The sequence below is a fragment of the Saimiri boliviensis genome, chromosome 7, assembly GCF_048565385.1.
Source record: "Saimiri boliviensis isolate mSaiBol1 chromosome 7, mSaiBol1.pri, whole genome shotgun sequence".
NCBI lineage: Eukaryota > Metazoa > Chordata > Mammalia > Primates > Cebidae > Saimiri > Saimiri boliviensis.
Window position 1 is genome coordinate 72,404,097 of NC_133455.1, and position 69,856 is coordinate 72,473,952.

At 45.8% G+C, this 69,856-nt stretch overlaps 1 protein-coding gene and 1 long non-coding RNA gene across 3 annotated transcripts; both read left to right on the top strand.

The window, feature by feature from the left end:
- The first annotated feature begins 3,390 nt into the window (after positions 1-3,390).
- On the top strand, positions 3,391-36,748 carry LOC120364990 (uncharacterized). Of its 2 annotated transcripts, XR_012518463.1 has the most exons (4): positions 3,391-3,795; positions 5,343-5,523; positions 16,798-16,913; positions 34,705-36,748. It is a non-coding gene; the product is annotated as an uncharacterized LOC120364990 (long non-coding RNA). The 2 variants fall into 2 exon arrangements; XR_012518462.1 differs by lacking the exon at positions 5,343-5,523.
- LOC101044595 (small EDRK-rich factor 2-like) lies at positions 22,980-23,537 on the top strand. Its single transcript, XM_039472198.2, has one exon. The coding sequence runs from the start codon at positions 23,135-23,137 to the stop codon at positions 23,312-23,314; it is 180 nt and encodes a 59-aa protein (XP_039328132.2). The 5' UTR covers positions 22,980-23,134; the 3' UTR covers positions 23,315-23,537.
- Positions 36,749-69,856: the final 33,108 nt, after the last annotated feature.

Consider the following 69,856-nt stretch of genomic DNA (forward strand, 5'->3'; position numbering starts at 1 on the left):
TGTGCTCAAGGTAGGAGACCCCCTCCTCAGCCACAAGGGATGAATGTTGATGAGTCTCAGCCAACCAGGGTGCTTCCTGCCTCTGTGTCAGTGATTGGTTTAGGTGTAGGCATGTGATGCAGCCCTGGCCAAGGACACATAAGGGGAAGCCCTCTAGGCCAGGGCTTTCAGAAAGAATCACAGGGAAGGTGACTTTATTAAAGGTGGAATTAATGCTCTCTGCCTCTGAAAAATAATATGCTTGCCCGTTGTTTAAGATGCTTGGCTGGGTGTGGTGGCTCAGGCCTGTGAGCCCAGCACTTTTGGAGGCTGAGGCAGGTGGATCACGAGGTCAGGAGTTCAAAACCAGCCTGACAAAGATGGCAAAACCCAGTCCCTACTAGAAATACAAAAAAATTAGCCTAGCGTGGTGGTAGGCGCCTGTAATCCCAGCTACTTGGGAGGCTGAGGCAGAGAATTGCTTGAACCTGGGAGGCACAGGTTGCGGTGAGCTGAGATTGCATCACTGCACTCTAGCCTGGGCAACAGAGCAAGACTCAGTCTCAAAAAAAAAAAAAAACAAAAAACAAAAAAAACTTTTAGTAGGTCTTCTGTGCTTTCAGTTGAAAGGTTCTGACACATGAAGCTAGCTGTTTTCCCTGGGTAGTAGGTGAGGCGAAAGATGGGAAAAAAAGTTGATGGCTAAAAGGTGAAAAGAGTTTACAAAATAAAGGAGCTGATGGCCTTTTTTTGAAGGCAGAGGAACTACCTAATAGAAAAGAACTGATTAAAATTGTTAGAGAGAAGGAACTAACTCAGGGAGAAGGAGGCCACCACTCATCAAGCAGACACTTGCCGTGTGCCAGTCACTGTGAAACAGGATAGGAAACAGTAATGGACAGAAAGACGAGGTCCCTGTCCTTAGGGAAACTTTCAGTCTGGGTGGGGTAGAGAGACAATGAGCATGTAAGTAACAAAATAAGCAGGATAAGATAATGGAAAGTAATTTGGCAGGGGGGCAGCTACTTTTGATAGAGGATGGTCAAGAAAGTCTCCTCTGAAGAAGAGGAGATCCAAATGATGGGATGGGCCAGCCACATGAAGACACTTAGGAGGACTCCAGAAGACATCTCAGGGCAACAGTGGGCTCTGTCCTGATTTCAGCAATGGAAGTCCAGTGTCCATTCAGAAAAGTGACAGAAATGGCAGCAAAGTTTGCCTTGGGGGCTCCTGCAGGCCAGGAGTGATGGAGCAGTTGGAGAGAGAGATTTTCCCAGGGCTGGCATGGATATCACCTCCCCTGTGGCAGGACAGGTTGGGAACCTTGCTGTCGCTGACTTTCTGGAAACTGGAGAGGTCTGAGTAGAGTATTTGAAGTGCTCTATATGCCATATGTGGCTTGTGATGGCGACCCATGAGCTATAACTCTGTTGGATGTTCTTTCTTTCCTACTGATAAAAAGGTTTTCTACTGTGGGTTGGAGGGAAGATACTTGGGGCCAGCAGATGAGTCACACCTCTGATCCCTACATGCCCAGCTGCCTTTGTCTCCCCCTGCCCATGCAGCCTGGAATTCCTATCTGCTGCCGTTTAACAGCTCGTCCCATCAATAAGCACCTCTGAAGTCTTTACTTTGTGAGTAGCATCTTTGACATATTTGTGTCGGATGGACACCGTGACAGAAAGACAAGCCTTGGCCTCAAGGAATTTGCTGGTCAAATTTGAGAACACTGCATCTGAAACAATTAGAAACAGTTTATCAGTAGAAAATCAAGGACATCCAACAAAGTTATAGACCATGCGTGGCCATGATCAGCCACCTATGGTATGTAGTGCACTCGTTTATATACTGGCTACTGCATTCATGCATCAGTGCACTGGTTTGTATATCATCCACTGCGTCAGTCCCCACCTCCCGGACTGACACTGACAGTCTTCTTCTCCACGCCCACTACTCCCTTCTTCCCTCCAAGATCCCTTTGGAGGTGATCCACCAAGGTGGAGCCTGACACATCATTTCTGCTCACCCTGTGTGGCCTTCCTCCAGTTTCCTGGGGATGTGAAGGAGGACGAGGGAGGGACCAGTCAGCTGAATGGAGACTTCTTTGCCCAAAGTTGAGAGTACCACAGTGGAGCTCTTCACAGGCAGCCACTTTGAGACCTGTCCAGCACAAGGTTCTAGTTTTGGGGGTCCTGTCGCTTAACAAATAAGAAAACGTTGAGTGCTTGCCTTGTGCCAGTGTCTGTTTGAAGAGGCAGACCACTGACACTTTTCTTGTATTATCTCATTCAATCCACACGACAATTGCCTTTGGTGGGAATTTTAATTATTCCATTTTACAGTTGGGGAAACTAAGGTACAGAAAGATAAAGTCGTTTATCCTTATCAAACAACTAGTAAGTGGTGGAGGCAAGATTTGAACCCAAGCAGACTGCCTGCAGAATCCCTGGTTGGCATGCCTGTGCACACTGCCAAATTGTTTTATTCTAGGAATTTCCCTTCCTTGCGCCATGACATTAAAAACTCAGCTTGAGGTCATTTTGAGCAAGGAACTTTTCTCCACCCCGCCTTTCCATGGGAGGGATTTGGGATCCCAGAGAAGAAGAATTCCAGAAGAGGCACTGCCACTTTGGCTATTTTTTCCTGAATGTTCCCCAGGCAGGGAGCGCCAGCTTTTGATTCTCCAGGTGTCTCTCTTTTCTTCTAATTAACACCAGACTCAGCCTTTAGCCAGAGCCCTGCCTATAGCTGGAATCCACCACCATGCGGGCTCAGGGGCCAGTCCGCTGTGACAGCCACAGAGGACAAAGCAACTGCTAACTCGGGTGGAGTCTCCTGTGACGATGCTCCCTTTGCCTCATCCGTAAAAAACTCCACTCAGATCGACCTCGTTTATGGTGGAGGCCAGGGTGGCAGAGTGTGCAGGAGGAGGCAGAATCGGGCTGAAACAGCTCCCTTGCCTCCCTGGATTCTCTTCCAAAATGCTGTCAGCACTGCCAGTTGGAAAATATTTTTCTCCCTCCCTTTGTCTTCTTTCTTATTAAAAAAAAAAAAAAAAAAAAAAGCCATCTGGTGTCAAATTCACTCCTGGCACATCATAAAGGGTAACACTAAAAATGTCCCCAAAAAACTAAAAGCGAAACCACAGCAGTACACATGGGATTTAACTCAGCATCCTAGAATTTCAGTTGACAGGGCCCTCAGAGATCAAACCCTTCCTGTACACAGGAGGAAACTGAGGCCGGGAGGATAATGCGAGTCTTTCAAAAAAGGTTTACTGAGCGCCTAGTATGTTCAAGGCACTCTTCAGGCGCCACAGATGAATCACCAACACAACAGTGAGGCAGAAACCCCCGCCTCTTTGGAGCTTTCCGTGGGAGGTTCTCGCCTCGGCCCTCGGGCCTGCGTCTGCCGCCGTTTTTAAACGGCCTCGAAGGCGGGAGCCCGGGCTGGACCACCCCCGGGCTGGGGGCCGGGCCTGGGGCCTGGGCCGCCCCGCTTTTCCCGCCCGGAGCTGCCGTGTGCAGAGGGCGAAGTTTGCGGCCTCCGGCGGCTGTGCAGCCCCCGAGCTTCCCCCGCCGGAGAGCCGGCTCCGCATTCCTCCGCGTTGAGCAAACAGCTTTGCCTCCGAGGGCGCGGCCCGGGTTCTCCCCGGGGAGCGGAGGCGGGAGAGCGGGGGCCGCAGGGCCGGGGCCCCAGCCTGCCCTTCCTGCAGCGCCGCGGGATTGCCCAAGGACCAAGCCGGTGCCCGGCCTCGCCCGACCTTGATGTTGGCGTTGGTCCGGGTTGACTGCCCACTCCGATGCCTTGCAAAGGGTGAGTTCGCCTTTGCTTCCATTTTTACTCCAATCCTGGATATTCTTTGACAATGAAAGAGGACGGTTTATGGTTAACTCCAGAAGAGAGGTCCTAACCCAGCTCTTTGAATTTAAATACTTACAATAATCATATACGTATGTATGCGCGCGCGCGCGCACACACACACACACACACACACACACACACACATATTTGAGACAAGAGTGTTGCTCTGTTTCTCAGCCTGGAGTGCAGTGGCAAGATCTCGGCTCACTGCAACCTCCACCTCCAGGGTTCAAGCTATTCTCCTACCTTAGTTTTCGAGTAGATGGGACTACAGGTGCGCACCATGCCAGGCTAATTTGTGTAATTTTAGTAGATGTAGGGTTTCACCATTTTGGCCAGGCTGGTCTTGAACTCCTGGACTCAAATGATCTGCCTGCCTTGGCCTCCCAATGTGCTGGGATTACAGGCATGTGCCACCGTGCCCCACCATTCATCTTTTTCTTTTCCTGCCTCTTAAATGTTGAACTTAGGTCTTGAAGTCTTTTTGGCTTTATTTTATCTTAGTATACTTTTTATTTTGGAAAATTTTTAGATGTACGTAAAAGTTGCAACAATAGTGTAGAGAATTCCCATGTACTCTTTACCCTGCTTCCCCCAAAGTTTATATCTTACCTAACCATGGTACGTCTGTCAAAATGAAGAATTCACATTGGAACAATACTATTTTTTTTTTTTTTTTTTTTGAGACGGAGTTTTGCTCTCGTTACCCAGGCTGGAGTGCAATGGCGCGATCTTGGCTCACTGCAACCTCCGCCTCCTGGGTTCAGGCAATTCTCCTGCCTCAGCCTCCTGAGTAGCTGGGATTACAGGCACGCGCCACCACGCCCAGCTAATTTTTTGTATTTTTAGTAGAGACGGGGTTTCACCACGTTGACCAGGATGGTCTCGATCTCTTGACCTCGTGATCCACCCGCCTCGGCCTCCCAAAGTGCTGGGATTACAGGCTTGAGCCACCGTGCCTGGCAGGAACAATACTATTAAGCAAACTACAGACTTTACTTGGATTTCACGTTTCCACTCATGTCCTTTTTCTGTTCCAGGATTCAATCTGGGACGTCACCTTGCATTTACGGGTTTGAAATTTTTTTTTTTTTTTTTTTTTGAGACAGAGTGTTGCTCTCGTTACCCAGGCTGGAGTGCAATGGCGCGATCTTGGCTCACTGCAACCTCCGCCTCTTGGGTTCAAGCAATTCTCCTGCCTCAGCCTCCTGAGTAGCTGGGACTACAGGCACGCGCCACCATGCCCAGCTAATTTTTTGTATTTTTAGTAGAGACGGGGTTTCACCACATTGACCAGGATGGTCTCGATCTCTTGACCTCGTGATCCACTCGCCTTGGCCTCCCAAAGTGCTGGGATTACAGGCTTGAGCCACCGTGCCCGGCCTGAAATTTTTTAATATGTAATCCAGATTTCACTGTGTAGAGTCTCTCCCCTTGGCAGTGAGGCAGGAAGCAGAGTCCCTGGCACTGGATTGAGCTCCCTGTCCTTGTCCTGACAGCCTAGGAAACACCTGGAGCCCTGGATATCCTGAGAATGCTGTTAAGGGATTCCTGCCGAGTCGGCCTGCTGGCTCCATGGCACCTGGCCTAAATCTGGATTCCCAAGGCCTGCTCCGGGTCCTACTGGATGGAGACAAGGAAGTCCATGAGGTTCTTTAGAGACCCCTCAGAGCTGAGGAGGTGAGCAGGTGCATGAGCTCCAACTGTCTTTCTTTTTTTTTTTTTTTTTTTTTTTTACTTTTTATTTTTAAATTGAGATAGGGTCTCACCCTGTCACCCAGGCTCGAAGGCAGTGGTGTAGTCATGTCTCACTGTAGCCTCAACTTCCTGGGTTCAAGTGATCCTTCCCCCTTAGCCTCCTGAGCTAGGACTACAGGCATGTGCCCCCCATGCCTGGCTAATTTTCTTTCTTTCTTTCTTTTTTTTTTTTTGGTTTAGTAGAGACAGGGTCTCCCTATTGTTACCCAGGCTGGTCTTGAACTCCTGGGCTCAAGTGATCCTCCCATCTTGGCCTCCCAAAGTGCAGGAATTATAGGTGTGAGCCAGCGTGCCTGGCTGACTCCTACTGTCTTTAGGCATTTCAAGACCTGCTATAATTTTGGAAGTGACTGGAGTTTTACCTGAAGGCACTCCCCTCTGTTTGGTTGTGGAGGAGTCCAGATACCTGGAAACACCTGTATGGTCAACTCAAGTAGCTGGGAAGAAGCCTATGGCAGATTTCTAGTAACTACCCCTGAAGAAACCCTGATTCTTAGCTGAACACTGTCAGGAACTATGAAGGGTATGAAAGTTTATCCTACTTACAAGCTAACAAATTAGCCCACCAGTGTCGTAGCTTGTATTAGAAGCTCAGACTCCTTGGTCAGAGATGGACAGTTTACTATTCACAGCAATAGCAGTAGCAAGAGTACCAGCCCTAATCCCCACAGGGTTTTGCAGAAAGGACCAGGTGATGCCTGCACACACAGTGGATTGCATTTCAGGACAGAAACCCTGAACTTAGGGAACCCAGATCTTTTATAATGGGCCATGTTTATTTTATAAGGGGCAGCATGCCTGCCCCTTTGGGAGGGAGATACTAGATCTTCCAAGGCTGTCCACTATATCCTGAAAATGAGAACCTGGAACAAAGGACAGTCAATGCCTCACTTGCAAGCTGTGTAGACATGGAATAGAACCGTGGAGAATTATCTACCACCAAACAAATGGCCATAGAAGACAAGCAGACATTTCCTAACCTCTCCTGCAGCTAAGCGTAGCCGTGTAGCCACGTTATCATCTATTGCGCATGTGGCAGCTTCTGGGACATCTCAATGACTAGTACGTACTCCGGGCAGCTTCTTCCCATCTTCTTTTCCTGATGGCTGGAATGTAGACATGATGTGGGAGCTTGAGCAGTCATTTGGGACCAGGACTAGCAAGCTGAGGGCTGGGGATGGCAGGGTCGTGCAGGGAAAGGGGCTTACGTCCTGATGGTGGTGGAGCTCACAAACTACATCTGTACTAGTTGTATCTGGATTTGTTTACGTGAGAGAAAAAGACACTCTCATCTTGTTTTAACCTTTTGTTTTTATGGTATATGTACCTGAACCTAATTCTCACTGATGCAGGGATAGTGCAGAGGAAGACCAATGGAGAGTTAAACCTGTCAGCAGAGAGAAGGGTCAGGGGCCCTGCTCCCCTTTTCCTGCAGCTCAGCTTCAGCAATGATGGGGGAGGGGAAAGGGGAGTCATCTCCGGCTTGTTCACCACCCACTGGTGATGCCCCATTCACAAGGGGGCCCGGCTGGCCACGCGACCCAGCAGCATCCATTTGAAGGCAGCAAGCAACAAGCTGGCTCCATTCACAAACCCTGTCCTCCTTTGAAAACCAATCACCGTGCGAAGCGTGACTGGGTGGTGGCTGGTGTCGGCCCATCTGTCACGCCCTTTCAGGGAGCCTGGTGGCGGCAGCCAGCCTGGGCCGAGCCAGCCCCTCTCCCTTTGTACCCTAGGGACACGCACTGTAACGAGATCACAGTGCCTACTGAATTATTCAGAGCTGCCCTGAGTGTCAGTTTTATTATAAACATGCAGATTGCTCCAGGCTCCAAACTTTCAAACCTCCAGCAGCCGCCTCCTTCCAGGATTTTGCACTGGCTGCTTTGTGCCTGTGATTTTCCCCGGCCCTGATGGCCTAATTTCCCTCTCACCAGTTCCTACCTGCTGCTGGGCTCGAAGGCCTCGGCCCTTTATCCATTGCTTCCATAGGCCCTATTTTGTGCTCAAAAACTGTCCTCTCCACTGCCCCAGCAGTCCTGCCGCTGCTTCTCCCATACTGGCTTCACCGCCCAAGTGGGTGACATCAGACTTGGAGAGTGCAGCCTGCCTTCCTCTGCTGGGGACCGTGGATCCTCCGCTCCTGTGGGCCTAGTGTGATCTTTAAGCCCACTAGGTCTCTCCACCCATCTGGATGTTTTAGCCCCAACTGTGTCCTCTGCCCTTCCCCATATATCCCAGATCCCTGGTGCTCTCCAGAGTTGATCTTGAGAATACCCCCCAGCTGGTAATGAAGCAGAGATGGTAATGCACATTTAAGAGTAATGAAATGCAGTGATATTTCAGGCCTGACAGACCTATTTCTGGCAGCCTTAGAATTAAAGTGTGAGGCTTTGTACTGCAGCTGCTACTAGGAGCCTTCAGAGTTTTTCTAAAGATGTGAATAAAGCTTCCAGGGTTTCAGCTCAGATCACTGTGGCTATTTATCCTGCTGCTGCTTTCATTGTACCTTTTTATTTGAAATTTTAGAGCTTTTAGATGAAGGGAACGCAGCGGTAAGTGCAAAGCATACAAAATATCCTGGTGGGGGAGAATGTCCCGGTTTTTCTATCCAATTGTCCATGACAGCTCTGGGAGGGAAGAGCTGCTCGAAGGGAACACTGCCTCTGTCTCCCCTTTGAGTGGGCTCCTCCTGAATTCTTGCCCCGCTGCAGTAGGAAATGGGGCCTCCTGAGAAAGCTCTAGAAGGGAGCCTATGCCACCAAGATTGATGGGGCTGGGTGTGGGCTGGCCCTCCCCCAGCGGCTCAGTGCTGTGAGCTTGGTATAGACTGTCCTCGGTTGGGGAATGTGGTGGAAAGGAGTCGATTCACACTAGGCTGACAGTGAGAGCTCTCACTCCAGTCTTCCAGTTAGGAAAGTTGGGCTGCTCTTCCTATTTCTGCACCCGGCTCTATCCGTCGCATCCGGAAGGATGGAGCCATCCATGAGGAGAGGCCACGTAGGACAGTGGTGCAAACACGGGCTTCACTGGCAGATAAACCCGAGGGCGAAACCTGGTGAGACCAGCTGCATTGCCTAGGACAAGATACTTGCCCTTTCTGGCCCTCACTGACTCATTTTCCCCACCTATAAAATGGGAATCATAAGCATCCATCGTCTAGATCCTTGTGATGCATATAAAGTACTTGGCACATGTGAAGTCACAATGTGTGTTATTAACACTGAACAGTGAGAAATAGTCCCCAGATGCAGGCTAGCTAGACCTCCTTCCTGCACTCACTCATGTGCCACCCTCTTTTCACTCCGGGGCAGTGTAGTGCAGTGAGAAGGGGCTTTAGAGTCATGCAGAGCTGGGCTCTGACCCTGGTTCTGTCATTTTCCAGTTTTATGAGATCAGTTGGTGAGACTCAGATTTTCTGAGTCCTGGTTTCCTCATCTGTAAGAAGAGTGATAATAAATATTCACCTCAAAGGGTATCAGTGAGGATTAAATGAGATCATGTGTATACAAGAACCCACACAGTGCCTGGCACACAGTGGGTGTTGATAAATGATTGTTCCGTTTCTCCCTTTCCTTCTCCCTCTGCTTCTGTTAAAAAGGAGGGGAGTTTTGGAATCAGCCACCAGGGTAAGGGGAATGCAGGAAGAAGATAAGCATGGTAAATGGTGGTGGGGGGATTTCATCAGCAAAATCCAGAGTTTGGAAAATTCTACAGGACAAATGACCCAGAATCCTCAATGAACAAATGACGAGAGAAAGAGAGGGAGGGCCAAGGGAAATGTGAGAGTCAGTCAGGCGTGGAGGCTCACACCCGTAATCCCAGCATTTTGAAGGGCTGAGGCAGGAGGATTGCCCGATACCAGGAGTTCAGGACTAATCTGGGCAACATGGTGAGACCCCAGTCTCTACAAAAAAGTTAAAAATTAGCCGAGTGTGATGACTTGCACCTGTGGCCCCAGCTTCTTGGGAGGCTGAGGCAGGAGGATTGCCTGTGCCCAGGAGGTTGAGACTGCAGTAAGCCATGATTGCACCACTGCACTGCAGCCTGTGTGACAGAACAAGTCTCTGTCTCTAAAAAAAGAGGCTGGGTGCAGTGGCTCACACCTGTAATCCCAGGACTTTGGGAGGCTGAGGCAGGTGGATCACCTGAGGTCAGGAGCTCAAGACCAGCCTGGCCAATGTGGCGAAACACCGTCTCTAGTAGATAAAATTAAAAAAAAAAAAAGTTAGCTGGGCATGGTGGCATGTGCCTGTAATCTGAGCTACTTGGGAGGCTAAAGCAGGAGAATTGCCTGAACTTGGGAGGCAGAGGTTGCAGTGAGCTGAGATCGTGCCATTGCACTCCAGCCTGGGCAACAAGAGCAAAACTGTCTCAAAAAACAAACAAACAAACAAACAAAAAAACTCTTTGGTAGCTCTCTATTGCCAATCGTCCAGTAGAGTACAAAATCCTTATTATGTCATTCAAAGCTCTTCACAGTTAGGCTCAGCCTTCCTGCCTCCTTCCTTGAGCCCAGGCCAATCCCTGTCCCCTCATGCAGCCTGGCTTTGGTCATACCAGCCAGGCCCCATCATGCTTCCATGACTTCTCTTGTGTAATTACCTGGCAGTTCCTCCTCCCTGGCCTTTAACTTCATCTATTGAAGATGAAAATATTTTTCAAAGATCAGTTCAAATGTCATTATTCCTTGGTGGTTTTTGGATGTCTTTCCACTGCTCACTAAATATCTCTGCCTCTCTGCCTTCTGGCATATGGTAGGAGCTCTCTCCCTGGCTGTCTGTATTTGGATGGGACCACGTGACCAGCTTTAACCAATGAGTTGTGAGTGGAAGTCATACATTTCACTTCTGGGCCAAGAATTCCAGAATTCGATTGCTAATTCGGAATCTTCTGAGCTGTCTTTCCCTCTGGCTCAGTGATGGGTGATATCCAGGTAAAAGCTGTTCTCAGGCCAGGCGCGGAGGCTCATGCCTGTAATCCTAGCACTTTGGGAGGTTGAGATGGGTGGATCATCTGAGTTCAGGAGTTCGAGAACAGCCTGGCCAGCATGGTGAAACCCCATCTCTACTAAAAATACAAAAAGTAGGCAGGTGTGGTGGTGGGCGCCTGTAATCCCAGCTACTTGGAGGATAAGGCAGGAGAATTGCTTGAACCTGGGGAGTAGAGGTTGCAGTGAGCTGAGATCGTGCCACTTCACTTCAGCCTGGGAGTAATAGTGAAACTCCGTCTAAAAAAAGAAAAGCTGTTCTCTCAGGCTAGGTTCTGGAGTGCGCGTGGCGCCATGGAGTAGAACCTCCTGTCCACCCGGGCGCTATGTAGTGCGGGACACATATATCTGAGGGGCTTGAGTCTTCAGCAGAACCGAGTCTATCCTAAGTCTTTGCTCTCTGAGTTGCAATCCACCATGCTGCTGTCCTCTGTGTTTTCACATTATATAGTGTGTATGTTGTGTGTTCAGATGACACTCCCATCACGGCAGAAATCCTATGTTATGTTCTTTGCATTCTGGCCTGCAGCAGCCAGCACAGTGCCATGCAGAGGGATGAATGTACAGCAGTCCTTAGCTGTGGTGGATGCAGTTGGGCATATGTGCAGAAGTTGACAGGTGCCATCCTTGCCAGGGGTTCCTGTACTCATTAGTCTTGGGAATCTTGATGGTTTGGAGATGGAACCAGGACCTGGCTTTATCTCGATGAATGGCATGCCCAGCTCCAGGGAATAAAGCATGGTTGGTCTAGGCAAATCCTAATAATCCCTTTCCCTGGTGGTTATAATTCGTTTAGACATGGGTACACAAACCAGTTTTGGACGATGAACTGTAAAGGGAAAGTCTTGTTCCCTCCTAGGAAGACAGAAACAGGTGAGAAATGCAGCTAGTCTGTTCTAGTTTGGATTTCCTGGATTGCAAAGCCTGAGACAGTCATCAAATGCTGATTGTTTATGTGGTAAGGGATTCTAGGGAGCAGAAAAAAGAGGGGAGGGAGAAGGGAGTGAGGAGAATGAAACAGGTAAGGAAGACAAGCCAACAAAGGACGCACGTGCGAGCTTGTTATTATCATTGTCCCTCTAAATGGCAGGAGGCTGGGGCATTTATCCAGAGACTTTCATTGGCTGCCAGTTGCACCTCATTTTACTGAAACTGGATGTTCCCTGTGCCTTCCTAGTGACAAGAATCCACTGAGTGCGTTTCATGTTGGCCTGCTCGGTCCACCGCTTCCTCTTTTTCGAACTCTCTATGCTGGTTTCCTGGTTTCTATGGCAGCTCCCCCTCCAGCGCTTGTCCAGCCTCTCTGGCTGCTTCTTGGTTTCCTTCCCAGGCTCCTTTTCCTTCTTCCACTCTGTGGCTGATCTTCTGGATTCTATTCTAGTCTTCCTCACTTCTACCCACTCTTAACTGGGCAAACCGTTTTGCGAAATAGTTTCCACTGTTACTGTTGTGATGATGCCAGCTCCTATGTCTGTGCCCCCAGCTCTCCTTCCTGAGTCCTGTAGGCATATAGTGCTTCATCCACACAACACATATTTATTAAGCAGTTTGAATATGTCCAGAGTTGCGATAGGGCAGTAAATAGGAACTCACCTTCTGGAAGTGCTAGCCAATATGGAGCTAGTGGCCAAAATCCAAGTAAACAAGTAAGTAAGCCAGATATTTTTAGATAGTGACAGGTTTTTTGCAGACAATAAAACAGGTCAGTGTGATAGAGGGCGTATGCGTGTGTGTGCATGCACACCATTTTAGAATGACTGCTTTGAGGAGGTAACATTTCAGCAGAGATCATATAGTGGTATCTGTCATTTGTGGTTATGCAAGTGTGAAGGTCATAGAGGCATAGAGGACTTATCGGTGTGTTTGGGGAAGAGGAGGAAGGCCAGTGTGGCTGGAGCAATGTAAGGACAAGGGAATGGTGGCAGGTAAAGTCAGAAAAATAGCAGGGGCCCACTCAAGTAGGGCAAGGTGATCATGCATTGAACAAGATCCCCAGGTGACACTTATGTAAGCTTCTGCACACATTTGAAAACCATCGAGTAGATGAAGAAGAGATGAGAAGAGAAACCCCATTTAAAAGTTATTCTTAGGCCGGGCGCGGTGGCTCAAGCCTGTAATCCCAGCACTTTGGGAGGCCGAGGCGGGTGGATCACGAGATCAAGAGATCGAGACCATCCTGGTCAACATGGTGAAACTCCGTCTCTATTAAAAATACAAAAAACTAGCTGGGCGTGGTGGCACGTGCCTGTAATTCCAGCTACTTAGGAGGCTGAGGCAGGAGAATTGCCTGAGCCCAGGAGGCGGAGGTTGCGGTGAGCCGAGATTGCGCCATTGCACTCCAGCCTGGGTAACAGGAGTGAAACTCCGTCTCAAAAAAAAAAAAAAAAAAAAAAAAAGTTATTCTTAAAAAAGTTATTTTGAGCTGGGCGCGGTGGCTTACACCTGTAATCCCAGCACCTTGGGAGCCGAGGCAGGTGGATCACTTGAGGTCAGGAGTTCAAGACCAGCCTGACCAACATGGTGAAACCCTATCTCTACTAAAAATACAAAAATTAGCCTGGCGTGGTGGCGGGCGCCCATAATCCCAGCTACTTGGGAAGCTGAGGCAGGAGAATTGCTTGAACCCGGGAGGCAGAGGTTGCAGTGAGCCGAGATCATGCCATTGCACTTCAACCTGGGCTACAAGAGTGAAACTCCATTTCAATTAAAAAAAAAAGTATTTTGGAGGCTGGGCACAGTGGCTCATGCCTGTAATCCCAGCACTTTTGGAACCTGAGGTGGGTGGATCACCTGAGGTCACGAGTTTGAGACGAGTCTGGCCAACATGGTGAAACCCTGTCTCTACTAAAAATGCAAAACAAGCCCAAGTGCAGTGGCTCACGCCTGTAATCCCAGCACTTTGGGAGGCTGAGGTGGGTGGATCACCAGGTCAGGAGTTCTAGACCAGCTTGGCCAACATGGTGAAACCCCGTCTTAAAAAAAAAAAAAAAAAAAAAACCCGGCTGGGCGCAGTGGCTGACGCCTGTAATCCCAGCACTTGGGGATAGGTCAGGAGATCGAGATCATTCTGGCCAACATGGTGAAACCCCAGGTCTACTAAAAATACAAAAAAAAAAAAAATAATAATAATAATTAGCTAGGCATGGTGGCGCCTGCCTGTAATCCCAGCTACTCGGGAGGCTGAGGCAGGAGAATTGCTTGAACCCAGGAGGTGGAGGTTGCAGTGAGCCAAGACCGTGCCACTGCACTCCACCCTGAAAAACAGAACAAGCCTCCATCTCAAAAAAGAAAAAAATAGCCAGGCATGGTTGGTGGGTGCCTGTAATCCCAGCTACTCAGGAGGCTGAGGCAGGAGAATTGCTTGAACCAAGGAGGTGGAGGTTGCAGTGAGCCGAGATCGTGCCACTGCACTCCACTCCATGCCACTTACACTCTGGGCAACAAGAGCGAAATTCCATCACACACACACACACACACACACATTTTGGAAAGAGTAAGATACACAAAAATATAACATTTTGTCACAACCTCCTATGTACCCATCATCTAGGCTCAACACTAGCAACTTTATTTTACAAAGGAAACTGAAAGTAGTAGCCAGGAATGTAGGAGGAAGACCAGGGAAGAATTGTGTCCATGAAGCATGTCAAAGAGAGAGAGATCAACAATGACAAATAAAGGGAAAATGCTCTGTAGGTTGAGCAGAGGTCAAATCCTTGCCAACATCATGGTACTGTGTTATCCCGTGGGCTTCTCACAGTACATGTGGCTGTTATGGTGCCAGCTGCCCCTCAGCCTGCTTCTCCTCCTGTTTTCTCTGTCAGAGTCTTCAGTGGCTTCTGTTTGGGATGAAAGCAGGGACTGAGACCTGGACTTGAGCTCAGGGAGTTTATTTGGGAGATGATCCTGGGAAGCAGGGTGGGAGAGCAAGAAGAGTGAGGCCGGGAAGAAGGAAAAGCCACAGAGAGTATGTGATTGCGCTGATGACCACTGTGAGCCACTGAAGATCTGGCTGGGCCTGTAAGGAACTGGGTAGAACACATCTCAGATTGGCTTTCAGCAGCACAGGAGGCCAGGGCGCTTATTCAGTCGTCTCTCATGCCCCGTTTCTTGAGCGCTGTGTGGGAGATATTAACTTCCCTGCATTTCTGGGCTGCCCAGCGCAGAAGCCAGCTACGAGCCAGCCACGTCGTGGCCATTAAGGAGGGATGCTGTGAGTGCTTGGGTGGGGGGCGGGGATGACTGTCTGCCACAGCTGCAGCTGAATCTGAGCGGGGAGAGAGGGTATAGAGTGCAGGACACCTAGAGTTGTGTGCTGCAGCTCCATCACCGACTTGATAGGATCTAACCTCCTTATCACGACACCAGTGTTCTCCTGTTAACCAGCCCAGAAACTTGGGAGTCATTCTAAATGCTTCCCTAACCACCCTCTCTCCCTCGTTTATCTCTGAAGCCACACTTTTAGTTCAAGTGGTCATATATTGAGGATCATGGTAAGGATCTCCTTATCTTTTATTAAATGCCAATGACACCAAACAAATGATATATATATATAAGAAATTGGAGGCCAGGCGTAGTGGCTCATGCCTGTAATCCCAGCACTTTGGGAGGCTGAGGCAGGTGGATCACCTGAGGTCAGGAGTTTGAGACCAGGCTGGCCAACATGGTGAAACCTGTCTCTAGTAAAAAAAAAAAAAAAAAAAAAAAAAAAAAATTATCTGGACATAGTGGTATGTGCCTGTAATTCCAGATACTTGGGAGGCTGAGGCAGGAATTGCTTGAACCTGGGAGGTGGAGATTGCAGTGAGCTGAGATCACACCATTGCACTTCAGCCTGGGTGAAGGAGCAAGACTGTCTAAAAAAAAAAAAAAAAAAAAGAGCCAGGCGTGGTGGCTCACTCCTCTAATCCCAGCACTTTGGGAGGCTGAGGCGGTTGGATCACGAGGTCAAGAGACTGACACCATCCTGGCCAACATGGTGAAACCCCATCTCTACTAAAAATACAAAAATTAGCCAGGCGTGGTGGTGCGTGCCTATAGTCCCAGCTACTCAGGAGGTTGAGGTGGAAGAATCACTTGAACCCTGGAGGCGGAGGTTGCAGTGAGCTGAGGTTGTGGCACTGTGCTCCAGCCTGGCGACAGAGCAAAACTTCATCACAAAAAAAAAAAAAAGAAAAGAAATTGGAAGAGATGGGGAGTCCATTGAGGGGTACATGACTCAGTACTAGGAACTCAGAGAAAGCTTCCAGGAAGAAGTGACTGCTAAGCTGAAATCTGAGGACTGAGTAGAAGTTAGCCAAAGAAGTATGATGAAAGTCCAGTTATAGTGAAGACCATGTGTGAAAGCTCAGAAAGGGCATGGCAAGTTTAAGACACTAAAAAGGGTCAGTTTATCTGGAGTGTTATGGAGGAAGAGAAGAAAGATTGGCTAGATCATACAGGATTCTGCCAACCTTACAAACAAATATTGACTTTACTCCAAAGGCAATGGGAAGCCTGAAGGATTGAAGGTAGGAGAGTGATGATTGAATCTGAGTTTAGTAAGATCACTTTGGCCAAAGTATAGAAAAAACTTAGTAAATGATACTAATTTTGGCTATTTGGCTATAAACTCCTGGTTGGGTGCCTGGCCAGTGTCTGTTCCCTGCCTCCTGCCATAGTCATGGTTTTCCTTTAGAGGATTTCACATGTTCAACCATGTGATTTGGGTGTGATGAGCTCTTGCCAGCCACTGCTAAGTTAATTAGTGCACTGGCCACAGTGGCTGGTTCAGGGATGGGCACTTGATCCATTTTAAGTGAGTGAGAGATTATGAGTCTCAGGACTTGTATAGCAGCTACAAGTTTGAAAATGTAAGGTGTGAATTGCTGTGGCCATGCCGTGACTATTTTGGAAGAATTTGGAGCTATTGGAAGACCACTGTATGAAACATGATGGTGCCATGAAAGGCAGAGTGAGAGAAAGGGGGAACTGAGTTCATGGTAACATTGTATGAACTCTTGGATTAAGTCTTATTTACTTTTTTTTTTTTTTTTTTTGAGATAGGGTCTTGCTCTGTTGCCCAGGCTGGACTACAGTGGTGTGATCATAGTCACTGCAGCCTTGACCTCGTAGGCTCAAGTGATTCTTCCACCTCAGCCTCCTGAGCAGCTAGGGCCACAGATGCATGTCACTGTGCCCAGCTAATTAAAATTTTTTTTTTGTAGAGATGGGGTCTTGCTATGTTGCCCAGGCTGGTCTGGAACTCTTGGCCTGCAGTGAGCTGAGATTGTACCACTGCCCATTCTCAAAAAAAGAAAGAAAGAAAGAAAGAAAGAAAAAGGTAAGCTTATGTTCAAACTAGCCTATGCAGAAACAGACAGAGAAGGAAGAAAATACAGCCGGAAGTTCGAATCCACCCACCTTGGCCTCCCAAATTGCTGGGATTATAGGCATGACCAACATACCTGGCCTCAAGCCTTATTTAAAGCCATCTCTTCCTCTAAGCTTTATAGTAAAGTGAGCCAATAAATTCTCCGTATTGTTTAAACCAGTTGAATTGGAGATTGGTTTACTCTAACCTAAAGATTCCTAACTGATACAGAAATGAGTTCCATAAGGTGTTTCAAGAGACAGGCCCTAAAAATGGAATTGGTTCAGCCAAAGAGGAGATGAAGGATAAAGAACCCCTACATTTTCGGCTGAAAAATTGGCCATCTAATTAGCTAGTTACACAGTTTTCCTGTTGTGACTTGGGGTGCAGATTGTGTGCCTACTGTGGCTATAGCAGTGTACTACTTAGTAGAAAAATGTAGAGTGTTGGATTGGGTTTGCTGTTAGTGAAGTACTATAAAAGGGTAAGCTGCCTGCCAGGTGCAGTGGCTCACACCTGTAATCTCAGTACTTTGGGAGGCCGAGGCGGGTGGATCACGAGGCCAGGAGTTCAAGACCAATGTCACCAACATGGAGAAACCCCATCTCTATTAAAAATACAAAAATTAGCTGGGAATGGTGATGCATGCCTGTAATCCCAGATACTTAGGAGGCTGAGGCAGGAAAATTGCTTGAACCCAGGAGGCGGAGGTTGCAGTGAGCTAAGATCACGCCACTGCCCTCCAGTCTGGCGACAGAGCGAGACTCCTTCTCAAAAAAAAAAAAAAAAAAAGATAAGCCTGGCTATGGGCTATGGGCTATGGATATGGGATATGGGATATGGGAAATGGGATATGGATATGGGATATGGAAAATGGGCTATGGGATATATGGGCTATGGGATACAGATATGAAATATGGATAGGGGATACGGGATATGGGATATGGGATATGGTTGAAGGCTTGTCCCCAGCCCTTTCCCAAGTACTTCCTGGTTTTTACTCCTCCTAAAACAAAGGTGACCATAACTTCCATTACAGATGTAAGTGGGACACAGCCTATAGGCAATGACGAGTTTTAGAGTGCCTCCCAGTCAGTTTCTTCAAGTTGTTCAAAGGTACAGTTCAAGACTAAATGTAAGGCTGGATATTTGGGAAGATAACTAAGACCTATTTTCTTAGAGAAAGAAATACCCAGGCCAGACTCCAGACTCAAAGACTAGCCTCACAAAGAGCTCTGGTTTCTGCCAGGTGCGGTGGCTCATGCCTGTAATCCCAGCACTTTGGGAGGCCGAGGTAAGTGGATCATCTGAGGTTGGGAGTTCAAGACCATCCTGACCAACACGGCGAAACCCCTTCTCTACTAAAAATACAAAAATTAGCTGGGTGTGGTGGTGCACGCCTGTAATCCCAGATACTTGGGAGTCTGAGGTAGGAGAATCGCTTGGATCCAGGAGGCAGAGGTTGTGGTGAGCTGAGATCACGTTATTGCACTCCAACCTGGGCAACAAGAGTGAAACTCCCTCTCAAAAAAAAAAAAAAAAAAAAAAAAAGCTCTATCTGGTTTCATATACTAGCTCTACTAGCTCATAGAATCAACCAGGAGCCCACAAAGAAACTCCAAGCCCAGATGACAATGGCTGTAGACTTCAACTCTTAACGTTATTTTCAGGTCCCAAAGCACAACCAATCAGTCTTCACAAAACCACTGCTTTAATGTCTTCCATGAACATTAAAGCAGTGGTTCTCACACTTTGGTGTACATAAGATGTTTATTAAAAATACAGATTATTGGGCTTCAACCCCAAAGAATCTGATTCCTTCTATCTGGGATTGGGCTTGGTAACAAATATCCTTGGTGATTCACATGTGGGTGGCAAGGGAGCCCCACTTTGGGAAACATCGCATTTAAGGAAATTATTAAATTCTTTTTTTTTTTTTTTTTTTTTTTTTTTTGAGACAGAGTTTCGCTCTTGTTACCCAGGCTGGAGTGCAATGGTGCAATCTCGGCTCACCGCAACCTCCGCCTCCTGGGTTCAGGCAATTCTCCTGTCTCAGCCTCCTGAGTAGCTGGGATTACAGGCACGCGCCACCATGCCCAGCTAATTTTTTGTATTTTTAGTAGAGACGGGGTTTCACCATGTTGACCAGGATGGTCTCGATCTCTCGACCTCGTGATCCACCCGCCTCGGCCTCCCAAAGTGCTGGGATTACAAGCTTGAGCCACCGTGCCCGGCCAAGAAATTATTAAATTCTTTAAGGATGATCAGCAGGACTCATTTTGTCCTGATACTATCTGTGCCCTATGTAGGGCTCAGAGTGAAAGCTCAGCAGAGCCTTGTCTATTAGACCTGAAAAGCATGGGTTTCTACAGCCAAGGTAGGTTTGGGAAGTATGTGGACTGTGATTCCGGGAACTGATTTACCGAGTCCCTGCTGTCTTACTCCTTGATCGTGTTTGATTCTTCCTTGGATCTATTAGGGCTGCTTTGTCCAGACACTGAGCTGGCAGTGAGTGTGCCTGGGATTCTCTGTCAGTGTCCCTTGTGTAGTCAGAGAATTCTGGACTGTGGGAGGCAGAGAATGTGACAAATACTGGGGAGAGTGTTTACTAGGCTTTTCCATGTTTATTTTCTTTCCTCCATCTCACCTTAGGACAGGGAGTATTCTGAAAGTCTTAGTGAAGCAGTTACACTTTTCTGGCACCTTCAATGACTCATATGTCTCAGTGCCACACACCCTCCATTGAAGGCCTTGGGATTGTCAAGGTCAGGATATTTAAAGTCACATTCTTGGGAGTGCTCTGGACATTGCCAGATCAGCTCAGGATGAGGGAGGTGCCCAGAGACAGCTGTCAGTGTCAGTGCCCATAGTTTATGGTGAGTCTAATAGTAAATGCCAGTTATAGGTATGGTCTTCTCATTGTTTAGTTATAGCTGGTGATGGCCAAGTGACTATGGGTTTCTCTTCATTCATTCTCCTAAATTTTTTTTTCCTTTTTTTTTTAATTGCATTTTAGGTTTGGGGGTACATGTGAAGAACATGCAAGATTGTTGCATAGGTACACACATGGCAGTGTGGTTTGCTCTAAACTTTTTTTTGCTGTTGTTGTTTTAAAGAAAGTATCTTGCTCCATTGTCAAGGCTGGAGAGCAGTGGCATAGTGACAGCTCACTGCAGCCTTGAACTCCTGTGCTCAAGTGATCCTCCTGCTTTGGCCCTTTCAAAGTGTTGAGATCACAGGCATGAGCCACTGCCCCGCCTCATTCTCCTAAACATTTATTTCTTTTCTCTTTTTCTTTCTTTCTTGCTTTCTTTTTTCTTTCTGAATCTTATGTTTACTGAGTCCTCTTAAACATTTAATTCAGCACCTACTATATACCAGACACCAGGGAGAACACAAAGATGTTGAGATATAACTCTACCCCAAATGAGCTCGTGGACTAGAAAGCAACATAGTGGCCCTGCAGAGAGACTCATAAGTGATAGTCATACTTACAGGTAGGGTATTATAAGCTCACTAAAGAAGAGCTTCCAACCTACACTGGTGGAGATAATGGTGGGGCACAGGGAAGTCTTCTGAAAGCAAGGTCCTGAGCTGAATATACAAATTTAAGCAGAAGTTATCCAGAACAACTTCTGTTTCTGGCCAAGATGGAATAATAGGCATGGACTTCATGCTCCTTCCTAGAGCAATTAAAATGTTGTATAAAATGTATGAAGCAATGGTTTGGGATATCAGACAGCACAGGACAGTGATCCCTGAGAGAGGGAAAACAAATGAGCTGAGCTGAACATTTGCTCCATCCTACTGCCTTGAGAGAGTTTCTAGGCTGCTTTGCAAAGAGGAGGAATCCAGGCAGAGTCCAGTAGCCTCTCTGAGCTGAGGAGATGGAACGGGGAATCCAGGGAGGCCAAGGCAGCTATAGTTTTAAGGGCAATGTACCAAACAGGAGAGAGCTACAGAGAAATGAAGGATGAGAATAAAGGTGGGGGGCACAAGGTCGGGGGAGAGAGAGAGAGAGGCAGAAATCTGGAGCGGGTCCCCTTAAGCCTTTGGCTGAGTACTGATCAGAGCATGTATGTGAAGAAAGTATCTGAGTCTAGGGAAACAACCACATGAAAGGAACAGAGGAAATAATCCCTGGAGTGTATGTTCTCATCAGCCAGTTGGAAAACCTCATAAATCACAAGACATCAGATAGAGTACTCAGAAGGGTATTATCTCAGTAATGGGGCAAAGTTAGCACTAGACTAGTGGATATTCTGGTCTCAACTAACAAAGTTTAAAAACAATCAAACTTGAAAAGATCTGTTTCCAAATAACTGTGTCTCAGAACAAAGTTTCAGAGGATTTACAGAAATATAAAATTGTCCAACACCCAACAAGGTAAAATTCACAGTGTCTACTATCCAGTCAAAAATTACTAGATACAGGCATACAAATAATGAGGAAAATATGACTAATAACAAGGAAAGTAAATCACTCAATGGAAACAGACCCAGAAATGACATAGATGTTAGAAAAAGGACGTTAGTAGACAGGACATTAAAACAGTTATTATATGTTTAAGAAAGTAAAAGATTAAGTATGTTAAATAAAGGCATGGAAGATATTTTAAAAATCCAAACTAAACTTCTAGCAATGAAAACTATAATGTGAAATAAAAAATATATTGGGTGAAATCAACAGCAGAGTTAACACTGCGGAAGAAAAAAACAAATGAAGCTGAAGATATATTCATAGAGACTATCCAAAAGAAACACAGAGAAGTGAGATTGAGAAAAACAAAAAAGAGCAGAGCACCAGTGAGCTGTAAGAAAACTTCAAGTGGCTGCCGGGCGCGGCGGCTCACACCTGTAATCTCAGCACTTTGGGAGCCAAGGCGGGCAGATCACAAGGTCAAGAGATCGAGACCATCCTGGCCAATGTGGTGAAACCTTGTCTCTACTAAAAATACAAAAATTAGCTGGACCTGGTGGCATGCACCTGTAGTCTCAGCTACTCAGGAGGCTGAGGCAGGGGAATTGCTTGAACCCAGGAGGCAGAGGTTGCAGTGAACCAAGATTGTACCACTGCACTCTAGCCCGGAGACAAAGTGAGAGCGAGACTCTGTCTAAAAAAAAAAAAAAATAAAAAAAAAAAAAAAAAAAAAAGCTGTACTGGTGGAATCCCAGCACTTCGGGAGGCCAAAGCAGGTGGATTATGAGGTCAGGAGATCAAGACCATCTGGCTAACATGGTGAAACCCCATCTCTACTAAAAATACAAAAAAAAAAAAAAAAAAAAGCTTGGCATGGTGGTACACACCTGTAGTCCCAGCTACTTGGGAGGCTGAGGCAGGAGAATTGCTTGAACCCAGGAGGGGGAGGTTGAAGTGAGCCAAGATCACGCCACTGCACTCTATCCTGGGTGACAGCATGAGAATCTGTCTCAAAAAAAAAAAGAAAACTTCAAGTGGCCTACTATTTGTGTAATTGGAGTTCCAGGCAAAGGAAGAGGGTAGAAAAATATTTGAAGGCATAATGACCAAATATATTCCAAATTTGATGAAAACTGTAAGTCCACAAATCCAAGAAGCTCGATGAACCCCTAGCACAAAAAAACTGGAGAACTACACAAAGAACACATCATAACCAAACTGTTTCAAACCAGTGTGAAACAGAGTATCTTATAAGCAGCTAGAGGAAAACAGAACACAGTGTGTGCAAAGGTGCAACACTGAAAATGACAGGCTGTGCATGGTGGCTCACACCTGTAATCCTAGCCCTTTGGGAGGCCAAGGTGGGCGGATCATGAGGTCGCGAGATTGAGACCCTCCTGGCTAACATGATAAAACCCCGTCTCTACCAAAAATATAAAAAATTAGCTGGGCATGGTGGCACATGCCTGTAGTCCCAGCTACAGAAGGCCGAGGCAGGGGAATCACTTGAACCTGGGAGGCAGAGGTTGCAGAGATCCGAGATCTCACGACTGCACTCCAGCCTGGGTGACAGAGTGAGACTCCATCTCAAAAAAAAAAAAAAAAAAAAAAAGACAGCAGGCCGGGTGTGGTGGCTCACATCTGTAATCCCAGCGCTTTGGGAGGCCAAGGCAAGCAGTTCATGAGCTCAGGAGTTTGAAACCAGCCTGGCCAACATAGTGCCCCTCTCTACTAAAGATTAAAAAAAAAAAAAAGGAGCTGCTGTCGTCGCCATGACCCACTGTAACCAGCAAGAGCTCACCCGCCAGAAGAATATGAGAAAGCAGAGCAACTTCGTTAAGGGAAAGTGCCAAGGTGACGGGCTTTCTGCTGCTGCCTGCAAGCAGAGGGACTCGGAGATCACACAGCCGAAGCAGAAAAAGGCAAACAAGAAGAAGGAGGAACCCAAGTAGCTTTGTGGCTTCGTGTCCAACCCTCTTGCCCTTTGCCTGTGTGGCTGGACCAGTCCCACCATGCTCATATTCCTCCTGTAGTGCTCACAGGTCCCAGCACCGATGGGATTCCTTTTGCTCTGAGTCTGCAGTGGGAAAAGGGATTTTGTGCTTCCTTCCCCTCAGGTAGCCTCTCTCCCTCTGGGCCACTCCCGGGGATGAGGGGTTTACTCCTTCCCAGTGTTTTTTATTCCTGTGGGGCTCACTCCAAAGTATTAAAAGTAGCTTTATAAAAAAAAAAAAATTAGCTGGGTGTGGTGGGGCACTCCTGTAATCCCAGCAACCTGCTAGACTGAGGCAGGAGAGTCATTTGAACCCAGGAGGTGGAGGTTGCAGTGAGCTGAGATCGTACTATTGCACTCTAGCTTGGGTGACAGGGTGAGATGCCATCTCAAAAAAAAAAAAAAAAGACAGCAGACTTCTTTTTGTTTTTCTTTTCTTATTTTCTTTTTTTATTTTGGGGGTACATAGTCTCACTCTGTGGCAAAGGCTGGAGTACAGTGGCATGATCTTGGCTCACTACAACCTCCACCTCCTGGGTTCAGGTGATTCTCCTGCCTCAGCCTCTTGAGTAGCTGGGATTACAGGCTAAATTTCATATTTTTAGTAGAGGTGGGGTTTCAGCATGTTGGCTAGGCTGGTCTCGAACTCCTGACCTCAGGTTATCTGCCCTTCTTGGCCTCCTAAAGTGCTGGGATTACGTTATAGGCATGAGTCACTGCACCTGGCCGCAGACTTCTTGGCCGCATACTTCTTGGCCACAGACTTCTTTTTGAAAACAATGAAAGCCAGAAGACAAGGGAATAACATCTTCTAAATACTGAAGGAAAAAAATTGTCATCCTAGAATTCTATACCCAACAAAAGTAGCTTTCAAAAATGAAGGGGAAATAAAAACTTTTCAGACAGTTAAAATGGCAAGAACCACCAAAATACTTGCATTAAAATAAAAACTTTTCAGACAGTTAAAATGGCAAGAACCACCAAAATACTTGCATTATAAAAAATGGTGACTGAAGTCCTTCAAACAGAAGGAAAATTATACTAGATAGAAATCTGAATCTATACAAAGCAATTTAAGAGCACTAGAAATGGGGAGTTCTATCTAATAAATGAATAAGGAGTGACAGAATAGAGTAACAAAATTTTGTATGCTCTAATGAATTAATGAATCTAGGCAATGATCAACAATGACTGACAATGTGACAAAAGGAAGCAACTGGGTAGTATTATATACTAGCAATGTGAAGTAATATTGCCAAAAAATAAGAACAAAAAGAGGTAATAACCAAAGCTGACTCTGGCCACTAGATCTAACTACCAATTTACTAGCTTTACAAGGGACAGAGAAACATGTTGTTAAGTGACACCACTGTGTTTTAATAATTTTACAACTCCAGATTTGGGAAATTTCTGTAAGATAAACAATCAGATTTTGTTCATTAAAAAAAGTGCAAAGGGGGAGAGAGAGAGAGAGATTTACACACAGAACTATAAACAAGAGACTTCAGAGACATATCAGTTAATCACAACATATAGATCTTGTTTAGACTTCTACTTCAAACAAACATACTAAAAAAAGAAAAAATTAAAACTCATTCAGGGAAATGTGAACACTGACAGGTATTTTATAACATTAAAGAATTAGTGAAGAAAAAAAAGTTACCCATGCCAATAGAGGACAAAGCTTGCCCCAAGGGGTGGGGACAGCATAGGCAAAGGCATCCTCTTTAGTGAGGGGGTGACAGTTTAGTAGTTACAGGAGAAGGGACACCGGCTGCAAAAACATCCTCTTACTTTCCCTCTGGGCTAGAGCTGGCTGCGGTGCTCTGGTTTCTGAGAAAGGAAAATGCAGCATATTGACATGGAGACTATTTCTGTCTACTTCTTCTGGCTTCCCTGGTGTAGCAGGAACCTAAGGGTGGGGGAGAAGTGTTACTGAGAGATTTCAAGGCCACTCTCAGCAACAAGGGAAAAGGACCTGGTGGTTTGGGGGGAGCAGAGGCTGTGAGTACATTGATCTCATCCCACTCTCCCAGCTCTGCCCTGGGATTAGAAGACAAGGAAGGAGAGGGATGACATGAAGAAGAGGAAAGTGAAGAGGGAAGTGAAGAGAGGAAGAGGGGGCAAGAGGGGAGAGAGGAAGGGGCTGAAGTTAGAGCTCAGGATGTGTTTAGTTGTTTTAAAGTAGCAACTGACTTAGGGCCCCGAAACAGTAGATAGAAGACGGGCATAGTGGCTTGTTGCTCTTGTAATCCCCATGACTCAGGAGGCTGAGGCAGGAGGATCGCTTGAGGCCAGGAGTTTGAGACCAGCCTGGGCAACATAGTGAGACCCTATCTCTGAAAAAAAAAAATTAAAAATTAGCTGGGTGTGGTAGTGCGGCCTGTAGTCCCAGCTACTTGGGAGGCTGAAGTGGGAGGATGGCTTGAGCCCAGGAATTAGAGGCTGCAGAGAGCTATGATCACACCACTGCACTCCAGCCTGGGTGATAGAGCAAGACCCTGTGTCTAAAAAACAAAACCAAACCCCAGAAGGTAGAATGCTACTCTGTCTCCTCTCCCTACTTCTGTTCAGAGGCAAAGTAGGGGTGTAAGGAGGGATAAAGGGGATCCTCTAGCTGCAGAGATTGAAGAGTTTGCTCAAGATTGACGGGACAAGCCAGGGGACCTGACCCCATGTGTCCACGGCCACCCATGGTGAACGATGTATGCCATGGTACCTTTGTCCTGTGGTTTCCTGTTTTACCGATTATTATTATGCACAGTGAGAGATAATAATAATCTTATTAAACATTATTGAGTACTTACTATGCCAGGCCCTATTCCAGGTGTTTCCTTATTAACTCATTTCATCTTGTCAAGAGTCCTTTGAGGAAGTACAATTATGACTAGACCAATCTAATAAATGAGTTAACTGAGCCCAGAGAGGTTAGGTAACTTTCTTAAGGTCACACAGATATTAAGTGGCCCAGATGTAATTGAACCTAAGAAAAGTCTAGTTCCAGAGCACATGCTCTTCACAACTACCCGGAATGGTATTGGTGACCTGACCAAGCCTAGTGTGACCTCAGCCCCTCTCCCAGACAGAGCTTTAGAAAGGCTCCACCTTCTTTTCCCAGAGCAGTTGGGGCCCAGGGCTGGAATGAAGGCTTCTCAGTGTTCTAGAAGAGACCCTGGAGCAGCACTAGAAAAGCCACCCTGTGTATGAAAGGCCGGTAGGGCCCCAAGGCTGGGGGAAGAGTGTGCCAAAAACAGTAGCGTGCCTGCCCCAAGCTGTTCTGAGGCTGCACAGCCTGGACGTCGGGCTGGCTCGTCCATGATTCTTATCAGCTCCGTGGCATTCCCACCTCGGCGCAGCGCAGTCCGAGGAGCCCAGGAAGGCGCTGTCCCAGGCAGCACTCTGTGGGGTGGTGGGGCGGGGGAAGGCATGGAGTTCGGGAAGGCCTGTATGTGAATCCCAGCCTGGCTCTTGGTGGGCAGCTGGGTCCCCTCCCCAGGTTCTGGCAGAACACCCTTGAACAATTTCGCCTGAAATAGCATAAGAACTTCTTTCCTATTTTTTCCAGGCTTTTGGATGAAATTATATTTTACAAATGACTCATTATTATATTTATAGCTTCTCTCCAAATGATTCAAATTGTGGTTTTGTCGCCTCCCTGTCTCTCAGCTCCCCCCCAGCTCGACAGGAAAAAGTGCTGTTTACTGTATGGCCAGGTGTGGCTGCGAGAGCGGCTTTGCCTCTCCCTGTAATTACGTTTGCCTAAGCCCTGACAAGCACCCCGGCACATTTAGCCATGAGCAGCCTTTGTTCCAGCACGTTGTGGGGAGGCAGCCTCCGACATGAGCTGGGCTTGGAATCTGCTCCTGTAGGAAGAGCATGTGTGTGGTGGGGGTTGGGGGAGTGAGGACCGTAGGGGAGGCTGGGACAGAGGGGGCCTTTGTGAGGGCAGAGGCTGGAGGAGCTGGGCTGCAGCTCCGCCCTCAAAGCACCCTGTGAGAAGGCTGGGGTGGGCTAGCCCTGGGGGCTTCTGAAGAAACATATTTCTCCCCACCCCCAGCCTCCATGGAGGAGCTGAGTGGGCCATGGTGGAGAAGCTGGTGGCTCATACATTCCAGGCTGTGCTAGCCTCCGGCCAGTGACACTTCACGGTTTTTTCTGAGGAACCACTCTGGTTCTTTCGAGAATGGGGAGATCTTGAATTCTCTCCCCCTTTCCAGGAAGCTCATGGTCACAGTGATGGCTCAGCACCCCCCACTCCTCCCTGCCACCCAGCTCCCAGGAAGGTGTGGTACGATTAGAGCAGCTTGCTCTTAAACAGGCCACCTTTGAGAGGAGGGGTGGAGAAGAGGTTGGGATGAGGCCCCATTTGTAGAAACAGTTTATTCCATTGGTCGCCCGTGGGATCAAAGTCCTCTGGGCCTGCCCCCGGCTGGGTACTGAGTAAAGTTAAAATCCCATAAAATGGAAAAGAACATTTTGCAATTCATGGTGATATTCTCAGAGCCCACAAAGACCCTCTGCCTCTCTGGGTCCTCGGAGCTGGGGTGTGGTGACCCGCAGACGTCCCTGGCTGGCCTGGATTGAAGGCTGTGGGGCCACAGCAGGGACAGGCCACCCTGAGTGTCCTGAGGCCCAGAGGCAAGCAGGGAAACAGGCTGCCCGATGAGAGAAGGGCTTTGTGGGAAATCTTTCCATTCTCCTCCCTTGACTTTAAGTGAAAAGCCAGCTCCTGTACGTTGCAGATTCTGCAGCTGTGGTGCCGCGCAGCTTGGGAGGCTGGGCTGGATAAGGTCGGAGCCTGGAGTTGTCTGTGATCCAAGCCCTGGGCCCCGGTCGTGTCCCTAGACACAACCCCAGCCCGGGTTCCTGAGTCTGCTTCCATTTTCACTTCTTGGCACTGCCTGTGTGAGTGGGAAGGGGACTGGGAAGGAGTTGATGTGGGAATGGGTGTGGACGAGCATGACGTCATTGTTGGTGAAATCAGTCTGAAGCCCTAACCAGATGACTTCCATCTGGGCTGAGCTGGGTCACTATGAGGTGTGTGAGATGGGCCTGAGTGTGGCCGGGGACTACAGGGACCTCTGCCTCTGACTCTGGGTGCTCCCCAGAGGTGGGAGGGGACAGCTGCAAGAAGGACAGAAGAGGGTCCTGGTGAGGCAGGGGAGGCTAGAGGAAGAAGGGATGCGGACTTACCCGGGCTGTGGGGACCTGAACTTCTTCCTTTGGCCTGAGGGAAAGAGACTTCTTGGCAAGAAGTGCTGCCTCCTACATCCCAAGGGACCAGAGCGAGGGCAGCAGGACTGGCTGGCAACCAGACTGAGGGGCCGCTGATGCCACTGTCTGAAGCCTCCATCAGGCCACTGTCTTTTATGAGACCGTGATCTCGTATCCAGCCTACTCATGCTGTCACCTTTTCATTTGTCTTTTGACAGTCAACATGCCCAAGTGCTGCGAACGTTATGAGAGGGCGCCACTGGGCACACGCGCTCCTGGGAATCAGTGCCTCCCTCTGTCCCTTTCGCACTCCTCCCCGACGATGCTCCTGCTCAGAACCCACTCCTCACCTCCGTGAAGCAATGCAGTGGGCACCCTGTGGACAATCCTGGATATTGGCTCTGAATAAAAGCGAATCATTGGGGAAATCAGTGTCTCAATAAACTGGGGTTTCCTAGTAGAGACTGGACTGTGAAGGCCCTTGCTTCATTCCATCTTTGAAGAGGATGATGATTTAGGGTTACTGGCCCATGATCAAAGTAGTGTTTCTAGGTTGTATTTACTGAGGTATTTGCCAGCGACCTCCTTATTTCCAAGTAGCAACTTCCTTCTTATGTCTGAGATATTTAAGAGATGATGAAACTGTTAAAACGTGAGCTCTGAATGAAGAGACCCCTAAACAGGCTTTGTGTGAGCAACATGGCTGTTTATTTACCAGGATGCGGGTGGGCTGAGTCCGAAAATGGAGTCAGCAAAGGTGGGTGGATAGGAGTTGGTTTTATAGGTTGTGGGGAAGGCAGTGGAAAATTACAGGAGTTACAGTTTAGGGTGTTTTTTTGCAAGCTGGGAGGGGGTCGTAGGTTTGCAAGCTGGGACGGGTTGTAGGGCGTGGAGTCAGGAGGTTGGCCAAGGTCAGTTCAAAGTCCAACGGACTTGTCAATTGGGGCCGGAATAAGAAACAATAGAAGAATGTCTCAAGTTAGGCACTGCAAGCGTTGATCATTTCTTCCCGGAACTCATCTGGGGTGTACGTGCAGGTCCGACAGATTACCATGCCATTCATGGTGCCGTCAGACCTTACAGAAACCAGCTTGCACACTTCTCAAAGTGTGTTCACATCCATTATTTCACTAGGGACCAGCTATTATCTTCTCTATTTTCTTTATAAGGATATTGAGAGAGCGATGAAATCACTTGCCCAAGGCTGCATAGCTAGTTAACGACTGAACTAGGCTTAAAACCAGCATCTGAAGGTTCTTATTCCAGTGGCAGCAGCTGCGTGCTGCTTCTGTATTCTCTCAGTTTGGAAGGGGAGCATAAAGTCTACAGCCACATGGGTAGAGTCAGCAGAAGGATGATTGACCACCGAGCCCGAGGCAGGTGAGGCTGATCTCCTGAGCACAGGATCTCTGCAGTTGTTCACAGAAGTGATATGATCCACAGTTACTGAGGGAAAAGCCCCTATCTGTGCAATTAACTGCAGGTCTCTCTTGAGGTCAGAGTAAATGTTATAGACCTTATTTATTCTTTATTTTTATTGTGGTAAGGTATATACAATGTAAGATGTACTGTTTTTGCCAGGCATGGTGGCTCATCCCTGTAATCCCAGCATTTTGGGAGGCCGAGGCAGGCAGATCACCTGAGGTCAGGAGTTCGAGACCAGCCTGGCCAACATGGTAAACCCTGTGTCTACTAAAAATACAAAAATCAGCCGGGTGTGGTGGCAGATGCCTGTAATCCCAGCTACTCAGGAGACTGAGGCAGGAGAATCACTAGAACCCGGGAGGCAGAGGTTGCAGTGAGCCGTATCGCGCTATTGCACTCCAGCCTGGGTGACAGAGTGAGACTGTTTAAAAATAAAATAAAATGTACCACTTTTACGTGTACCGTTTAGTGGCACTAAGTACATTCACACTGTTGTGCAACCATCATCATTTTCCATCTTTTGTATCTTCCCAAACTGAAATCTCACACCCACTAAACCACAACGCCCCCTTCTCCCCCTCCCCAGCTCCTGGTAACTACCATTCTACTTTCTGTCTCTGGGAATTTGGCTACTCTAGGTACCTTATGCAAGGGGACCCATACAATATTTGTGCTTTTGTATCTGTTTCATGTTGACTTATTTTTGATGAGATCGCCATTTTCAAGTGCAGCAGGAATGCTGGTTAGGGATATGCCATGCCTATAGCGGAGTAAAGGAAAGAAAGAACAAAAAGGAAAAAGAAAACAGGAACATTTTGGGGTGGATTTCTTGACTGTCAGGGGTACCAGATGTAAGGGGGCGGCAGTGGGGGGTGGATAGGAAGAAAGTGTTACATAGAAAACAAAATGCTGTGCTTTATCATTCCACGGGTGGGCTGGCATTTATCCTGGAGGTAGATGTTTTGAGGATTATGCTATGATCAACTCCGACAGGGAAGCGCTCTGGTAAGAACAATGAGACTTTCTGGGCATGTGGAAGGCAAGACAAATTGTTTTGCAAGATGAATCCCCAGGAACTTGGAGTTTGGGTAGAAGGCCGTAGAAGAGAAGAGAAAGGCTGGAGAGAAGGTGGTTTAAGTTGGGACTCAGGGGACAGTGAGAAGTTTTCTGAGGTGGGAGATGGTTGGTGAACTTTCAGGGCAATGTCTATTCATAGATTTTCATTTGCTTACTGTCATTCTTTCTCTCTGACCCCTAACCTTGAGTAAAAGTCTGCTGCTGTGTGAGTTGGGGGCGGCTGGGATCGTGCCCAGATAGGGCTGAGCAGAGGCTGATAAAGAGGGGGTGGGAGAGGAGAGCAGCTTTGGGAGGAGGTGCAGATGGAGGCTGAGAGGTGGGAAGCAGGGAGTCTGAGCCAGAGGTCACCAGAAGAAGTACAAACCTTCTGAGAATCTTGGCATCTGAAAGCTGGGGGGTGGTGGCAAGATCTGAGAGGGACTGCAAGGTTTCGGGGACACGATGATGGAGTCCCTATACTTAGGGGAATGGGGCTGGAGTCGCCACTTGGATATTATAGGGCAGGCATGCCAGTTAGACATCCCGAAGGAAGGAGTGGATGGATTTCTCTTCTTGGAGACCTTTGGCAACATTTGGACAAGGCACAGCCTGGGTAATGAGGAAGCCCCTGTAGTTCAGCACTGCCTCCAAGGTTTCCAGATACACCGAGAAGAGGACTGTGTTTCTCAAAACAGAGATGGACGAGGAACCAAAGCCAAGCCCAGAACATGTCTCAAGCTTTCAAAACAACATTCTCTTTAAAATCATCTGAAAGCACAGATATATGGCAGGTGACATAAGCTTTTTTTTTTTTTTTTTGAGACGGAGTCTCACTCTTCACTCAGTTTAGAGTGTAGTGGTGCGATCTCAGCTCACTGCAACCTCTGCCTCCCAGGTTCAAATGATTGTCTTGCCTCAGCCTCCTGAGTACCTGTGACTACGTCTGGACCACCACGCCTGGCTAATTTTTGTATTTTTAGTAGAGACAGGGTTTCACCATGTTGACCAGGCTGGTCTTGAACTCTTGGCCTCAATCGATCTGCCTGCTTTGGCCTCCCAAAGTGCTGGTATTACAGGTGTGAGCCACTGTGCCCAGCCAACATATGCTTTTTGTATCCACCAGACATAGCAGGAATCCAGTGAGAAGGTTGGGCCGCTCCCACCAGACCCTGGAGGAGCCTGGCATGAAGAGTGAGCCATGCATCATGTTGCTGGGAATGCTCGGTGATTCTCTGGCCAGGTCCTGGGCTAAGTGTGGGCCGGGGATGGAGCCCTGCCTGGAATCAGTGATGCATCCTGAAATCTCTGGACCAGCCTGCCTGGTGACGGAGACCACGATGAGGCTGGCCGAGGACATTTCCCTCTGGTCCTCTCCAGCCTTGGCCCTGAGAACCAAGGCTCTAGGCCAGGCGTCCCCAAATTTTTACACAAACTTTTTACCAGTTCACTGTCCCTCAGACTGTTGGAGGGCCGCCACATACTGTGCTCCTCTCACTGACCACCAGTGAAAGAGGTGCCCCTTCCTGAAGTGCGGGGGGGGGCTGGATAAATGGCCTCAGGGGGCCGCATGCAGCCCGAGGGGCCGCAGTTTGGGGACACCTGCTCTAGGCTCATCTGGCTAGATTGATCCTGTTTTAGGCCCAGCCCAGCATCTTTTGTTACTTGGGACCTGGGGAGAAAGGCCTGGCTTGGCTCACACTTGAGGAGGTTTGCCAAATGTGTTAGTTACCACGAAAAGCTTGTAAAGCTGGGGTGCAGGGTGCCATGGGGGCCTGGGCTGGCTCGAGGATGTGCGGTTTAGACGTTCCAGAAGTTCCCTGCCGGCTGGGAGGGAAGAATGTCTCTGCAGAGTGAGAGGCAAGCCTGCCCTGGGCCTGGGCCAGCTTTCCCTCTCACGGGCCCCTCTGCTCTGGGGGAGCTGCGTGTTCCCTTCTCAGGCAGCTTGGGAAAGACCAGAGGCCCTTTCAGGGAAGGGAGAAAAAGGGAAACAGGCCTGAAATGACTGGCGTGAAAGCCCACTCTTGAGCTTCAGCCCAGAGCACAAATGCATTTTCTCCTCAGTTATGAGAACGTGGAGAGTTCCAGAGGTTGCTCAGGGGAAGTCTAGAGCCTCAGAGCTCAGGTACTAGGAGGACCTTGAAGACCAGTTAGGACAGCCCCCTCATTTTACTGGAAGGCTAATTTGAAACAGAATGGAATTTGGCAGGGGCTGGAATGCCTTTTTTCTTCTGAGGCTTCATTTCCTGAAAGAGACAGTGTCCATGATGAGCTGATTTCACTAATTCACTCATTAAATTTTTTTTTTTTTTTTTTTTTTTTAAACCACAGCTGTCCAGATCTGGCTTCTTTGGAAGGTAACAGAGTTTGCGGCTTCCAGGGTGTTTTCAGTTTGGGGCCAAATTTCTGTTTGTTCATTTAAAATATTTGTTCACCACAGGCTTATTGCCAGGTCTTCCTATGCATAGCACCAGGCTGCGCTTGTGAATGGCCAAGGGAAGCTGGAAATAGGCGAAATCAGGAAAATACTAGAATAAGGCAGGGGCTGGTGTGGTCTAGGAGGGTTAGAAGGTAGGGGCCGGCAGAACTGGGATTAAGGGTGGTGTTTGGGCACCCTCAGTGAGGAGCTTTCATAGCTACGGAAGAGACCAAGAGATCCTGGATAGACATCTGTGCAGGGCCCAGGGACTCAGGACCCCCTGTGGATGCAGCTGAGTTGCACCGGGAGGGCTCTGAGATGGACAGATCCCTGGCACAGGAAGCTTCAGAAAGAGGAGGCCTGCAATGGGGCAGCCAGGCATATCAGGAAGAGAACTCAAAAAAAAAAAAAAAGAGAAAAAGAGACACAAAGCGGGTGGCACAGAGTGAAGTGGGGCCTGAATGAATTCTAAATGGTGGCGGCTGTATCTTTTTTTGGGAGGGGCCCAGGAGGCTGCCAACTTTGATCTCATTTTTCAGGACAGGCCTTTAGGTTACCTCTTCTATCCACCACTCAATCACCAGAGAGTTAGTGTCTTCTGACAGAAGCAGCTCTTGGCAGAGCACACGAGACATAAGCAGCTGGGGCTGGGGTAACACCTGCGAGGGGTGAGCTGGGAAGGAGACAGACATAGGCTGGAGCAGGAGAGGAAAGTCTATCATAGCCTCCTGTCCTGGGAGGCAGAGTGAGGGGGCCAGCGGCCGGGTCTGGGGAGGGGCCATCTCTGACTTATTCACATGGTAGTCCCAGTGCCTAGCTTAGTGCCAGGCACGCCTTCAAAAACGAAATCATCAAATAACAGAATGAGTGAAATTAGCCTATGTCTGAACACACAGAGTGCCATCGTCTCGAATCCCTATGTTAACCTGTATTTTTCTTCTTCAGGATTTATGGGATAATCGGGAATCTTTGCCTACCATGAGCTTTTCCCTTTAGGAAGGTTATTCTCATTGCTGGTGTGACAGAGGGCACTGAAGCTGTATTCCTGCAATGATCTCAGCATAAAGACCCTCCATCTAACAGGGAAAGGGTGGGTGGGAGGAGGGCCAGGAGGATCTCCTAGAGCCCAGCTGGCTGTGCAGGATGTGGAGGGTGGGCTGGTACAGAGGCTGAGGGTGGAGGTCAGGGTGAGAGGAGGCATTAGCAGCTTTGTTAATTGCATCTTATCTTTCCTCCAGGTGAGACAGCACTAGGCTTATGCCTCATCCTCAGCAGGTGACCAAAGGAGGAAAATAAAACAGAACTTCCACATGCTTTCTGACCAGCTGGAACTCCTGGTACTGGTTGCTCTGAGAAGCCATGGGTTTTCTTCTTTGGACAATTTCAGAGCCCATCATTATGGTTTATGGAAAGGAAGTGATGCTGAGAGAGACTCCTGCTTCTCCTGCCAGGTCTTCTCCCTTGAGAAAGCCCCTCCACTTCTCCTGAGCTTGGTTCCAGAAGTGATGGTTCATCCTCTCCCATTGGGAGTCCTTCCGGGATGAGCTCCCTGTATTCCTCTAGCAGCAGGGGAATGGTTGAGATGACCTTTTCAGGTCACTCAGGAGATCTTCCAGTTTCTCAGGATGATCTAAGCATCTCCCTTTCCTTTAGAAGCTGTCAGAGCTAACTCCGCGTGGGCGTGGGCTCCTGGCAGCTACCTCACCTCCCCTCCAATATTTAAAAGATCTATGCTGGTTCTTAGGGCTTCCTAATCACAGGCCTTTTTTTCCTGGGCTCTGCCTGAAAGGCCACATCCGTTTTTTTTTTCCTGAAAGCTAGCTAGGTCCTCTGAGCTAAACACGACCGCTCCACGGCTCTAGAAATGGCTGATTTTCGTTATGCCCTTTCCAACCAGATTATTTCTTAAATTGCTCTCCCCCCCGCTGGGTGTTCTGGGACACAAACGCCAGTGTGTGGGATCCCCGGCTCTCCTTTCTCCCCGAGCAGCTGGAGGAGAGCCTCAGTTTCTCCTGGCCTGCGGGCAGCAGCCGACCCAGCCTGGGGAGTGGGCCTCGTGTTCCCTCGGAGGTCCAGGACCGCGGGGCCGCGCCGAGGACCCCCTGAAAGGCAGACCACCACGAGGCAGCGCGAGGACCACACTGCCGCGCCCCGGAGCCCGCCGCCGCCTGTCCCCGCGTCTGAGGTCCACAGGAAGAGCAGCGGCGACGCGCGCCCCGGGAGGAGGCTTTGTGAACCGAGGCTCGGCGCGCCCCCCGCGCGCGCCCCTCACGGGCAGCCCGGGCCAGCCCGCCGCGCGGGCCCCTCTGGGAAGGGCTCGGAGGCGACGCGGGGAGGGGGTCGGGGGAGGAGGGAGCGTTCCTGCAAATCACATGATTTTCCCGCTTATATAAATCACAGCTTGTTTTTCTCAACCGGGTGCAGACTTAAAGGTGCAGTGTCTCCTTTCTCTCCCAGGGGCGGAGGTTCCCCAGGGTGCTTTTGACGACCCCTGAGCTGGGCTGGGGTGGTTTCACCAAGGAGGGGTCAGGGTTCAGGGTTCAGAACCCCCCACCCCATCCCCCATCCCCGGGATGTTTCCTTTTAGCCCGGGACCAGGGAGGGGCATGGAAATCCGATCGTCAAATCAGCAGGCAGAGCCGAGCTGGGGCGGCCTCCAGCGCCTCGCCTCGGTCAGCGATCGCTCTGGAGACCAGCGATGCCCGTGGGGACCCTCAGCTGAGGGTTACACTGAAATTGGCCTGTGGCAGGTTTGCGGTGGCCAAGAGCAGACTTCCAAAGGTGATGCTTACCGTTCTGACCAGCCCTGGCTGTTTGTTTGAGGCCATGTGGGAAGAAAAACGAACTCAACACATATATCCAGCACCTATCATCTACCTATTAGGCACTGTAGGGAGAAACCAAGACCTTTTAGACGGTCCTCACCTCCAAGTGGTTTATAGTGTTTAGGTGATGAGATATGTAGATATAGACATAGAGGCAGACGTGAGATACCGAGATTAAATAGCAGCTGGGTGCAGTGGCTCATGCCTGTAATCCCAGGGCTTTCAGAGGTCCAGGCGGGCGGATCACCTGAGGTCGGCAGTTCGAGACCAGCCTGGCTAACATGGTGAAACCTTGTCTCTACTAAAAATACAATAATTAGCCAGGTGTGGTGGCGAACGCCTGTAATCCCAGCTATTCGGGAGGCTGAGGCAGGAAAATCGATTGAACCTGGGAGGCGGAGGTAGTGGTGAGCCAAGATCACACCACTGCTCTCCAGGCTGGGCAACAAGAGCAAAACTCTGTCTCAAAAGACCAAAAAAAAAAAAAAAAAGATTAAATAGCACCAGTCAGTTTCAATGTCTATTCTAGGCCAAACAGAAGAGAGTTACAAGGCAATGTATAATTACTTGCTTGATCAACAGTACAGATAATGAGTCCTGCAGGCCTTGGGAGGAGGGCTCGGGAGGCCCTGACTGACAAGTGGCCAGAGGCAGGAGGGGGACAGGCAGCTGGGGGAGGAGGGACTGCAAGTGTCAGGAGGGGAGAAAGGAGCATTATGTTGGAGCAATCTCTTTGCTAAACCGAGGAACTGGGGAGAGGAGGAGTGGGGGGTGAGGCTGGGAAGCTGTGGGGAGGCCAGGTGCAGTGGCCTTGAGTGCAGGGCTGAGTGTCGACTTGGTCTGGTGAAGGCAGTGGGCGAGTCTTCGGAGGCGGGAGGGCAGGTGAATGCTATGATGAAGGGGGTGTTTGTAAGGACCACAGGTGTGGCAGCAGTGTGCAGGATAAACTTGAAGCACTGGCAGAGACTCGTTGGAGGCTTCTGCAAGGAACCAGGCTGACAAGGTCGCAGTGCTGGGGCGTTAAGAGAAAAGGTGAAAGTGAACAGCAAGAAGTAAGAGATTTTGGAGAAAGGATGGAGATAATTGAGTGATGGTGTATATGGCAAAGGGGAGAAATCACCAGAGGTGATGTTGATTTTGAGCATGAGTGGCAGGGAGAAGAGGGCAGCCCTTAGGTGGAGGGGGGGCGTGTGAGTGGCCAGAGGAGGAGCTGCTTTTGGAGATGGCGTTTTGTGAAGAGAGCGGGCTCTTAACTGGGAAATATCCAGTGGGCTGAAGTCAGAGGAAATAACTCAGGGGATGAGAGCGATCTTGCAGATCTTACGGGGAGATCACAGAAAGGGAGAAAGAGAAGTGGGGCCAGGGGACACCCATGTTGAGGAGAAGGAGCCGCTGGCTAGGCTGTGGAAGGAATGTTCACACCCCAGGGGCAGACTAACCTGAGCACCAAGTGTCTCTGCCTGACCTTGGCCAAGTGACTGATTCTGTCTGAACCTCAGTTTTCTCATCCCTAAAATGGCGCTGACAGCACTTGCACTAGTTTCAGTGAGGACGCAGTGACAGGTCTGAAGCGTCTCACACGGCACAGTGTCTGGCGCAGGGCAGTCCCAGTGCTCTTCCTCCCCAGCTTCCCTTCCGGCCACACCCTCTATGTCCTTCATGGCAGGCACTTGAACCCAGTTTCTCCCCTTTTAAATTGTCGTCGTTTTTCTTCTTACCCCTCTTCCTCTTCATCTCCTTTTTCTAGAAGAAACACGCAGCCTCGTTTGCATGACTAATTATTTGAACTGGAAATACCCTCCGTTATGAAGGAAGGAAATAATAAATTTTTTTTTCCTAAGGGCCTCTTAGCTGAAGCTGGCTGTGACCTCACTGGATCCTTCCAGCAGCCCTGCAGGGTTTGGGAAGGCAGGTATTACCAGGCCCCTTTCCCCCAACATAGCTGAAGAAATGGAAGAATGGTTGTAAAAAGTTTTATTATTCTGTTGAGAACCACATGTCTAATCAGTACTCTCTAGTTCAAAGCTTTCTAAACGTCTATTTGTAGCCCTTTATTTTTGGAAATAATTTTACTCAGTAGTCAAATAAAATAGATATAGGCAACCCAGTTCTGGTCTCAGTGCAGTGGGGAGGTTCTGAGTCACGGCTGCTTGGCGGTGCTCCCGCTCCCGGTCCCAGGCCAGGCTGAGAAGTGGGGCTTTCCTTCTGGGGTAACCCAGCACCCAGAGCCTCTGCCTCTGCACTAAGCTTCATTCTTTTCCTTTTCAGCCACGAACTTCGTGACTGTGAAAGCCAGGCCCCAGCCCAAGAAGGCTTCACAGACCCCTGGGTGTGCCCTCTGTGTGAGGCAAGCGTTGACTCTAGTGATGATGCCAACAGCCCGGCTCTGCCCAGCTTTCGGCCGCACGAGTGTGACCCAGCGGAGCAGCACCAGCTCAGGCCAAGGCAGAAGGCCAGGTGCACTGTCTCTGGCCAGGCAGGATGAACAGCAGCACCTGATGTCATGGGGTGCAGGGGAACCACCCTGGCTGGGGCATGCTAACCTACCCTGCTAATGTGCTTTTGGTCCTAATTCCCTTTTTGAATGAGTTTCTTTAAAAAATGACTTGTTAGGTGAAAAGATAGTTTGTGTTAAAAAAAATTTTTTTTTTTTAAGACAGAGTTCTCACTCTTTCGCCCAGGCTGGAGTGCAGTGGTGGAATCTTGGCTCACTGCAACCTCTGCCTCCTGGGTTTCAGTGATTCTTCTGCCTCAGCCTCCCAAGTAGGTGGGATTATAGGCACGTGCCACCACACCCGACTAATTTTTTGTATTTTTAGTAGAGATGGCGTTTCACCGTGTTAGCCAGGATGGTCTTGATCTCCTGACCTTGTGATCCACCTGCCTCGGCCTCCCAAAGTGCTGGGATTACAGGCGTGAGACGCTATGTCCGGCCAGTTTGTGGTTTTTAGAATGATGATTTGAATAAGGCAGGTATTGGTAAAGTGCTCTGCAGATAGTTATCAAATAAGCTAATGCTTAAGATAAACTCCTGGCAATGGAATTAGATGAAAGTATATATACATTAAATTTTAAAATATACACTATTTAAGGCATATGAATAGACATAAAAAATAAAAGAAGCTTAAAAACTAACACTGTCATCACAAGCAGAACTGCTTTATACGACCCGATCTCGCCCATCCCTTCCCTTCTATCTAGAGGACACCAGGATCCTGAATTTGATGTTTATCCTTCCTGTGCAATGCTTCGAATGTTTTTACATTTTATGTAAATTATATTTTACTGTATGCATTCTTCTGAAACTTGCATCCTTTATTATAGTGATTCAGGGTCTTGTTCTGTTGCCCAGTCTGGGCAGTGGTGTGATCGTGGCTTACTATAACTTCTAACTCCTGGACTCGAACTTCTACCTCAGCCTCCCAAGTAGGTAGGACTACAGGCTTGCGCCACCATACCTGGCTAATGAAAAAAAAAAATTTGTAGTGATTGAGTCTCATTATGTTGTGCAGGCTGGTCCTGAACTCTGGGTGTCAAGCGATCCTCCTGCCTCAGCCTGCTGGGTAGCTGGGATTACAGGCATGGGCCACTGTGTCTAGCTGAAACTTGCATCGTCTTCCTCAGTATTATATTTCTGAGATTCTTCCATGTTGATACCTTTTTCAAACTAATTTATTTTCACTGTAGAACTTCAGATTGTGTGAATATACTACAATTTACATATCCATTTTTCTGGTTGATGGACATTAAAGTTGTACCAGTTTTTTTTTTTTTTTCTGTTACAAACAATGCTTCTATTAACATTCTTGTATACATCATCTCTTGATTGTATATGTGTGTGGGTTTCTCTAGGGTATTTGCTTAGGAGTGGAATTACTGAGTGGTTCATAGATGATGGGAATCTTCAATGATATTAGAAATATTCTCCAGGCCTGGCGCGGTGGCTCGCACCTGTAATCCCAGCACTTTGGGAGGCTTAGGTGGGCAGACCACATGAAGTCAGAAGTTTGAGACTAGCCTCGCTAACATGGTGAAACTCCATCTCTACTAAAACAACAAAAATTAGCTGGGTGTGGTGGCATGCGCCTGTAATCCCAGCTACTCAGGAGGCTGAGGCAGGAGAATCGCTTGAACCTAGGAGGCGGAGGTTGCAGTGAGACGAGGTGGTGGTGCCACTGTACTCCAGCCTGGGTGATAGCTAGACTCTGTCTCAAAAAAAAAAAAAAAAAAAAAAAAAGGAATATTCTTCAAAGTGGTTATTGTAATTTACACTCTTATCCACAGTCAGTTACTCTACGTCCTTACCATCACTTGTTGTCAAACTTTTAATTTTTGTGAATTTGATTGGTGTGAAATGCTTTCTTGTTGTGATTTACATTTCTCTGATTATTAGTGAGGTTAGGCATCTTTTCATATATATATATATTTTTTGCTATACATATCTTCTCTTATGATAATTACCTTTGCCCATTTTCTTCTTTTAAAGTGTGTGTCCTTTTCATATTGATTATAGAATTCCATTAACTATTATGCTTACTGATCTGCTATCAGTTAAATGTTTTGCAAATATCTTTCTCATCTGTTGATTATCTTTTCACTTTTTTTTTTCTTGAGAGCATGTCTCAGTCTGCTGCCCAGGCTGTATCGCAGTGGCCCAATCACAGCTCACTGCAGTCTCCAACTCTTGGGCTCAGGTGATCCTCCTGCCTTGAGCTGGGAATATAGGCGTGCACCACCATGCTCGGCTGTCTTTTCACTTTTAAAACAAGTAGACTTTTGATGAACAGAAGTTGCTGTAATATAGTTGAGTTTTGTATACATTTTTGATATTGTTAATTGCTCAGCTGTACTTCTGTCAATAGTATATAGGAGTGCCTGGTTTTCCACGCTCCTGCTAACACTGGGCGTGAATGATTTTAATTTCGTTAATCTGATAGGTGAAAATGGAGTCTCAGTGTTTTGATCTATCTTAAATATGGCTAAGCCTGAGAGTATTTTCACAGGCTCTTGGCCTTTTACATTTCTTTTTCTGTTGTCTTCACTTTTTTCCTATTGAGTAATTTGCTTTTTTTCTAATTGATTTGTGAAAGGCTTTCTGAATAGTAAAGAAATATACCCCGTTTCTGCCATGCGTGTGGCTACAAACCGCATGTGTACCTCCTAACTGCAGGCCATTGATGATGCAGCTAGAAAAACCTGAGCCTCTGTACTGCATTTGCCCTCTTTGGCCCTTGAACACTAGCTGCCGCTGGAGGCTTTGTGGAGGCGGCAGGTGGAGCAATGTTCTGTGTAAGTAGAAGCATCTAGGGTAGGGAGTGTGTACACTGTCTTCTACTGAAGGGTAAAACAGATGACAGAGAAAGTTTGAGTTGGACCAGTAGGAATGTGGCTTGCATTCTCATTTCTTAAGTGAAACGTTACTAATGGCCGGGTGAGGAATGCTGAAGTGTTCTTGTGTAGCTTGGCTGCCCTGGGCTGGTGGTGAGAGTGGGAGAATGGAATAGTTCTGAGGGTCTGGCTGTACCAGGCATACAGCCCTGAGGGGACGCGCCCTTAGCGGGGAAACGGAGGCTCAAGTAAGCTGACTTGCTCCAGGTCACACGGCTGGGATTCAGCTCTGGGACTAGCTGACTCTTCAGTCTGGCTCTTTGCGGCATAATAATGGTTCTACCATGATTAGGCTCGATTGGGGGAAGACTTGGCTTTTATAAGGAGATTTGTCAAGAGAGCCTCATAACAAGAGTCGAATTAGAAAGTATTTTAAATAGATTGCCATCTCAGCAGTGAAATTTTACATTTCTATGTTTTAATGTCAATAATTGGCTTAAGTAGTCCCTCTCAGAGAACACAGGTAAATTAACAGTCATTATAATTGGGCTCTATTGAAAAAAAGCAATAGTCTTAATAGTCCTGTTCACGCCTGAAAGAATGTTCAACGGAGAAGCCAGCCAGGATTCCATTTTTCCCTCTCTTGCATTCAGTACAATTTGGATGACAATACGCTTTCTCTTCACTCATTTATTCCTCCAACAACTGCTCACCACATTCACATTCTGTGCCATTTTGTTAAGAGCTGAAAGAGTGGTGAACAGCCCTAGGGCCTGCCCTCACAGAGTCTGCAGTCTAGTGAGAGGGATAATCAGTAAACAAGAAAACAAATAAAATACTTAACAACTGTTGTAAGTGCTGTGAGAGACATTCACACGTGCTTCCACAGACCATAATATGGGATTGACTTTAGTGGGCGGGTCAGGGAAGGTCACACACATTCTGTGGGTGATTGGGTACTATCATTTATTGAGAAGTTACGAATACCTCCTACAGCTCTCTTGCTGCAGCGACGTCAGCGGGAGCGTCAGGAGCCTGAGCTCAGAGCAGGACGCCTCAGATTGTTTTAAGAAAGTGGCAGACGTACTGGGCATGGGGGAAATCGCCAGCTTCTATAAGGCCACGCTGAGGGAAACGGGGATGCAGAAGAACACCCTGCCGACCAACCCAAGAGACTGCTGAGCAGGAGAAGCAGGGTAAGGCTTCCTAAGATCCCCTGCCCGTCTCATCTTCCAGACTCCAGCTGCCATGTGGAGGAGGCTGATTTTAGTTTTTTTTTTGCCATGCCATGAGGTGTGTTTTATTTTCTATGATGAAAATTATTTGTAATTTCTATGATGAAAATTATTTGATCAATACAAAATTATTTGTATTAACTGTCATTACAGGAAATTATTCGTATGATTTTCATTATAGAACATTATTTGCAGGAGTACTGAAAATACCTGACATGTCAAAAAAAACCCCAAAACCCTCCTATAATCAGCTTCAATATAAACAGTTTTATTTTAACTGAGGAGAAATAGCACCAGTATACAAAGAAGAGCAGGGTATGGGCTTTTTTCTTCTGGGGTCTACAAAGTGAAAATAGCCTTGAGGCTCCCTGGATAGCTTTTTCTGCTGAATGCAAACACCAGATACCCTGAGTGCAGTCTTTTCGAGCAATCTGGATGTGCATCTTGGTTTTTCACAGAAATTTCATCCTTGGGGTAAAAGATGACCACTATATCTAATGGGAGGACTTGAAAGCATTTATGGAGAATCTAAATTCCAGAGGTCTGTCCAGAACTAATGTGAAAACCCCTGTTTTACATTTGCTGCCCTCCGAGGCAAAGCATCTTCCTTGAAGCAGGTTTAAAGGATTTGCTTCCTCATCTTGCCTCCTCCCTTCACACCTGCCAGTCCACCAAGGGCTGAGTGACAGCACCTGGCCTACGCTTTTCCAGGCACAGCAAAACTGTCCCCCCACAGAGTTTCTTTAGTTCACAAACACCTTTCCCCTCATTTTGGTTGTTTGAGCCGTGGTGAGAATGCTGGGCTTTCAGGAATATAATTTGATGATCAAATGATTCACCTTCTCTGCCCAGGACTTTTTTTTTTTTTTTTTTTAAGACGAAGTCTCGCTTTGCAGCCCAGGCTGGAGTGCAGTGGCGTGATCTAGGCTCGCTGCAACCTCCGCCTCCTGGGTTCAGGCAATTCTCCTGCCTCAGCCTCCTGAGTAGCTGGGATTACAGGCACCTGCCACCAGGCCCAGCTAATTTTTTTGTATTTTTAGTAGAGATGGGGTTTCACCGTGTTGGCCAGGCTGGTCTTGAACTCTTGACATCGAGTGATCCACCGGCCTTGGCCTCCCAAAGTACTGGGATTATAGGTGTGAGCCACCGCGCCCTGCCTGCCCAGGACTTTTTGAAAAGCTTTTATTTGTTTTGCTTTTAGGTATGTATATTTGTTATTTTCTTTCTTTCTTTCTTTTGAGACGGAGTTTCGCTCTTGTTACCCAGGCTGGAGTGCAATGGCGCGATCTCGGCTCACCACAACCTCCGCCTCCTGGGTTCAGGCAATTCTCCTGCCTCAGCCTCCTGAGTAGCTGGGATTACAGGCATGCGCCACCACGCCCAGCTAATTTTTTGTATTTTTAGTAGAGACGAGGTTTCACCATGTTGACCAGGATGGTCTCAATCTCTTGACCTCGTGATCCACCCGCCTCGACCTCCCAAAGTGCTGGGATTACAGGCTTGAGCCACCGCGCCTGGCTATTTGTTATTTTCTTAATAAAACACCACCAACGCCTGCACTCCAGCCTGGGTGACAGAAACCCCGTTTCAAAAAACAAAACAAAACACAAAACTAGAGAGCCTCTCTTTCTAGCCAATGTTTAAAAAGCTCTCAGTGTTGCTCCTTTTTCTTCCTGCATTTCGTCTTCCTAAGCAAAGTAACATAAAAACTCGAGACAAGTGGCAGGTATTAGTCTGGTCACCTGTGGGAGAGATTTCACTTTTCAGGGAGCGGGAATAAAGGAAAACGATTGTGGAGTGCACCTGATCCTGGCCTTCATTAAAGTGGTGTTGGGATCCATCTGGTGGCCAGAACAGTTTTAACACAGGCTGGGGCTCCCTGCTGTCCTCTCGTGGCAAGAGGTGGTATGACGCCATAGGTAGGCATCCTTTCCCCTGCCTTGTTCTGGATTACAGAAATGAAAGATACGGATCAGGAGAGAAGGCGGTTAGCAGTTAACGTTTACGTAATGCCCTACAGCAGATGGGGCTCCGGGAGGAGCCAGGACAGCACCGACGCTGGTGTGGCATCTGCAGTTGCTGCCTGCTGCCCACGAGAGATTGACAACCCCAAATATGTCAATCCCGATTCGTAATTTTGGGTGGAGTGGGATGGAATTTTATGACATATTCTCAATTAAAAAAATCTTTATCCCACTTTTGAATCATAGGATTTTAGAGATGAAAAGGATCTTAGAAATGAGTCAATAAAATGTTATTGAGTTTTTACTATGTGCCTCTGTACTATGTGCTGTTAGGGACGTCAGGATGAATTCCATATGAACAAGTCCTCTTGTCAGCCCTGACCCGAGGTCAGTGTAGGCTTAAAAGGGAGGAGCTGGCACCAGACTTGTGTCTTGGAGAATAAGGAATTTTCCGGATAGGTGGGTGAGGGTGGAGCTAGGAGAGGGAGGCCCAGGCAGTTGGAAAGCACATGCAGACAGGTGGGACGTTGCATTGGGCTGTAGCATGTGGTGTGAGGTAGGCTGCAGATGCTGTAGAAATCTTTGCCGAATGAATGCATCCGTGAATGATGATGGTGGGAACGGTGAGAGGGGAGGATGAAGAGGTTATGAGGGGTAGGGTGTAGGTCCTAACACCAAGGAATTTGAACGTCATGCTGGAAGAGGTGAGGGAGAATGTGGGTGGAGGAACTTTGAAGGGTTTAGGCAGAGGAGGGAGGTGATCGTATTTATGTTTTAAAAACAATTTTGGCAGCAGTGAGAAGGAGGCAGAGAGCTAATTAGTAGGCTGCTGTAATGATGATGAAGTCCTAAGGCGGTGAAATGGGAACACTGAGGACAGAATAGATATGAGTACTATTAGGAATACGGAATGGGTAGAGGCAATGGAAGAGAGAGAAGGGTCTAGGATGGCTGCCACCCAGAGTTTTGGTGTGGCGTCTGCGTGGAGCGGGAAGGTAAAGGACATAGTGGCGGTGTTTGTGGAACCTCCAGGTTGATGTCAAGAGGACATCTGAATATATGGGTCCGGGTTTAGGATCACAAAACTGAATGGAAGAAACCCGGAGAGTGTGTGGAGTGTGTGACCAGTGGGAAGCCCAGAGGATGAACTCTGCTGGGGAAAGGATGGGCGAGCAGGGGTCAGAAGAGGCGCTAGGAGAGGAGGGGAACTGAAGGTGAAACTGGCCGAGCGAGGTGTCCTCAAAGGGCCAGCAAACTCCGGGCGAGAGTCCGCCTAACAGGACCAGAAGCCTAGGCCAGATGGAATTGCTCTTGTGTTTTCTGCACCATGAGTTTGCTTATTTATTTATTCTATGCTTGTCTTCACATTTAGTAAAAAGTTTTCCTTTTTTTCTTTCTTTGAGATGAAGTCTTGCTCTGTCACCCAGGCTGGAGTGCAGTGGTGCAATCTCAGCTCACTTCAACCTCAGCCTCCCGGGTTCAAGTGATTCTCCTGCCTCAGCCTCCCAAGTTACTGGGATTAGAGGTGTGCACCACCACGCCTAGCTAATTTTTGTATTTTTAGTAGAGATGGGGTTCACCATGTTGGCCAGGATGGTCTCGATCTCTTGACCTTGTGATCCGCCTGCCTTGGCCTCCCAGAGTGCTGGGATTACAGGCGTGAGCCAACCGCACCTGGCCAGTAAAAGGTTTTTCTTGCAAGAGCACCCCTCCCTGCTCCAAGTTTCTGTTCCGTAGATGGAGGCTGGTCACAGGTAGAGTTGAAGCGGGCTCGCTGCCCCTTGGCCTCTCCCCTGCAACCTCTCTCCCTCTGTGGTCCCAGCGGCTTGGCTCCCGTGCAGTTCTGATCACTTTTCCCCATCACAATTGTTAGTTCTCCCCCTCTTAGTCTGCTTCTCCCCAGGCTCCTACAGAGTTGCTCTTAAGCCTGGCATTCAGACCCCCTAAAATCTGATCCCGACTTCTTCCAGCTTTAGCTCAAAATTCCTCCACTCACTTCCACCCAGCCAGAGCCTCAGGCACACTGGAGCTCACTTTCCCTCCCTCTGTCATCACCAAAATTCCTTCCATCTTTTAAGGTCAAGATCAAGTAGTCCTTCTTTCAACCTTCCCTGATTCTTTTAGCCCAAACCATTTAAAAAATTACTTTTCTGAACTTCTACAGCACTTAGCATATTCTCTATACTTTCGTAGTAATTTAGAATCCATTTTATTTCCTCTAATCCTGTTCGGGTAAAGGGTCTTGTATTACTTTCCTGTTTTCTTTCAAGAGCCAAACAAAATGTCCAGTACCACACGCAGGTATTCAATGAATATTAAAAGACAATTGGGTTGGGTGCAGTGGCTCATGCCTGTAATCTCAGCAGTTTAGGAGGCCAAGGTGGGAGGATCGTTGAGGCCAGGAGTTTGAGATCAATATAGGAGGACCTGGTCTCAACCCAAAATTTAAAAAATTAGCCAGGTATGGTGGCACATGCCTGTAGTCTCCGCTACTCTGGAGGCTGAGGTGGGAGGATTGCTTGAGCCAGGAGGTTGACATTGCTGTGAGCTATAATTGTGCCACTGGACTCCAGCTTGGGTGACAGAGCAAGATCCCATCTCAAAAAGCAAAAATATTAATTACCAAGAAATCCTTAGGAAATAACTTAAATGGGGGAAGCAGCAATTAATATGTTTTTATTTTTTATTTTTGTTTTTTGAGACGGAGTCTTGCTCTGTTGCCAGGCTGGAGTGCAGTGGCGCCATCTCAGCTCACTGCAACCTCCGCCTCCTGGGTTCAAGTGATTCTTCTGCCTCAGCCTCCCGAGTAGCTGGGAGTACACCATGCCCAGCTAATTTTTGTATTTTTTACTAATAGAGATGGGGTTTCACCATGTTGGCCAGAATGGCCTCAATCTCTTGACCTCATGATCCACCAGCCTCGGCCTCCCAAAGTGCTGGGATTACCGGCATGAGCCACCGTGCCCGGCCAATATGTTTTTCTAAACTAGAAATAAAGGGTCGAAGCAGAAACATAATATAAAGAGGCACTGAGAGGAATCAGGAGGTAGGAGGCAGAGTCAGAGGCAGAGTTTAGGTATCCGCAGAAGTGCAAAAAAGAACTAAGAGGTTACCAAAGGGTGAGACACCCAGTATTGGGTCTGAAGATGGTTAATATGTGGTTAATAGGTGGGTCAAACCTAAAGCAACCTTCTGTTAAGAGCATGATGATATATAAGTTGCGGCAAGCAAGCGTTAAGAACTTAACTATTTATGGAATTTACCTGGTTTGAGTGTAGTCTGTGTTCCCCATCTCCAGCCACCATAGTAATTGAAAGCCTTAGGTTATATCAATTTAGCACCTACATGTCAAGCGTGATGATGGGTACTTCTTATCCATTCTTTTCTGAACCTTAAAAATAATCGTACAAGATGGGTACTATTATTATCCAGTTTCTACACGTGGGAATATGAAGTTCAGTGAGCTTCAATATCTCACCCAGCTACTTGGGAAGTTGAGGCACGAGAATTGCTTGAACCTGGGAGGTGGAGGTGGCAGTAAGCTGAGATCACCACTGCACTCCAGCCTGGGTGACAGAGCAAGACTCTCTTTTTTTTTTTTTTTTTTTAAGGCAGAGAGAGAGAGAGATTTTTGCAGAGGGAATTAAGATCACGAACTGAAAATAGGGAGATTATCCTAGATTATCCAGATGGGCCTAATGTGAATCATAAGAGCCTTTAAAAGTGGAGAGAAAGGCAGAAGAATGAGTTAGGGAGGTGAGACAGAAGAAGAGGCAGGAGAGACTCGAAGTGTGAGAAGGACTTAAAGTCTTTGGATCTGAAGATGGAGGAAGGTGCGAGGGCCAGTGGCCAGGAGCCAGGAATGTGGCAGCCTCGAGAAGCTAGGGATAGGGACAGCCAGTGACAGTGATCAAGGACATGGGACCTTGGTCCTACAACCATGAGGAGGTGAATTCTGCCCAAAACCCGAAAGAGCAGGGAAATGGTTTCCCCCTTAGAACCTCGGGAAGGGAAAGCAGCTGTGTAAATGTAAGGAAGGAAAACCTTACATTTAGCCTGATAAGATCATGAGACCATGTCAGACTTCTGACTTATAGAACTGTAAGATAATATATTTGTTTCAAGTTCCTAAATTTGTGGTACTTTATGCAGCAATAGAAAACTGATACAAAAGATAGAGCACTACTTAATTCCTTATATTCATGGTCCTTCACTTTTTGAGGGTCATAGACCCCTTTGAGAACCTGGTGAAAGCCAGGGATCTTCCGTATAGAAAAATTCACATGCACACAACACTTTGAACAGTTTCCAGAGGTTCATGAGTTCACCAGAGCATACCTCATGGACCCGGCATAAGAACTTTTGCAGATAATGAAAAGGCAAAAGGTAATGTTCAGAAGAGACAAGAAGGGTAAAATGAGGCTTCTTAGGGATAGCACTGTAATCTCCCACCAAAGACTCTCACAGGACCCAGGAGAACACTTAGCTGGGTTGCACTGAACGGATTCAATTTTAGTAAAATGAATTTCTAGACACTGAAGCTGAAAGGCAACCATCTCAGCCTGATCCTTTCCTGATGGACTCCTTGGAATGAGGCCACACTGTTGAGTAGAATGGTCAGTCTTTATGAGATAGCTACTGATATCTACTGATTTGAGAATCACTCTGGAAAATTAAAATGTTAAAAATTACTAAGAAGGGGTATTGATTTTATTCCCCAGAAGAGTATGCAGAGAAAAAGAAATCATAGATAGTACTCTTTAGTAAATTAAATTTACTAAAAGTTTGCGACAAGAAGTGTTTTGGGGATTACTGATGTCATATAGATTTCCTATTTGTCTAGAGCAGTGCTGTCCAATAGAAATATATTGTGAATTTCTTAGGTAATTCTAGTAGCCACGTTAAGAAATATAAAAATAAGCAAGATAAATTAATTTTTTTTTGTTTTGTTTTGTTTTTGAGACGGAGTTTCACTCTTGTTACCCAGGCTGGAGTGCAATGGCGCGATCTCGGCTCACCGCAACCTCCGCTGCCTCCTGGGTTCAGGTAATTCTCCTGCCTCAGCCTCCTGAGTAGCTGGGATTACAGGCACACGCCACCATGCCCAGCTAATTTTTTGTATTTTTAGTAGAGACAGGGTTTCACCAAGTTGACCAGGATGGTCTCGATCTCTTGACCTTGTGATCCACCCGCCTCAGCCTCCCAAAGTGCTGGGATTACAGGCTTGAGCCACCGCGCCCGGCAAATTAATTTTTTTTTTTTTTTTTTTTTTTGTCGCCCAGGCCGGAGTGCAGGGGCGTGATCTTGGCTCACTGCAACCTCTGCCTCCTGGGTTCAAGTAATTCTCGTGACTCAAGCTCCCCAGTAGCTGGAATTACAGGTGTGTGTCATCATGCCCAGCGAATTTTTGTATTTTAGTAGAATCGAGGTTTCACCCTGTTGGCCAGGCTGGTCTCGAACTCCTGACCTCATGTGATCTACCCTCCTCGGCCTCCCAAAGTGTTGGGATTACAGGTGTGAGCCACCATGCTCAGTCAAAATTAATTATAATAGTGTATCTTATTTAATCGATCTAAAATAGTATCATTTAAAACGTAATTAATCTAAAAATGTCAGTGAAATAGATTCCATTTTTTCAAAGTAAATATTTGGTATCTAGTGTGTAGTTTGCTCTTACAGCATTTCTCAGTTATAGTTTTCCATATTTTATGAGCTTAGTAGTCACATGTGGCTAAGGGTGACCTTATTAGTGCAGATTTGGAGAGCAGTGAAGTGTTAAAATGAAAATCTTAAGGCTTAAACATTATTTAATAACAATTTACAGATATATGTGTACTATGTATGTGTGTGTATTATGTAAAATCTCACTAAAATCTCAGCAATCACCACTAAGTTAGAGCCTGAGGCTGTTTATATATATACGTATATATTAGATACACACTCACATATATACATTTATGTATGTGTATCTAATATATACATATATATAACAATAGCCTCAGGGGCCAAAGTGTGTAGAGGAATGCTTGTTACTTGCTGCTCCCTTTGTTCATGTACACAGTGACACTATAAATAGTGTGTGAAGAAAGAAAAAATAAAAATCCAAAGATTATTTTTTTTTAGCACATTTTATCTTAAGCAGGTTGACATAAAGCAATTTATTTGAACTTCCCTGTACATTATAGGCCTTTAATATGTATCTGTTTATTTTTTGACATTATCAATAGAGTTCTAGTATTGAAAAAGGCCTTATACATCATTCGTTTTTTTCAAGTGAGGAAGTACAGATTAGAAGATGGAAAGAAAAGAAAGTAAAAGGTTACCTGTTCAGCCTGCCTTATGGGGTGCTTTTTTTCACGTGGGAAGCTGAGGTTCCTTCTCTCCTTCCATCACCACTACCAGTTACTGCTGCTTACTGAGTTACTGATATGGACAGGAGACAGGGAACTGCTGAGTAGGAGACGGTGGTTCCTTGGCAAAGGGCCTCCCCTCAAGCCCACATAGCTGTGGCCCGAAATGAGAACAGGCATTCCTGTTTCTGCACCCAAAAGGTGGCCTTTTGGCCTGCCATGCCCACTATCCTGTATGCATGTAAGTCCCATTCTAGTCCAGGCTCCAGAAGCAGACAAGGAGCTGAGCAGACGAATGGCAGAGAAGGAGAGAAGAGAAGGAGCATCTGAATGCCTAGAGGAGTTCGGCTGGGGACAAACGGAGAGGAGATTGGCTGCTAGATGGCTAAACTCCAGGGGAAGATCATCTTGCTACTCCATCTCCCTTTCAGTTCCCCATCCATCCCTCTGAGATCCATCTCCACCACTCAGTAAAACCCCTGCATTCACCTGTCAAGTCCCTGTGTGACCTGATTCTTCCCAGACACTGGACAAGACTTGGGGTACAGAAAGCTGCCACTCTGGCCCTTTGCCCTTGCAAAAAGGAGGAGAGTCCACTGAGCTGGTTAACACTGGGAAGGCTAAAAGAGCACACTGCAACACATGCCCGTTGAGCTCTGAGAGTCACAGGCTCCCATCCCTGGATGCTGCCATGGAGCTGAGCCCAGCACCCCGGCTCCTGCACCTGTCCATTTGTATGCTCCCCCTTCCATAAGGGGTTTGAGCAGCGGTGGTGACCCAACAGACAAGCCACACCCCTGTCACATGTCCTGCAAGGGGTCAGGGAATGAATTCTCCTATTTCACTGCTAATATGTCAGACACTAAAACCATCCTTATTAATCCTGCAACAATTCTGCAAGGTAGATCTTTTTAAAAACTTTATTTCGGCCGGGCGCGGTGGCTCAAGCCTGTAATCCCAGCACTCTGGGAGGCTGAGGCGGGTGGATCACGAGGTCGAGAGATCGAGACCATCCTGGTCAACATGGTGAAACCCCGTCTCTACTAAAAATACAAAAAATTAGCTGGGCATGGTGGCACGTGCCTGTAATCCCAGCTACTCAGGAGGCTGAGGCAGGAGAATTACCTGAACCCAGGAGGCGGAGGTTGCAGTGAGCCGAGATCGCGCCATTGCACTCCAGCCTGGGTAACAATAGAGAAAACTCCGTCTCAAAAAAAAAAAAAAAAAAAAAAAAAAAAAAAAAAAAAAAAAAACAGGTAGCTTATCAAAACTTATAAGAACAGGGCTGGGCATGGTGGCTCACGCCTGAAATCCCAGCACTTTGGGAGCCTGAGGCAAGTGGATCATAAGGTCAGGGGTTTGAGACCAGTCTGGCCAACATAGTGAAACCCTGTCTCTACTAAAAAAAAAAACAAAAAAAAAAAAAAAAAAAAAAACAACAACAAAAAAAAAACTTTATTTCAATTGTTTTTGGGGTACAGATGGTTTTTGGTTATATGGGTAAGTTCTTTAGTGGTGATAGCTAAGATTTTAGTGTATCCATCACTCGAGCAGTGTACACCATACCCAATGTATAGTCTTTTATCCCTCACCCTCTCCCAACCATCCCCCCATAAGTCCACAAAGTCTCCCTGCAAAGAGGGAATGTTATATCATTCTTATGCCTTTGCATCCTCACAGACTAGCTCCCACTTATAAAACATATATTTGATTTTCCATTCCTGAGTTACTTTGAATAATGACCTCCAGCTCCATCCAAGTTGCTGCAAAATACATTATTTCATTCCTGCAAGGTAAATCTTATTATCCCTATTTGGCAGACGAAAACACAGACTTAGAGGGGCTATATAACATGCCCAAGCTCATAAAGCTCATTGAAGCAGACCCAAAAGTCAAACTTACTGTTTTCATCCAAACTTGTGCTGTTTTCAGTATCTTATGCAGCCTCCATCAAGCTGGGGAGAGAGAGGACCTAGATTGGCTTGTTGGAGTACTAGCGGGGAATTGGTGAAGTGGCCAAGGGTGGGAGGAGTGCAGGTTAAGAGAGAAAAAGCAAGAGAAGGAAGTAGAGGTGTGGCATGAGCGGGGAAAGCTGTTGGATGCAGGGCTGGAATGAGTGGGGGTGGTTTCCTCCACCCTCCACAGGTGGATGGCTTGAAGACCAGCCAGGCAGGTGTGCTTTGAGGAAGAAGACATGAGTGAGGCGCCTGACTCCCTTAAAGAGGAGTTGTGCCTCCTGGCTGGTTGTACAATATTGCTCATTGACAGATGGGCCTTTTCCTGTGTGGGATTCTGAGGATGGTAAGAACAAAGTGAGGGTTAAAGGCATGTGCCCACTCTAGTTATTCAACAGCTTTGAGCTTCTTGGGGTTTGCAATGTGCCTTCAGTCAGATCTAAGCAAGCTTTGATGTCAGTTGTCTTCTCCTGGCACATAGTTCTTGATAATGTTGAGTTTCACATCCATAGCTTTTTCCTTGTTCCTTGGTGAAAGCAAAAAATTTTTTCTTACATGATGAAAATATGTGAATAAAACAGATACATTTTGCAAGAAAGACAAATACAACCCAACACCAGTCTCAAGACACTGACAACCGTAAGGGGTGTGCGGGTATCTACTTGAGTGGTTATCCCAGAGCATAGTATTTCCACTGTATCCTCCTGCTGGGGTGGCAGCCAGACTGACTACATGATGGGGCTGGGTGCTTGCCTGCTCCTAGGTTCTATACTGTTTCAAAGTACAGCTGAAAAAAAAAAAAAAAAGGCAAAGATCCAAATAGAAATAGAAAATCCACATGGGGCTGGGCGTGGGGGCTTACGCCTGTAATCCCAGCACTTTGGGAGGCCGAGGTGGGTGGATCACTTGAGGGCCAGACTTCAAGACCAGCCTTACCAACATGGAGAAACCATGTCTCTACTAAAAATACAAAAAAATTAGCCAGGCGTGGTGGTGCATGCCTGTAATCCCAGCTATTTAGGAGGCTGAGGTAGGAGAATCACTTGAACCCAGGATGTGGAGGTTGCAGTGAGCCAAGATTGCACCATTGCACTCCAACCTGAGCAACAAGAGTGAAACTCCGTCTCAAAAAAAAAAAAAAAAAAAAAAAAAAAAGAAAATCCACATGGTTATAAATCCACATAATGTAAACTCATGGATGCAAGCTGCTCATGATTCCACAGAACTTTACCTAAAATTATTTTGGAAAAAGCATTCATTTTAGGACATATAGATAGATATGATGACTACAGTTGTATTTTTTTTTAAACATGAGTATGACCAGTAGTTTAAAAAACACTGTGGCTGGGCACAGTAGCTCATGCCTGTAATCCCAGCAATTTAGAGGCTGAGGTGGGGGGATCACCTGAGGCTGGGAGTTTGAGAGCAGCCTGGCTGATGTGGTGAAACCCCGTCTCTACTAAAAATACAAAAATTAGCTGGTTGTGGTGGTAGGCACCTGTAATCCCAGCTACTCAGGAGGCTGAGGCAGGAGAATAGCTTAAACCTGGGAGGTTGAGGCTGCTGTGAGCCAAGATTGTGCCACTGCACTCCAGCCTGGGGGACAGAGCAAGACTCTGTCTCAACAAACCAACCAACCAGCCAACCTACTGTGGGCAAGGTGCAGTGGCTCACACCTGTAAACCAGCACTTTGGGAGGCTAGGCATGTGGATTGCTTGAGCCCAGCAGTTTGAGTCCAGCCAGGGCAACATAGTAAGACCCTGTCTCTACAAAAAATGTTTTAAAAAAATCATTTATGCTTGGTAGCTTATACCTGTAGTCCCACCTGCTTGGGGGGCTGCCATGGGAGGATTGCTTGAGACATGGAGGTTGACATTGCAGCAAGCTATAATTGCACCACTGCACTCCAGCCTGGGTGACAGAGCAAGACCCTGTCTTAACACCCCCCCACCCCCCAACACACACACACCATCGTAACCTTTGTCAGGTAGGCTATGGAAAAACAGGCATTCTCATAGATTGTTGGTATTGAATGCAAAATAACATAATCCCCATAGTTTAGCAACATCTATGAAAACTACATATAAGTTCACCCTTTGACCCAGTGATCTCACTTCTTTTTGCTTGTTTGTTTGTTTTTTGAGATGGAGTCTCACACTGTGGCCCAGGCTGGAGGGCAGTGGCGCGATCTCAGCTCACCGCAAACTCTGCCTCCTGAGTTTAAGCCATTCTCCTGCCTCAGCCTCCCAAATAGCTGGGATTACAGTCATGTACCACTACACCTGGCTAATTTGCATATTTTTAGTAGAGATGGAGTTTCATCATGTTGGCCAGGCTGGTCTTGAACTCCTGACCTCAAGTGATCTGCCTGCCTCAGCCTCCCAAAGTACTGGGAATTCAGTATGAGCCACTGTCCTTGGCCTCAATGCTCTCACTTCTAAGAATTTAACCCAAAGAAACATCTTCAACAAAATAAAATGACACACATGTAAGATTTTATATGCAGTATTATTTGTAATTGCAAAATGGAAATAACCTAAATATGTATACACAGCATACAGAGTGAATAAATTATGTGACATTACATACACATAATAGCATATTAGGCAGTTTTACGGAGTGATTTTCAGGCTTTGCTGCTAAGTGAAAAATGAAGAGCCAAAGAGAATGATAGTGTGCCACTACCATAGATAAGAAATAAGGGGAGGCTTGGGGGGTGTCTCACGCCTGTAATCCCAACACTTTGGGAGGCTGAGGCAGGTGGATCATGAGGTCAAGAGATCGAGACCATCCTGGTCAACAAGGTGAAACCCCATCTCTACTAAAAATACAAAAATTAGCTGGGCATGGTGGTGTGCGCCTGTAGTACCAGCTACTCGGGAGGCTGAGGCAGGAGAATTGCTTGAACCCAGGAGGTGGAGGTTGCGGTGAGCCGAGATCGTGCTATTGCACTCCAGCCTGGGTAACAAGAGCTAAAAAAAAAAAAAAAAAGGCCTGGCGCGGCGGCTCAAGCCTGTAATCCCAGCACTTTGGGAGGCCGAGGCAGGTGGCTCACGAGGTCAAGAGATAGAGACCATCCTGGTCAACATGGTGAAACCCCGTCTCTACTAAAAATACAAAAAATTAGCTGGGCATGGTGGCACGTGCCTGTAATCCCAGCTACTCAGGAGGCTGAGGCAGGAGAATTGCCTGAACCCAGGAGGCGGAGGTTGCGGTGAGCCGAGATCGCGCCATTGCACTCCAGCCTGGGTAACAAGGGCGAAACTCCGTCTCAAAAAAAAAAAAAAAAAAAAAAAAAAAAAAATAGAAATAAGGCGAGACGATACATATGTATCTACTTCTCTTTAACAAAAAGACATATTAGAAGGACAAAGCGGAAAGGACTGAAATTTGTTACTTGCAGGGGGAGAGTGGGAACCGAATGGAAGGAATATGGAGAGAGAATGACACTTCTACATACCCACTTGTGTATTATTTTGACTTTTGGAATCATGTTAATGCTTTACATATTTATGAAATAATCAACAATTTTTGGGAGGAAGTCCTAAAACTGAATACAAATAGAAACAAAGAAACCAAACTGTACATAAAATGGAGAATCACAGAGAAGGAGAAAGAGACCCAACTTACTCAAGTAACATTTAGACCCAGTATCTTGACTACATATCCTGAGTCTAAAAACAAGAGAGCTGTGAAAAATTTTGAGGTCTGCTTGACAGATGTATTGTTGTTGGTGGCATAGGTATAGCAATTCTGAAAGTATTTTTTGTATATTATAGTATTGAGCAAATAACTACACTGGTAATTATTGGGAGCCAGAGTTCTAGCTTAGAGGAGGGAGATTCACATATGGAATGGGGAAAGGTAAGGAAGAACTTTGTGGTGCTAGATTGGCATACATTCATGCTTTTTTCTTTTCTCTTTTTAAAACAAAACAAAACAACATTCTAGCTCTGTGTGCTGAAGGAGCAAGTTTCAGTGAAGAGATCTGGTTTCCAAATCTTGTTTTTAAAAAATCATTTCCTGCTGCAAGGAACCAGGGCTTCTCGAAGATGAGACTGTTTTCATGGCTAGAGGAGGGAAAATGCAACATGGGCCTGAAACACCTGCTAGGTCAGAAAGGAAAGAAGGGTAAAAAAGCATGAAATTATGTTGGAAGGACACAGAAGCCAGCTGATGGGCTTTCCCCGGTCAAACCTGGGATAATTTGAGCTTTAAAATAAGTAGTGACATCAGTGGATTACATCCCATTGAATAAAATATAATCCATGAATTCATACTGACACTAAAAAACAAGTGAGCAAGCAAGCAAATGCAGATAGGGAAGGGAGAAGGAGGGCTCTTTACAGTAGGATGTCAACTAATGTAGAAGTAGTGATGAGTTAGAAAGTCACCATTTATGGCCGGGCGCGGTGGCTCAAGCCTGTAATCCCAGCACTTTGGGAGGCCGAGGCGGGTGGATCACGAGGTCAAGAGATCGAGACCATCCTGGTCAACACGGTGAAACCCCGTCTCTACTAAAAATACAAAACATTAGCTGGGCATGGTGGCGCGTGCCTGTAATCCCAGCTACTCAGGAGGCTGAGGCAGGAGAATTGCCTGAACCCAGGAGGCGGAGGTTGCGGTGAGCCAAGATCGTGCCATTGCACTCCAGCCTGGGTAACGAGAGCGAAACGCCGTCTCAAAAAAAAAAAAAAAAAAAAAAAAAAAAGAAAGTCACCATTTATGCAATTACTGTGTGTACTGAGAAGTAAGCAACAGCAAGGAAGGGGCCTCAGGTGGGGAATAACAATAAACGATTGCTCTGAGAGACGATAATCAATAATGGAACAACTCAGGGCCACAACGACCCTGTGGCACAATGACCTGTTCAGCAAGTACCCTCCTCCAGCACGACCCTATAAAACTTCCTTCCTGCCCTTGGCTCTTTGCAGGAGCTTTAGACATGGAGCTTCTTCTCTGCTGTGCTGCCGCCTGTTGCATCCTTGCAATGCATTTTCATGTCTTAATCTGACTTTCTCTACCTACAGCTGTCTTGGTAAATTCCTTTACAGCCTGCGCCACTAGCCCTAGATAGTCACACCTGCAACAATTACCATAGTAATAATTCATTCAGGTGAGAAGTGTCAGTGGATGCTGTAAGTTGGTAGAAAATTTATTGGGGAAGAGGATATTTACACAGTCCTGAAGTATATTCCTACAGATTATTTATTAAATACAAGGAGAAAAAAGGAGGACAAATCTAGTGGAAACCACTTTAATCAAGTGATCAAGGTCAACATCCTCCCAAAAAATACAAACTGTTGTAGGTGTGTCCTGATGTGATGAACGTAAATTGCTTATATAGTGCCTCTGCCAAAAATGTATAATTTTAATTGAATCATGGGTAAACAATGGGAACAAAACCATGGGCCTGTATTCTTCAAAAATGTCACTGTCATGAAAGACAAAGCAAGGCCAAGAACTGTTCCAGATTAAAAGAGACTAAAGTGGGCGCGGTGGCTCACGCCTGTAATCCCAGCACTTTGGGAGGCCGAGGTGGTCAAATCACAAGGTCAGGAGTTCAAGACCAGACTGGCCAACATGGTGAAACCCCATCTCTACTAAAAAATACAAAAATTAGCTAGGTATGGTGGCTTCATGCCTGTAATCCCAGCTACTTGGGAGGCTGAGGCAGGAGAACTGCTTGAACTGGGACCTGGGAGGTGGAGGTTGCAGTGAGTTGAGATCGCTCCACTGCACAGCAGCCTGGGTTACAGAGCGAGACTCCTTCTCCAAAAAAAAAAAAAAAAAAAAACAGACTAAAAAGACATGACAACTACAGGAAATACGTGATTCTAGATTAAAAAAAAGGTTTCTGTAAAGGATAGTATTGGGAAAATTGGTGAAATTTGAAGATGGAATGTGTTTTAGCTAATAGCCTTGTCTAAATATTAAAATTCCTGATTTTCTTTTATTTATTTATTTATTTAAAGAGATGGGGTCTTACTATGTTGCCCAGGCTGGAGTGCAGTGGCTATTCACAGGCGCGATCCCACTACTGATCAACACGGGAGTTTTGACCTGTTCCGTTTCTGACCTGGGCCGGTTCACCCCTCCTTAGGCAACCTGTTGGTCCCCTGCTCTCGGGAGGTCACCATAAAATTCCTGATTTTTATAGTGTCTGTGTGTTTAGTTAAGAGAATGCTTTTGTTCCTGGGAGATACATGCTGATGTACCTAGGAGAGAAGGGTCATAATCTCTGCAATAACTCTCAAATGTTTCAGCAAAAACAAAATAAAATATTTTAGTACATATAAATTCCCATATGTACTAAAATATCTTCCTGAAAAGTATATAAAACACAGTATATTACATATACCATAAAAATTTCTGTGAATTTTTTAGGCCGGATTCCATATTTACTCATTAAATGGACTGTCTTTAGTTCTTTTTGTTTGTTGTAGGGGTCGCTAAAGAAGTAAAATGCAGCATAAGGCCTCTATTACGCCTTTTAGGCTAAAGGTGACAAGCTCCATCTCTTTTTTAAAGAAAGCAGGATATTTTCCAAGGTACTAACTTTTCCAGATTGCTTTAATCAAACTCATTTGGTTGTAAGCCTTTCAAGCAAGTTCAAACAAAAGGTGAACATTGCGCTAAGGGGGATCAATTTTCTTGGCATTCAACAAATAAGAGACATTCTGGGCTTAGGTATCAGATCGACCAGAGCTGGAGAGTGGCTCTGGATTTAAGCAGAAATGTGTGGGCCTCAGCTCCACGCTTTGGCATTAGTGTGAATGATGACACCTTGCATATTTCTGTGTCCAACTGGCAGGCCTAGGGATTGGCTACCCTTGAGTTAGGTATCCAATTTCATCAGTTCTGATGCTCTTGGAGTAATGAAAAGCCCAATCCAAAGTTGTTTAAGTATTTATTATCATATATAATGATAATCTAGAGATAGGACATGTCTTCAGTGACCTCATGACCTGGGTGCCCATGTGCCTCCTATCTTCCTGCTCTGCCATCCTCAGCAGGTTGGCTTTTCCACTGAGGCTGGTTTCTTGAATCCAAGTTGGCTGTTATAGTTTCAGGCATCACAGGGGTTGACAATACCGGGAGACGGAAAATGAACTATCCCTCTCATATATTCCATTTAAAAAAAAATTTCTCCAAAGAAAACCCCAAAAGACAAAACAAGGTTTACATGTGCAGAATGCAAGTTTGTTACATAGGTATACATTACATGTGCCATGGTGGTTTCCTGCACTATTGACCCGTCTTCTAAGTCCCCTCACCCGTCACCCCCTAACAGGCTCTGGTGTGTGTTGTTCCCCTCTCTGTGTCCATGTGTTCTCAGTGTTCAACTCCCACTTATGAGTGAGAACATACGGTGTTTGGTTTTCTGTTCTTATGTGTTCCATTTTTAGGGCAGGGAAAAATGTTCCCAGAAGGCCTACAGCAGACTTCCCCTTATGTCTCATTGGCAGATTAAGTGGGGCAAATGGCAGTTATCATAGTTGACTTACACTAAGCAAGGTTCATCCTCTTAGGCTGAGAAGGTGCTCAGCCTGTCATGATACATTTGGCTAAGATAACAAAGGAATTTTTCTATTAGGATAATAAAAGAAAATGGGAGAATGGTATTGAATTCGGTGTTGCACTCCCTGGCCTGATCAGTCATGGTGATGATAAGTGGTTTAGTAAATGATCTTTTTTTTTTTTTTTTTTTTTTTTTTTTGAGACAGGGTCCACTCTGTCACCCAGGCTGGAGTGCAGTGGCATGATTTCAGCTCACTATAACCTCTGCTTCCTGGGCTCAAGTGATTCTTCAACCTCAGGCTCCTGAGTATCTGGGACTATACTGAGCCACCAGGCCTGGCTGTTTTTTGTAGAATTTGTAGAGATGGGGTTTCGCCATGTTGCCCAAGCTAGTCTTGAACTCCTGAGCTCACAGCAATTTGCCTGCCAAAGTGCTGAGATTACAGGTGTGGGCCACCACATCTAGCTAAATTATCCTTTAGGGAAAGAAAATCTGTGCACAAAACAAGTTCTCTTAGAAGATGTGGGCTGGCAGGCAATTATTGGTATTTCAAATATACTAATATTTGCCACATCATAAAATGTAATGAAGGTAATTATCTGATGGGTATATTATTTTATCTATTTAAAAATAAATAATAGCTTCTTGTTAAATTACACAAATACATACTCCTTTTGAAAAACTTAAGCTATAAACAAAGAAAATACTTGCAGTTGTAAAGAGAAGTGAGAAGTATATTTACTATTATGGTATGATCTTTAGGTCTAGATTTAAGTTTAAAAAAAAAAAAACCAAGGAGGTCAAGAGAAGGAGGAGACAAGCCACATACTGGAAAAAAATATTTGCAAAAGTCATATCTGATAATGGACTCTTAACCAAAACAAGGAACTCTTAAAACTCCATAATAAGAAAATAATCTGGTTAAAAATTTGTTTTGAACAGACAGTTGAACCTGAACAGACACCTCATCAAAGAAGATATACAGATGGCAAATAAGCAGGTAGAAAGATGCTTAACATCAGATGTCATCAGGGAATTGCTAATTAAAACAACGAGGTATCGCTACACACTACACCAGCAGGACTGGGAGAGCGAGGAAGTGCCACACTTACTAGAATGGCCAAAATCTAAAACACTGAAAATACCAAATATGAGTGAGGATATGGAGCAAGAGGAACTCTCATTTATTGCTGGTGGGAACCCAAAATGGTGTAGCCACTTTGGAAGACAGTTGGGCAGTTTCCTACAAAACGAAACATATTCTTACTAACAGTTCAGTAATCGTGCTCCTTGGTATTTACCCAAATGAGCTGAAAACTTACATCCACACACAAATCTGCACATGGATATTTATAGCAGCATTATTTATAATTGCCAAAACTTGGAAGCAACCAAGATGCCCTTCAGTAGGTGAATGGATAATTAAACTGTGGTAGATCCAGACAGTGGAATTTATTCAGTGCTGAAAAGAAATGAGCTATCAAGACATGAAAAGACAGAGTAGGCTGGGTTCAGTGGCTCACACCTATAATCCCAGCACTTTGGGAAGCTGAGGTGGTAAGATTGCTTGAGCCTAGGAGTTCAAGACCAGCCTGGGCAACATAGCGAGACCCATCTCCACAAAAAAGAAAAAGAAAAGACATAGAGAAAACTTAAATGCAGCTAAGTATGGTGGCTCATACTGGTAATTCCAGCACTTCGGGAGGCCAACATGGGAGGATGGCTTCAGTCCAGGAGTTTGAGACCAGCTGGGCAATATAATGAGACCTAGTCTATACAAAAAAATAAAAAGTTAGCCATGGTGGTGGGTGGCTGTAGTCCCAGCTTCTCAGGAGGCCAAGGTGGGAGGATCCTTTGACCTAGCAGTTTGAGGCAGTAGTGAACTATGATAGTGCTACTGTACTCCAGCCTGGGTGACAGTGAGATCCTGTCCTAAACAAAGAAACAAATCAACCAACTAACAAAAACAACAGAAACTTAAATGCACATTCTATTTTTTTTTTTTTTTTTTTTTTTGAGACGGAGTTTCGCTCTTGTTACCCAGGCTGGAGTGCAATGGCGCGATCTCGGCTCACCGCAACCTCCGCCTCCTGGGCTCAGGCAATTCTCCTGCCTCGGCCTCCTAAGTAGCTGGGATTACAGGCACACGCCACCACGCCCAGCTAGTTTTTTGTATTTTTAGTAGAGACGGGGTTTCACCATGTTGACCAGGATGGTCTCGATCTCTCGACCTCGTGATCCACCCGCCTCGGCCTCCCAAAGTGCTGGGATTACAGGCTTGAGCCACCGCGCCCGGCCTAAATGCACATTCTTAAGTAGAGGAAGCTAACTGAAAAAAGTCTATGCTATGCAATTCCAACTATATGACACTCTGGTAAAGGGAAAACTATGAAGAAAGTGAAAGGAGCAGTGGTGGCCAGCAGAGTCAAGGGATGAATAGGCAGCACAGAGGATTTTTAGGACAGTGAAACTTTTTTTTTTTTTTTTTTTTTTTTTTGAGACAGAGTCTTGCTCTATTGTCCAGGCTGACGTGCAGTGGTGTGATCTCAGCTCACTGCAACTTCCGCCTCCCGGGTTTAAGTGATTCTCATGCCTCAGTCTCCCTAGTAGCTGGGACTACAGGTGTGTGCCACCATGCCTGGCTAATTTTTTTTGTATTTTTAGTAGAGATGGGTTTCACCATATTGGCCAGCCTTGTCTGAAACTCTTGGCTTCAAGTGATCCATCTGCCTTGGCCTCCCAAAGTGCTAGGATTATGGGTATGAGTCTCCAAGCCTGGCCTAGGACAGTGAAACTATTCTGTATGATGCCATAATGGTGCACATGTTATTACACATTTGTCAAAACCCAAAGGATGTGCAACCCCAAGAGTGAACCCTAATGCAAATGATGGATAATGATATGTAGGTTCATCAATTGTAAAAAATGTGCCTACCACTCTGGTGTGGGAGGTTGATAGTGGAGGAGGCTATGCATATGTGAAGACAGGAGGCAGATAGGAATTCTCTTTTCTTTTCTTTTCTTTTCTTTTTTTTTTTTGAGACGGAGTTTCGCCCTTGTTACCCAGGTTGGAGTGCAATGGCGCGATCTCGGCTCACCGCAACCTCCGCCTCCTGGGTTCAGGCAATTCTCCTGCCTCAGCCTCCTGAGTAGCTGGGATTACAGGCACGTGCCACCATGCCCAGCTAATTTTTTGCACTTTTAGTAGAGACGGGGTTTCACCATGTTGACCAGGATGGTCTCGATCTCTCGACCTCGTGATCCACCCGCCTCGGCCTCCCAAAGTGCTGGGATTACAGGCTTGAGCCACCGCGCCCGGCTCTCTTTACTTTTCTGCTCAGTTTTGTTGTGAATCTAAAACTGCTCTAAAAAAATAAAGCCTATTAAAAAACAAAAAACAAAAACAAGACAAAAAAGGAAGGACAAATCTGAAAATGACATAAAGAAAGCAATTCCATTTACATTAGCATCAAAAAAACAGAAATCCTTAGGAGTAAACTTAACAAAAGTAGTACAAAAGTAGTACAAAAAGTTGTAATCTGAAAACTACAAAAGAAATGAAAAGATTAGCGTTAAAAGAAATTAATGAAGACATAAATAAGAATGAATAAATGAAAGACATCTAATGTTCATGGATTGAAAGATTTAATGTTGCAAAATTGGAAGTACTCCCCAAATTGACCTACAGATTAAACACAATCTCCATAAAAACTATTATTTTTTTTATATTAAACTTATATTTATGGCTAATTGGTTTTTAAATTAATGGTGCCAACACAATTAAATCAGAGGAAAAAGAGAATAGTCTTCAACAAATGGTGCTAGGACAACTGAATATCACATACAAAAGAATAAAGTTAGGCCCCTACCTCATGCCATAGACAAAAGTTAACTCATAATGATGGATCATAGACTTAAATGTAGAAAATCAAACTATAACAATCTTAGAATATGGGTGTTAATCTTTGTGATGTTGGGTTAGGCAGAGCCTTCTTAGACATGATGCCAGCACAAGTGACAAATGAACAAGCAGATGAGTAGGACCTGATCAAAATTAAACTAACTAAAAACTCCAACCTTTTGTGTTTCAAAGGACATCATCAAGAAAATGAAAATACAATGGGAGAAAATATTTACAAATTAAATATTGATAAGACATATCCAAAAAAATATATAAACAACTCTTATGACAATAAAAGACATTTAAATAACCCAATTGATAAATGGGTGAAGGATCTGAACAGACATTTCTTCAAAGAGAAGATATACAAATGGCCAAAAAGCACATGAAAGACGCTCCATATTTGTGTTAGTCCATTTTCACAGTGCTGTAAGGAAACTCCCTGAGATTGGGTAATTTATAAAGAATAAGGCTTAATTGAATCATAGTTCTGCATGGATAGGGAGGCCTCAGGAAACTTATCATGGTAAAAGGCGAATGGAGAAGCAATGATCTTCTTCATATGGCAGCAGGAGACAGAGAGCAAGGAAGTGCCATACTTTAAAACCATCAGCTCTTGTGAGAACTCACTCGCTATTATGAGAACAGCATTGGGGAAACCATCCCCATGATCCAATCACCTCCCACCAGGTCCTTCCCTCAACATGTGGGGATTATAACTTGAGATGAGATTTGGGTGGGGACAGAGTCAAACCATATCAATGTTATAGGCCATTTGGGAAATGCAAACCAAATCACAATGAGATCCCAGTTCACTTCCACTAAGATGGCTATAATAAAGAAAATGGACAGTAATAAGTGGCAGCAAGGATTCAGAGAAATTGGAAACCACACTGCTGGTGGGAATGTCTTTTTGGGGGTAAGGAAAATATTGTGGTTGTGCCACAGCTTTGTGAATATACTAAAAACCATTGAATTATTTAATTTAAATGAGTGGATTGAGTGCATAGTCTGCTGCTATTTACATTTAAAGAGAGGATGGACATATATACACATATCTGAAGTATTGTTTATATTTAAAAAAATGGAAGGACAAGCCATAAAAATAACTGGCCATTTAGATAACAAGGAATGGGTGAGTATTTATGGAATAAAGTAGAAGCTAGATTTTTCTCAAATAGACCTTCTTTTATAGACTTGACTTTAGAACCACACAAATAATTTATATAATTATACAACAAAATTGAATCTAAAAATGCAACCCCTAAAAATTGAAATCAAAATTAAGCATATCAGCCTATGTACTGAGCTAGTGGCATAACCACACATGAGACACTTTACCAAGTGACATTATTATTTTTTTGAGATGGAGTCTTGCTCTGTCACCTAGGCTGAAGTGCAGTGGTGCAATCTCAGCTCACTGCCACCTCTGCCTCCTGGGTTCAAGCGATTCTCCTGCTTCAGCCTCCCTAGTTGCTGGGATTACAGGTGTGCATACTACACCCGATTAATTTTTGTATTTTTAGTAGAGATGGGGTTTCAGCATGTTGGACAGGCTGGTCTTGAACTCCTGACCTCAAGTAATCCACCTAGTTTGGCCTCCCAAAGTGCTGGGATTATATGTGTAAGCCACTGCACCCGGTCTCCAAGTGACTTTAAAACATGATAATTGACTATACATTCATATTAAAACAACATTTCCTAGCTCCGCCTACTGCAAAGGTCTAGAAACAATGAACTGGTCATGAATGACCCAGTAGGAATAAACACCCATTCTAGATTGTTGCTTCTGAAATACCATTTCCCACTGAGAAGATCAGGCCTTCTTGGAGACATGCTGATTCCACATCTGAGGCAGGAAATGTTGAAGATAAGTCTGGAACATCTTGTTATTCAGAAGGCAAGGAAGATATCAAAGGCTTCTATAGTCATGTCAAAGAACCCTCACGTTAATTTGAGAAGATTCCCATTGACTAAAGATAGGACAATTTCAACATCAATGAGAATGAGAATTAAAATGGATTGAACACATCAAACATACAGGCTGAGTCTCCCTTATCCAAAATGCTTGGGACTGTAAGTGTTTTGGATTTTGGATTTTTTTTTTTTGGAATATTTGCATATACATAATGAGATATCTTGGGGATAGGACCCAAATCTAAACACAGAATTCATCTATGTTTTATATACAGCTATCTACACAGCTTGAAGGTAATTTTACACAATATTTTAAGTGATTTTGTGCATGAAATAAAGTTTGTGTTCACTGAATTATCAGAAAGCAAAGGTGTCACCACCTCAGTCACCCATGTGGAGAATCTGTGGTTGGTTGACATCACCATTATTCCTGACTCTGAATTTATGTGCTACTGATAAGCAAACGTTTTCTTGCACTTGTTCACATGTAAGTGCCTAACAGTAAAATATATGACCCATCATTATTAATCCAGTGAAAAACGAATGTGCTCAGGGTAAGTAAACAGCACAGTAGCATCACCAGAACACCTGCGTCAGCTGGAAACAAGAGCGACAGCCAACATGGCTGCTTTGTCTCCACTGTGTCATGTCACATGCAGTCAGGTGTTGAGTTTTCCACTTGTGGAATCATGTTGGTGTGCAAAATGTTTCAGGTTTTGGAATCTGGATTTTTGGATTAGGAATGCTCAATCTCTAAATTTTTTTTTTTCTTGAGACAGGGTTTTGCTCTATTGAGTGGAGTGGTGGCAGTCTTGACCTCCTGGCCTCAAGTAATCCTCTCCCCCACCCCCTAGACTCCAGAGTATCTGGGACTAAGGAGTACATCACCATGCCTGGCTAATTTTTGTATTTTTTGTAGAGACAGGTTGTTGCTATGTTGTCCAGGCTGGCCTTGAACTCCTTAGCTCAAGCAATCAGCCCGCCTTGGCCTCCCAAAATGCTGGGACTATAGGCATGAGCTGCCACGCCCGGTATATATTTAAATTCTTAAATTATTTAAAACCCTCACAACTCTCACTAGTAATGTTTGATGAATATGAAGGAATCAACTCATTATTTTGATAATTGTTAAAGGGAAACAAGCATGAATCCTGCCTTTCCTGTCTAAACTGTATTTCAGGGAAACCAAATATATGTTGAAGTTTCTTTTTATAAAAGCTTTTCAGCACATACATGGACGACAGAATTAGAATATCACCATTTTGTAAACCTTGATAGATGTGATGATTGTCAATAACTGCTAACAGCACATACACCGCACACACACGCACGCACACACACCCCCCAACCCCAAATAAAAAGGACCACCAACACTAAATTTTGATGGAATGTGGAGCACCTAGGACTTTCATACCCTGCTGTTGGAAATGAAAAATGATAAAATCACTTTTAACTGTTTGGCAGTCTCTTTTTAAAGTTAAATAATCATTTTCACTCCCAAGTACTTACTGAGAAGAAATTAAAATGCCCTCCAGGCCCTGCATGAGCCCATCCTTAGTTCTTCTTCCCAAGGGTAGACTGTGCTGCCAGGGGTGGCTGTTTGCAGAGGATGTAGATTGAATTTGGACATGTGGGCTGGGCTTTCCTTGATATTGGGATAAAGGCAGGGGTGGGAAGAGAACGAGGACAGCCTTTGGGCTGTATGCCAGCTCTCCAGTGCAACCACAATCCAGGGAGGGACTCTGAGTCTGAGAACTCTAAATTCAAGCCTGGCCTTTCAGGTCATTACAAGGGGTTTTAAAGGTAGAAGTATAGAGCATATTTAACTGTTAGCTTGAGTGATACTTTTACATATTTATATATGTGGTATTTGAGCCTTCGTTTGTACTATTGTCCCAGGCATGTAAATGCTAGGGTTAGGCCTACTTTTAAGCTCCTAAAGTTTAGAATAAACAATCCAATTACTTCTCTAAATAAACTGCAATAAAACAAAAAAGAGAGAGGGAGAAAGAACCTATAGATTAGCAGACCTCAATTGAACTGTAAAACCATTCATAAGACAATCAATCAGGAAAATGTGAACACTGACCAGATAGAGTTGATTTTATTGGGGAATTGTTAGGATTTTCTAGGCATGATAATAGTATTGAGATTGTGTTTTAAAAGCATCGTTATCTTTTAGAAGTACGTATTAAACTATTAACTGAGAAAATGTCTTAACTGCTTGAAAAATTAGGGTCAGGGAGGCAGTGGGTAGAAATATAGATGAGACACGATTGAGTATGAGTTGAAGTACCTGGGGATTCATACTGTTCTCTTACTTTTGCATAACCTTAAAATTCACTTGCAATTCCACCAGAGATTTCCATGATTAATATTTTGATATTACTTCTATGTATAATTATACATACATAATCTAAGTAAATGGGATAACAACGTATTTTGTAACAAGCTATTTTCACTCAAAAGCACTTAGCCTCTTTATTTTTAAAATTATTTATTTACAGAGGGGGTCTTGCTCTGTTGCCTAGGTTGAAGTGCAGTGGCATGGTCATAGCTTAGTGTAGCACCCAACTTCTGGGCTCCAGAGATCCTCTCGCCTCAGCCTCCTAAAGTGCTGGGAGTATAGGCGTGAGCCACTGTGCCCTGCCTGTCCAACTTTTGACTAATGTTGTAATGATATTCATGTACCTGCATCTTTTCTGATTTGTCTATCACTTTTGGATAAATTCCTAGAAGTATCACTGCTGATTTAAAGGTATGCATGTTTAACATTTTGATACATATTGCCAAACTGCACTTCAGAAAGGCTGAATCCATTTATACTCTGGCACTGCCCTATCTCATTTTTCTGCCAACACCAACAATTGTAATCACTTTGCTAATCTAATGAAAAAAAGCCATCTTATTTCTCGACTTATTTATTTATTTTAGAGACAGAGTCTTGCTCTGTCACCCAGGCTGGAGTTTGATTGCACAATCATAGCTCACTGTAGTCTGAGCTCAATTGATCCTCCTGCCTCAGCCTTCCAAAGTGCTTAGATTACAGTGCGAGCCCCCGTGCCTGGCCTATTTGAATTTCTTTACTAGTGAAGATAAAAATATTTTCATGTTTATTAGCCATTTGTATTGTGTGTGTGTGCATTTGTTTGTTCATGTTTTTTTTTTTTTTTTTTTTTTTTACCAGTTTTGTCTGATAGGGTGTTGGAACTTTTTATTGACATATAAAAGCTGTTTGTATACTAACAACATGCATCTTTTGTCATATATATCGCAAATATTTTCTCTCAGGTTGTCACTTCAACTTCAATTATGATTTTTTTCTTTTGCCATGTAGTAATTTTTTTTCTTTTTTTTTTCGAGATAGGGTCTCACTTTTTTTTTTTTGTTTG

Coding starts and splice junctions, on each gene's coding strand:
- LOC101044595 (XM_039472198.2), top strand. CDS start 23,135: ATGACCCACTGTAACCAGCAAGAGCTCACCCGCCAGAAGAATATGAGA.